The sequence below is a fragment of the Melampsora larici-populina genome (genome assembly GCF_000204055.1).
Source record: "Melampsora larici-populina 98AG31 unplaced genomic scaffold MELLAscaffold_21, whole genome shotgun sequence".
Taxonomy (NCBI): domain Eukaryota; kingdom Fungi; phylum Basidiomycota; class Pucciniomycetes; order Pucciniales; family Melampsoraceae; genus Melampsora; species Melampsora laricis-populina.
The window spans coordinates 7,701-78,764 of NW_006768785.1; the positions used below are offsets into that span (position 1 = coordinate 7,701).

Sequence of the window (71,064 nt, forward strand, 5' to 3'; positions counted from 1 at the left end):
GACTCGTGTACAATGTTTTAGATGTCAAGAACCAGGTCATATAAGCGTGCAATGTAAAAACAAAGTTGTTTGCAAACACTGCGGAGCCGACCATGACTCTAGAACTTGTCCGAATCAAAAATCTGAGCCCCTACACTGCGTAAGATGCCTAGCCCATGATAGATCATTGAACCCTGAAGCCACGATTGATAAGACGAATATGAAGTACACCCACTCCTCCTCAAGCGCAAACTGCCCTATCAGATCAAAGGGTCTGCCAACAACATCTACACAATCATGTTAAGATACAACCAAGACCAAAATTCACGTAGTCTACCCTCTTCTTCACTTCTCCCTTTCTCTCTTCATTCCACAGATAGCTCAAAAACACCAAAAAATATAGCACCAAATGAAATGGATACTGACTTGACTGACTCTCCCACAGGAAAAAGAACTTTGAAAATCACACAACTGAACTGCTTTAACAGACAGGTTGTGGTAGAAAATTTACTAGCTGACAACTTATTTGACATACTTATTTTACAGGAACCATGGATAAACCCAGCAACATTAAGAATACTCACTCATCCGGCATGGCACGAATTCATGGCATACAACTATTTGGCGAAAACATACGAAGAAAAGACTAGAACATGCATCTATGTATCCAAGAAAATACCATCGTGGAACATTGCGATGCTACCAAGTGGATCACCATACATCACAGCGGTAGAAATAACAGGTATAGACACAGAGATCCCCAAAATTTGCTTTTTGTCAGTTTACAATCCCCCTAGACACAATACAGGTTTACCCCCGCTCGAGAACTGGTTGACAGAATCCAACGACCGACAAGTACCAACAATCATAGGCATGGATGCAAATCTCCACCACCCAAACTGGAACCCGGTGAATTATCATCACACTCACCCACTGTCAAAAGAACTGATCAGAATTTGTGGACGTGCAGGCTTCAAAATCCAGTCTCAAAAGAACATCCCGACGTTCTACCCACGAGCAAGGGGAAAGCCAACCACGATAGACCTTACGTGGATAAATCACAAATTGTCAAGAAAAAGTGTGATAGGTACAACATCAAGCAACAATTACGGGTCAGATCATCAAATGTTAAAAACTGAAATTAATTTAACTGACGAACAACCGATTCGAGAACACAACTCAGCACGTCTAGACAAATTAGACAAAGCAACCTATTGTGACGAAGTAGAAAACCGGCTAAGTAGATTCCCTGAAAACTTAACAACAACAACTGAAATTGATGAGGCCGTTGAATTGATTACAGACACGATACTCCAGTCCTTCTTAAAGCAAGGAAAGGTAGTAAAAACAAACGACCATCACCACAAAGCGTGGTGGGATGAAGAAAAGCTACGTCCTATGATAAAGGAACGAAACCGGGCCAGGAAGTGGATGATCCTAAGTGGAACATATGAGGCTGCACGGTGCTATTGGGAATGGAATAATCACGTAAAGTACCTCATTAGTGAACTCAAAAGGACACACTGGAGGGAATTCCTGGCAAAAACGCAGGGCGGACTGACCTTTAAAGCATTCAAGTATACCCAGGCACAAGGATCAAATTCAGTGGCGCCACTATATCGACACGACAGGACACTGGCAACTGACAAGAATGAACAAGCTAAGTTGTTGTTCGCTGGAACCTCAATAGTAAACAATGAATGTGACATATTGGATGTGGTAAATTTTGAACCTGGAGACGAACCACTAGATCACCCACGAATTACCGAACACGAAGTAGCAGAGGTGGTCAAAAAACTCCCATCAAGAAAAGCAAAAGGGGGCGACGGAGTCCCGAACGAACTGATCAAAACAGCTGAGTCAAGTCTAATACCAGTGTTAACAAAACTGTTTGAAGCTTGCCTGACACGAGGATATTTCCCTACAAAGTGGAAAACAGCGACGACAGCGATCCTACAAAAACATGACAAAGACGACTACTCGGAGGCAGGAGCCTATCGCCCAATAGCACTCTTAAGCTGCTTGGGAAAGGTATTCGAAACGCTAATTGCAAAAAGAATCACGTTTTGGGCCGAGACACATGGGATAATCGCGCAAGGCCACATGGGAGGAAGACGTCAACACAGCACAGATGATGCCTTTGTCATTTTAACATCATGGGTATACCACAAGTGGAGAGAAGGAAAAATAGTGTCAGGGCTATTCCTGGACGTAAAGTCTGCTTATCCATCTGTTCATAAAGGTAGACTAATTGACACACTCAGAAAACAATCATGTCCAGAATATATTGTGAGACAGATCGAGAAATACTTAGATGACAGAACCACGGACTTACGATTGCAAGATTTCCTATCCAAAAAATTTGACGTGGAAGACGGACTACCTCAAGGCTCGCCACTATCAGTAATTCTTTACATAATTTACAATTCGACACTCTTGATAAACCTAGAAGTAGACGTGAAATCAGACAAGATATCGTTAGGCTTCATTGACGACATAACACACCTAGTGGCAAACAAGGACATAGATTTAAACGTCATGGATCTCGAAGACGAAGGAGAGAAGGCATTACTATGGGGAAGGCGACATGGAGCCATCTTCGATCAGAAGAAGGCACAGGTAATGCACCTAACCCACAAGAAGCACAATAACCCTAACGTACTGTTTGGAAACCAGGTCCTCTTGCCGAAAACTGAATTGAGATGGTTAGGCCTATGGCTAGATCCCAAATTAGGTTTTGGACCGCACATTCAACGGATGCACCAAAGAGGAAAGACAACACTGGCACAAATCAACCGAATCAACAAATGTTTTTGGGGAATGAGCCCAAAGGAGACCAAAACACTGATCACAACGATACTGAAGCCACGAATATTGTTTGGATGCGTGGTGTGGTTCAACACGAAAACAGAGGGTAAAGTAACAAAAATCTTTAATTTACTACAAAACTCAGCAAACAGACTAGCGTTGGGGGCCTTCAAGAGCTCACCAATGGAACAGATGACACATGATGCTGATATGATTTCATTCAAGGAACTAGCAATAAAATACAACCACAAATTCGCCTATAAACGACTAACAGCTCCGAAAACACATCCAACAAAACGAATATTAGATAACGAATTGTTCAAAATACCACGTACCCTCTTAAGTCCTATACATAGAATATTACGAAAAGCTGACTTGTTTCTACTCAATGATATGAAACTAGAATCAATACACCCTTACCCTGAACCCCCATGGCGTGAACCAAAATGGGAGATAACGAATAAGGGGGTAAAACGAGACGAAGTTAAGGAACGAATACCGCGACAAATAGAAGAAGAAAAGTCAAACGGAGCTTGCGTGATCTTTACAGATGGATCATACTTACCTGATGTAGGAGGTGGAGCCGCGGCCGCAATGGAAGAAGGCGTATTAAAACACAACTACGGACCAATTGAGGGTATATCAAATTATGAAATGGAGGCAATGGCGCTGATTCTGGGGTTACTCAAATTCAGCACGATTATTACAGGTGATCCAGAAAAATACAACTCCGTAGCGATATTCAGTGATAGTCAGGCAGCACTAGATCTCTTGACAAACCCAATACAACCGAGATCACTACAATACATAGCAAAACTGCTACGCCAAGCCCATCGCACAATTCCCAACAACAAGAAAATCTCTCTGTACTGGACGCCAGGACATGAAGGAATTGAATTAAACGAAAAAGCGGACAAGGCGGCAAAGGAAGCGGCAGAAGGAGGAGCGGAGACAGTAGCATTACCGGCAAGCCTGGGAGGACTGTTACGACATGTGAAGGAGAAATTCAAAAGGGAAGTAGTTCCAATTAAGAAATTCAAAACTAAGGGAAGATACATTGCTGATGCACTGAACAATTTAGAAAAGGGTCAGGCGGCATCAATATTCCAATTAAGATGCGGGCATTGCCCTCTCAGAAAATTCCTACATCGAATAGGGGCCGAAGAAGATGACAGATGTGAAACATGTCGAGTAGTAGAATCACCACATCACTTCCTGATATTCTGCAAGAAGTTCAACGCACAAAGACAAAAATTTAGAAAAACATTAAAGAAAGAAAAAATTAAAGTGGATATCAACTCGGCTATAAAATTATTAGATACGCCTGCGGTATTCCCATATTTAGCTAAATACATAGAAGACACAGGAAGATTTATTCACCTTAAAACATACCTAGATAAATGATCAACATAGTTTCTTTCTTCTCCTATGCCAACTTTTCTTTCCTATGATAAAAAATGTTTCTTTCTTGTGTTCTTTAAAATTTCTTTGTTTATATTTTGGGGCGAAAATTCCACAGGAAGACTATTTTGGAGGCTCAGTAGACCAGTCCATAGTAGAAGACAAACCAGAAGTTGTAATTTAGTTACATATAACATACTAAGATAGTTAGTGCGACATCACTGTAAACATCATTCAACTTCCCCAATTTGGCAGAGGAAAATGATTAATAGTACAGTTTTTCATAAAAGAATCTAATACTGCACACCTGGGCCATTTCACCCACACTACATATGTGCAGCAAGCTAAGTCAATAGTTGTCTATCATGTACATACAGGTCTGCTCAGTTTTTTGCCCATCAGAATAAATAAATCACATGTTATACCACATGTAACTTTTTCGACTTTGAAATTTTTTTCCCAAAAATTCACTACATATAATTCTGTAGCTGCTCAGGCAATATTGTTGAAGCTATGTCTTAGTAACAGAAAGTGTGTTACATGCAGTTGAGTTGATGAGATCACACCAAAACATTGAGTCAGTGTATGTAGTCAATCTTTTGGAAGCTTTTTTCAATCTGAAAGAAGTTACAGCATGTATTACATATGAATAACTTGTCCTGATGAGCAGATAACTGAGCAGAACTGTATGTACATGATAACCACATATTCACTGAGCCTGCTACACATATGTAGTGTGGGTGTTATGGCTCAGGTGTGGAGTGATAGACCATTTTACGACAAATCATACTCCCAATCATTTTTCCCTGCCCACTTGGGGAACCCGAATAATGTCTGCAGTGCATGTGAAATCAAAAGCACTTAAAAAAAAAAAAAAAAAAAAAAAAAAAAAAAAAAAGAGTGGAGAGAGTTTTAAGGCCGGAGCGGCGAGCCGCAATAGTTCTGTGAAAGGAGTGTCACCGGTACTTCGTGAGGCCGCTTCACCAAGATGGTACGCCCCTCCCATCTTGGAAAGGCTGCTCAAGAAAAAGTTATTGGCTTTGAAAAATTCCAATGGTGATCAAGTTTCGTGAAGAAAATTTGGTTGTTGTGGAATCAAAACACAATCGTGGTCCACGAGAGAGTGGTGGCCCCCCAGGATGAGAGAAGGCGTTGCTAGATTTCCAGCATTCCAATTGATTCGATTGCGGACATTAGGCATTGGGCGAGGTTTCTGAAAATTTTCGTTTTTTGGTTGCGGGAACCAATTCAAAGGTAGTTCAGTTTTCTTGGAATGCTTGAGTAGGGATGGCTGGCACAATATCAAAGCCACCCAAAGCACAGCAAAAAAATATTTCTTGTTTTGCTTTACAAAAATTTTCTGAAATTTCATCGGGCGTAGAGCATCCTTGCTTGACCTGTAAAAGCCACAAGCCCTAATCGCGCCACAAAAGACACCTTTCAGACATTTCACACATACCTTGCCTGGGGCCCCCCGTTCTGAATCTACCCGGGTATCCCCCAGCAGCCGTGATCTATCATCCGATGACTTTTTCTTCTAACGTGGCAGTCAAAATTGGAACATTTTATTGACTCAAAACTAGACAGACTTGTCCAATTTCAAGCTGAAATTGAAATCAAAAGATTCAAATCTTGATCCTCTGGATTGGTCACAAACTGCTGGAGTTGACGAGCAAAAACCTCGAAGACAAGAGTCAAGCGGTCATCGGACCGAGGCAAATGAACATCTGACCCTAAAAGATAGCCGGGCAAAGCGACAGGGCTTTTTACCTGTGAAACTCACTCGCTTCTGCAATCTTCGGATTGCTTCGTGGGGCGCATCGCTGGTCGGTCAAAAAAATAGAAAAAAGAGCGAAAATTTCGCCCAATGCCTATTGGCTCATAGCGACCTGATAGAAGATCAGAACACCACAAAAAAAACCCTATCATGCGCCCTCATGCGCCCCAGCTCCAGAATTTATAAGTCGAGTTGGTTCAATCTGCCATGGTGTCTGTCTCCTCAAAGCTCCATTTTGTGAAATCCTAGACTCCGCTTGATAAAAATGTTGAATCAAAGTTTAAGTACTTCCCTTGCTCTATTGTTAGTCCTTCAAGGGTTTGCTTCGTTCCTCAATGCCGAAAAATCCGAAGGCCCAAACAACTCACCTCCCCCCATAGTGGGTGTAAGTCAACAAGATTGCGCTCAAACTTGGGCAAATCTAGCCATTCGAACCAAATTTTGGTCTATGACTTACCCTGAAAGATACTGTAAGACCATGTATCTGTTTGAATTACAACTGTCAAACTCTCACTAATAGTTGGACTTACTTTTTTTGCTTTGAATAGACTGTCGCAATGCTGGGAATACGGCATACGTGTGTGGAAACTGCTGGATAAAGCAGCAACAGAAACCCGCTAACCCTGCACCACTTACGTTGGGTGAGTGGTTTTTGAAATCATAGCTATTTTAAACTGTGGGACTTAGTTGGATACGCTTGATTCCTTCTTTTATCAGGGCCGGAGGCCTCATCCTGCTCCATTCTCCGCTCATCTGATCGTAAGGCAATATGGATTCCCAAAGCTCCGTGTTTAGCTTACCATCTTGAAGAGTCATCAGGTCGTATGAGTTGAGTCATTGGACTTCATGAAAAAATCTTGAGAGGCATACTGAAGCAAATAATCCACAGGTTGCCTTAGTCAAGCATTCTCAGTCCTTCAATGTCACGCAGGTCGCCCGGACCCCTCTTATATTGGTACTGGTCAGTCTAATAGTTGCCAATTTCTTAGTTGTATTGTACACGATCAAGCTTGTGTTACTGATCATGTTCTTTTTTTCCAATTGATGAATATTGTAGTCTGTGACCAATGCACGCCGTATCAAGCCAAATCCGGGGACCGCGGTACTATCTTTGAGGATGGATCCGACTTTCCATGATTGAGATGACTTTATCAGCTCAATAGTTTTCTTCACTGCTCCAATATTGTGGACCACATCATCACCCTAAACTTTTCGTCCCTCTCCTCTCCGCCTCAAAAACATTGTTTCGAAACGTGCTATCCGAATCCCGATGCGGTCTTTTCTCTGTTGTCTGCCTTGTTGTATTTTGATATGTACTCTGCTCACAATTGAAGGATGATGCCATGAGGTCGACGATAGGAAAGAAAAACCAATTTGTCATGAAAATTGCAAGTTGCAAAACTTATGAATGAGGTCAGACCAATGCCCTTTCCTGGTCAATGTCGTGTTCCTGACCTGATATCCCTTCACGCGATGCGATCGTTACGTCGTTTACTGTTCATCTTTAAAACAAAGTCCTGAACACATAAGATTGTAGTTTCTTCAGGGTGCCAATTGCAATTTTATTTATCCAGTTTCACCATCATCATCATGAAGAATCACATCAGCTATGTACTCCCGCTTGCTGTTTACGTCGGTCGTACGATCTCCTACGCGTCTTTTTCATCGCGCGGGGACAGCCAGGCCTATAACCATGCACTCAACGCACAAATGGACAACTCCATGCCCTCTATGAATGTCATGCCGGCTAGCTCGGGAGGTGCGACCCATGGACTTTGTTTTACTTATGATGTAGAGACCTGATTCTCTGCCCTTCTGTCCTTCGAATTAGTCCGACTTGACCCACAGGCTGTAGCTGCTCAGTATCGATTCGATCGTGAACATACTCCTCCGCGAGCAGTTCACGCCGCCGGTGGTACGTCATCTATGAGCGGTTCAGCATAGTAAAAGCCGAGTTACCCCCTGAATTATCTTGAATCTTAGTCGGCGCGCATGGTACTTTCACTGTCACCACGGACTTTGCAAGCCAATATACAATGATGGACGTACTCAACGGAAGTAAGTGATTTTTTTTTGAATTGAGCTGGGAAGTCATTTAACTTATCTGACTTTTGTTATGGATTTCTTTCATCATTCCGGAATGAAGTTGGCACACAGACACCCATCACGGTGAGGTTGTCAAACGCCTTAGGTATTTTTGTTACACTTTCATCTCACTTTCAACATATCTTGATATTTATTCATCCTATACATCTTTGTGGAAATTCACATCGAAATATAGGCGATAAAGGCAGCTTTGACACAGCTAGAAACGTTCGAGGATTTGCTATCAAGTGAAGAAAATTTTCCATTCGATCATTCACCTTATATTCAAATGAACTTATTGCATTCCGAACTTATTTCTTTTTCTGAGCCACCAGGTTTCGAACGAATCAAGGAATATGGGATCTTCTCAGTAAGTGTTGCTTTTGATAGTTTCCCCTGGGGCATCGATCTTTGAACTGATCGCGTTTTCTTCACTTCTGGTTTGTAACTTGAAGTGAATAACACTCCAGTATTTTTCCGTCAGTCGACTCAAGAGGCTGACTATTGAAAGCCATGAATATCATAAATCTGCTAATCTCATTTGATAAGTTATTGATGACTCGACGTTTCAAATTCTTGTAGTTCGACAACCTGCAAAATTTCCGATTTTGATTCACAGTCAAAGTCGGAGCCTTATTACTAATCTCCCTGATGCGGAACAGGCTTTGTAAGACAGATTTCTTCTTTGGACTATTATCTCTGGAGTTTCAAGGTCGTCAATTTTCCTAAATAGCTTTGTACCATTTCAACATGTCCTAAAGTGAGTATCTGGCCGATAATCCAGAGGCCCTCAACCAATTTCTGAGAACTCTTTCCGATGCTGGGCTAGCAAAAGGTGACCTTATTATCTTTTCTCATCTCGATCAATATGAATCTGACCAGAGATATGTATTCGATGTCACTAGGTTGGCTTCAGACAGAAGCCTTCACAGGCCATGCTTATAAATGGATCAAGGCAGATGGTAAGTTACGGTGACGAGTATCATAGATGTCGGAGCAGCCATGATCACAGCTCGTACAATGCAAATAATTGAATTCACCTACTCATGATTTAGGCTCGTGGGTATATGTCAAGCTTTGGTGTCGAAGCAATCAAGGATTGTCTAATTTCACACTCGGAGAGCAAGCAGATGTAGGAGACCCCGACTTTGGAGCACGAGTAAGCGGATGAATTTCTTCCATATGATCTCTTGACGGCAACATCTTTCGTACTTCAGGACAGTCAAAGTCGTTTTACCTTTCACAAGATAATCCAGCTGAACATTTGCTCTTCTTCATATGATTTCAGGCATTATATACATCAATCAATTCAGGAAAACTTCCAAGTTGGACAGTATTTGCTCAAGTTTTAACTCCTGCACAAGCTTCAAATTTTCGCTACAATGTACTTGACGTCACAAGTTCAGTTCTCGCTTCTTTAAACATGATCATCTCAAAGAGATTCTAAAAACGAAGATTGTGCGTCTTCTTTTTATTAGAAGAGTGGCCTTTTTCGCTTGTTGAACCTCATGAGATTGGAAGATTTGAATTGAATAAAGTGAGCAATCATCAAGAATGTTTTATAAACTTCTTATATCGTGTCTCACACATTACTATCTTGAATAATTTTTATAGAACCCATCCAACTATTTTACAGAGGTAAATTAGCTTTTCCCTACCACTAATTAATCTAGTTTCTATTTTTAAAGAATAAATGTGGTTAATTTCTAGGTAGAACAATTGGCATTTTCACCCGGTAATGTAGTTAGAGGTTGGGCTCCTAGCGATGACCCAGTTCTACAAATGAGAGTTCTTGCCTATCCGGATGCGCAGGTAAGAGGCCATTATCAGACATCAATATGTTCAAATTATCATATATCGTTGTACTCAATTCTCTTCTCATCATCGCGATTATTGAAAACTCTTTAGCGATACCGTCTTGGTCCTAATTATCAACAAATTCCTGTTAATTGTCCGATGAGATGTCCAGGTTTGTGACTTTGTTCTTTCTCTTTCTCTATCATGTTTGTTCCTCCTTTTCTTTGTCTTATACTTTGTTTTGAATCTGAACAGCACAAAGATACCAAAATTATCCTGATTGCTCATCGTGGCAAAGTAGTCTTTCCGATGGGCAAATTCCTCCAACAAGAACTGTTCCTACCAAACCCGATCAAGTGAGTTTGAAGATTGTCAAATTTTCCCAAAGAAGACCCAGAGATCAATGTGAAACTGAATCTTTTTTTTTCTTAGTTACCCGATATTGATTATGAGCAACCTAGATATTTTTACGGAAATTTGACCTCTGATCAAAAATCTGAATTAATCAAGTTGAGTCTAGATCTGATTTTTTTAATATTATGTTCAACTTGAATGACTGATTTCACATCATCTTGAATCAAAAACAAATTGCAAAACCTCAAGTACCTTTGTGGGAGGTCTTTCGGAAGTACAAGATCTTAATATCCGATCTCGTGTTCTTGATGTTATAAGTTATGCTAGTCCTGAGCTCTCTTCCAGGATCTCAGCTGCATTATGAGTGGCTTTTCAATTTTCATTTCAAGATATATCTATCTTACTTTGTTTTCTTGGTATAAGTTTCTCTAGAAGACGTATGCACGCTCAGAAAGTAAATTAATGTGAATGGATACCGAATCCGGGGCCGGCGGTAGCGTCTTTCAGGATGGATCTGGTTTTCCGTGATTGAGATGACTGACTCGATCAGCCCAGTAGTTCTCTTCGCTCGTTCAGTTTTGTAAACCAAATGCTTTGTTGCTGCAAACTACCAATCTTGCATCACCACCTAGACACCAGTTCCTTATGGCTAATTCCTTTCATATAAAGCAAAAGGTGCCATCTGGGGCATTTCTCTTCTCTTTTTTGTTTTGACAGGTAACTTCCTCACAATAAATAAAGTGTATGGCAGAATCTATAATGAAGTTGACCTGGTCATTCCCCACCATGTTTTTACTGAATTTCCGCTAGCGGTCTCAGACAGACAACATGATTTGATAGGGGATTGTACAGCCGTTTCAAGAAAGGTTGACAACTTTTTGCTGGAGAAAGTTGTCTCCGCAGCGGCTGAAACCAAAGACAAAACTTGATTACAGGTTTATTATTTCCTGTATTCTTCCAATTAGCGGAGAGACAAAATAGACAAAATCAAGTGAGGGACAAAACCCGGGTTTTGCACATTGGCGAGATTTTCAAAAAAAATCAATCTTTGTTGGAACAGCTGTAGATTCTTTTGGAAATAAAGACACAAACCCTTGTTCAAAAGTAACAAGTGCTGTGAGCAGGAGCATATCTGTCAGCCCTGAGCCCTGAAGAGCCTATTAGTAGTTGTGTTTTGATGAAGGAATCCATTCCCAAAGTCTCTTTGCTTTACCATCTCACTCAGTGTTCTTTTATTTACTAAGAACATTTGTGATTTTCTAAAGGTACTCTTTGCTTTATCATCACACTTGGTGTTCTTGCATTTACTAAGAACATTTGTGATCTTATAAAGCTTATATGCTTATAAAGTTGAGACAAGAATCGCACACCAACTACAAGTTGACTCTTGACCTGTAAATACATAAACCCCCCTTCTTCCCTCAATTCATCCCCCATATTTTACTACAATTACAACACAGAACCACATTTTAATTGACTCCTACTGAGAGGATCTTCAAGTACATGGTTAGTTGTGTAGCGTGTTAATGACCAATCTTGATCATTATGGGTTCCATTGCTGAACACCCAAGGTACATACCAATTTCTAAGAGCCCAGGGCATTCATTTTCTCTTGAAATACACCTTGAAGTAGCAAAGCTTCCTCCTTCTTAAGGAGTCTAAACTAGTCTTTAGGATCTTTGCTTTACCAAAGAGTAAAGCCTGCCCCTTGCAGTCTGACAAGGTTAGAGTGTACTACAGTTGTCTCTCTGTAAAGGCATACAAAAGGCAGAGCAATTTTGTATGCCCTATGTGATTCCTGCCCTTATGTGCTCTCTACATGGGCCTGACACCTTTTTTGGCGGCAAAATAAACTATGCCCTAACAGAATTATGCCCATATGGGTGTATGCCCTTACAGGGAGTTGACTTTAGCTCTTTACTGGCCCTAGTCTTCTTTTCTCTTCCTCAAATCCACTTCCTAGAGGTCAACTAGCTGTGGTCATCACTTGGGTGCACCACTTGAAGACCATGCTTTGCCTTTCCTACTCTATTCTCAGTATAGAGTACACCTGACAGACACATACTCCTCACAATTTCATTACACATTAAGATTCCATTACACTAGGAAGAATCAAATGTTGAGTGCAATCTAAGATTTCCTGTCTTTTGGTGGTGTGACATATTCAACAGCACCAATTACTATTGTGTCTGCTTCTCCAAGGCATGTTGAAGTAATCTTTTTGATAAAGTCTCTTTGATTTTCCCAAAAGTATATCCTGAAATTCCCTCTTCACCACACACACCCTTCTCCTCCCTGTCTGCTGTGTTTGAATCTGCTGCCTTGGATGGCTCTTCCTCATCATCTTCTAGATGCAACAAGTCCAAAGATTCCTTACTCTTTGATGCTGGCTTTGGCATCAAAGTAGCTGTTGTTGTGCTTTTCACAATATTGATCAGTTGAGCATTCACTGGGGCAACTGAGTTTGAGCAACGCCAGGACCTCAACATAATCAGCCAAGTCATTTAGCTCATGTTTGTGAGCATTTGAAGTTGGAAAATTATTGGAAGCAGCTGCAAACATGTCAAACTTGTCAACTACAGTAGGGGCGGTAGGCTCTTGAGTTTGAGAAGTACAGTCCCCTCCAAGTGGTTTATGTAATCATTCAAGTTCTGCAGCGGCGGGGCTGGGGCCTGTTGCAAACCCAATGATTACAAATACATGTAGGTTGCAAAAAATCATTTGGATTCCATTTTGAAAGTCATTCTTTGAATACTTCCTGGATGGCATCTAGAGCTGAGTAGCTTGCGTCCGGATAGAAGTCTTGAATGAATTTCATGTGTCATCGTGGATTGAGGACGGTTGCAATTATATTGATTTTGGTGTTGGTCGCCTCTTCCTGGTACTTCTTGAGCCAGACCAGCATTTCATTGATAGAATTCAATATACTAGGATAAATCATGTCTTCTTTGAGGTTTTCAAGCTTTTTCTTGATGCGCAGGTATTCTGCAAGGACCTCACATCCCAATGAAAAGTCACCTTGCATACGGAAGGTAGCATCTTCAAATACCTAGTTCAAAAACAATACATATATATGTAAATTTGTGACAATATATATGTGAAAGTAAATTGGATACTGACCTCAAGGCCATTCCTCATCACATAGGGAAAGGCCACGGTAATATTTATTTGTCTTCTGATCCATCGAAGTCATCGAGTTTAGTATCTGAGATGAGTTAATTGAGGTCAATACAAGGTGATACAATCGACACAAGCAAATCAATGAGCTCACATCCTATCCATCACATGCCCTGTGTCAACTGTTGGCTTCACCGTGTCCGGGTAGTGTTTGCTTGTCAACGAGCGCGCACGACTTCCCTTTCTGCCTCAAAGGGAGTTGGTGTGCGCTTGTCGACTAGCAAAGCCTACACAGACACGGTGCTTTAACGTTCCATCTCACACTGTATCCAACTGTTAGCATTCGGATCCCCAGTTCTTTGGCTTTCTTTGCAAAGTGATTCCGTCTAGAGGAGCTTGAGCAAGTCATCTGGATGAGCTTATCAACCTGATTTCAATAGAAAACATTATCAAAAGGAAACATTAGAACATGAATGGCACATGTGGAAACCAGATCAAAACGCACCTTATGCACACTACGTGCCACAATATCTGCTGATTGCATGATAGTTTCTGAAGGCTCTTCAGACAACTGTTCATTGGCAGTCAAATCAGGGACCAAAGTACCTTGGTCCTTGTCCGATTCTTCAGAATCAATTGGGTCCATGGTGTTGTTGTTGACTCAAATTGTTGGAATGGGGACAACCAAACCAGGCTTTGTGGTTGGTTTGGTATGTCCTGCACTTATATCAAGGGTTTTGAGGCCATGACTTACCATCAGAGCCAGCTTATGACAGAAACATTTGATGTGGCTTTTCTCAGCTGACCAGTGTACTGGTGATTCACATTTGGAGAATAATCAAGCCATTTCACGAGCCATGGATCCGTTAGATGAACCGGAATCAGTTGTTTGTCAAATCATCTAAGTATTCATCCATCAGAAAATAAAACAATTGTTTGAAAGTAAAAAAACAAAGTCAAAAAGAATATATAAATCAAAAGATTGGATCCAAACCTTCTTATGTAGCCCATGTCGGATGAGATTTTGAGCTACAGGTCAAGCAAGGAGGTCTCCACAATGATGCCAAGTGACAAGTTTTAAGGTAAGGTGAATCGTCTGGTAATTCCAGCCGTCATCAACATAATTAACCATAAAACCGATAAATGCCATGCAATTTCCCTTAGTTGTCCAATCATCATGAGCTAACAAGAACATGCTTGAGTTGCTCTGAATGCCAAATCAATTCAATGATCAATCACTGCCGAGGTAAAAGAGTAAAAAAACATCAACCTCACCTGGATGCGACTGATTACAACATTATATAATGAGTAGAAGAGATCCTTGGCGGTGGTGGCTGCCCACTTTGGAGATCAAAGCTGAGCAGCTCCATTCCCTAACTTGAAAGCCGCTGGTAATGTCAGGTCCTGAATGTGAATCCAAGGTAGTGCGTGACAAAGGATCCATACGACTATTACAACATTTAACAACTCCACGCTGAACGTTGATTGAGATAAGAATGATTTGATTGAATTACCAGGGTTGATGGTAACTTCAACAGGTGTGTTGAGTTCTTGCCAGGTGGGTGCTAGGTCGAGCTTGGCTTGGATAGCTTTTGCTCGGCCAGGGCAAGGTCTTCTCTTCTTATATCCGTCTTGATGTCCGTATAAATTTGAGTTCCCATCTTCACCTTGAGTGAAACTACCCGGACACCACTTACATTGGAACCTTCTTTTGATTCCAGTAGCCTAGACAGACGGATATTAACGTTGAAAAAACATTAACAATAAGTAAAGAAACATTCAAATATGACAATCAAAGTATCAAGATAGATAATAAAGGGCAAAATTTTGCTTACCTCTTTGCCTGGTACATGATCTGGTGCCTTATAGTATGTCAGGAGGATTTTGACTTCATTGGATGTTGCTTTTTGAAAACCACTGGAGGTGCCTTTGTTGTTGGTGACTTGATCAACATCAAGGTCGGTGGGATGATCTAAGTTCTGGACCAGAGGCAGAGAATGATATCAGTTAGGAATTGATTTTAAAAGATAGGTATGAAAGTGGTATAGACGCTTTGACCGCAGGAGCTTGGGTCTTCTTGTTCTGTGTTGGAACTAAGCTTGTCTTCTTCCTTTTTTTGATTAATTTGTTTTGATTGAGTTGGTGAGGGTGTGGTTATTGCAGAAGGAGTTGGGATGTCTTCAACTTGGTCATCTTCCACTTCAAAGGTGGGATCGTCGAGGTTGGAGCTGTCATTGTCATCGTCAGAGTGAATGACAGTGATTGTGTCTTCTGGCCAAAGTAAAGCAGTCCGCAAGCTGCCTGATGTCAATACAAAGCTGGCATCTTTTTGGCGTGGGCTGGCACAAGTGGAATGACAAGAGTCAGCAGGAGGAAGTAGTGAAGAGGAGCTCATATTGAACAATTGAGTAAGATAATAGCAACATGAGAAAAAGGAAAGTGATTCAAAAAAGAAAGGAATGGGATAAAGAGAGAAATAAAAAAGTACTAACTAAAGGTTGCCATCAATCCAAGTGCCTCCTTGGACGAATGCAGGGTGAAGATAGATGAAAAGAGACATGGAGTAACCTGCATTGAGAAGATTGAGGGATGGATTGGTCATAGTGTCAGTAATGTACAAGGTGGTGTATGTGAGGGGGAAAACCCCGTTATCTACCGTAGTGACTACGGGTTTTGTTGCGGGCACTCCGACGGAATTGGCCGGTTTTTGTTATTAGGACCGTAACCGGTTTCCTCTACCCTGCATTACAATACGGAGGTACTGTAGTGTCCAAAGGCCTGTCGCAGTACGGTATGGTCCGTTACCGTTGACCGTAGTCATCGTGCTGAGGTCCTTGCGTTGGCTTGTAAATTGTTTTGAGGTTAACTTGACTTACGTCCGGTGGGTCAATGAGGTTGTGAATGTTTGACATTTGTTCAGAGTCTTCATCTGCTCCATCAAGAACTTCACCAAAGACTTTGAGCCCTTCTTTGGTGGCAAGGTTAATCACATGTGCTACACAGCCATGAACCTGAGTTGTGTGATCGAAAATTATGTTCTCTGAGAATCTGATTTCTTGACTAATCACGGTGTTTGTACTGATGTTGTCCGCAGTCATCACAATTAATTGGTTTGTTAGATTGTACTTTTCCAAATAAGAAATGATGATTCTAGCAAAATTCTTTGCATCATGTGCACCTGAAAGAATGTGTCAGTCAAGTCGAGTGAATTGGTTGATTGGAAAATGTCTTACCTTTGATTTCAGCCATACCAAGGGCAATATCCGTAAGTTCCCAGTTCTTGTTGATGAAATGACCAGTGAGACCCATGAACAGGAAATTGTTTGGAGATGTCCAGGCATCTTGAGAGATCACAATAAATTCACAGGGGCCAAAGTAGATCTTCTTGATGTACTCCTTGTAGTGATAGTAGAATTTACGAGGATGTCTGGCAATTGCATGTTGCTTGACAAGCATCCCCTCAACAACAGGATTGCAAAGGGTTAATACGCGTTGTAGTATTTAAAGCTCAACAAGAGCTTTACAACACCTAAGAAGGGATAATCTACTACGTGTAATATAGTAGAAGTTGCCTAAAGACTGCCTTCTTCAAAGAAACCAGCACAAGGGCACTTGCTGACCACTTTGTGATAACAGAGAAAAAGATAAAGGCACCAGAGAAATAAAGCAATACTGTTGTGTAGTATTATTCCCAGTTTTAAGCGCAAAAAAGGTCCACACACTATGTTTATTACTAGCAATACTGTTGTTAAGTATTATTCCCAATTGACTTATAGTCTTTAACACACGTGAATAAATTTCTCCTTGCTTTGAAGGGGCGGATTTAAGTGATCTTAGTACAAATACAGTAAATAAATGATGATTTATAACACTACAACAAAGGTATAAGATGCAGAAAGGGGAACAAAAATCCCAAAATCATCAAAGAGTATATATATCCACATGTAACAACCTCTACAATAGTCAAAAGCCTCAAAAAACCAGTCAAATCCGCCTAAAGAACCCTAAAAACCATGTAATGACGCAATGTAATGATCTTGTTACTAATGTATGATGTAATTTTCACAGCCAAAAGTGATCAATGACGCAATAATGTAATGTACAGCACTTCTTAAGATGAATACAGGTGATTTTTTCCTTGTAAACTAGCTGAAACCCAATTTTTGAGATTACGAATTTTTTCAGATGTGCTCCAATTTTGATCTACTATAGTGCATCTTGTAGCCCTCGTGATACTGATCATTTATGACACCCATATGACCTATTTCTGATGAGTTATGAGTAAGATATTGAGTTGTGAAGTTAAGGTTTTTGGTGTTACATGTTGACTTGTGACTGTAAATTCGAGATTCACACCAATTTCTTATTTGCCTTATAAATTTTTACATACACCTCCGTTACTAATGATTTAAAGGTTGTACATTATGTAATCCACTCTTCTGCGTTGAATGAGCTATCTACCAACTTAATCTGACGTCATTTGACATATGTAATTAGCTGAAAACCTTCATTTTCCACGAAATTCACCCATTTTCTTCATTCTTCACAGCTGCTACTCTCTTTTTCTCGCTCATGTAATATGACATCATCTTCTATAACCTTAAAAATCCCGGAAAATCCTCTTGGCAACCTTAATTTCCACTACTACCACCATTACATATGTAAACTACACGCATAACCCTTGTTTACCAACTTCGAAAAGTACCTTTCTCCTAATAACTTCTGTTTTTCCTTATCAACCTTGAAGATTAAAATTGTTACTGTATAATAAACCGTTGTTCTTTCATATTCTAACCTTTAAAAACCCATAACTTAATTATAAATATGCTAAAAACCATTTTCCAACCTTTACACCTATATTTTTGAATTTTTCTTATCTTTTCTTTTTCTGTCTTTTTGTCATAACTTTGTAAGTAAACTATGTTTATCTTAAGAATAATATTGAAATGAGATAACATAATATTGAGCTAATAAATATACATAAGCCTCTAAGAGCTTCAATTGATCTGAAAACCCGAATTTCGAATTTCCTGCTACACTGAAGTTTTCTAATATCTTGGTAAAGTAAAGATGATTAATTTTCTTGCTTGTTATCATAAATAGATCACCACAGCGTCAAAATGAAGGCTTATCAGCTATTGAGGAGGGGAGATCATTGTTGGCTATGAGATAAACCAAATTGGTCTTGAGGCTGTTGATATCGAGTTTGTTCTGAAACATAAGTCATCATTATTAGTAACAATTTATTCATGTCAATATATAAAGAGAATAGATTGAGAACTTGCCACATGACCAGTCTTACCCTTGTTAGGAGCTGTAAGTATGTTGCCTTGATTGGGTAGTTTGTCATTGCGGATGCCATGCTTTGATTCAAGGTGGATCTTCATTAATGTTGTACTGCCCTTCTTATCAAGGGCCAACTTTTCACTGCATTCAGATCCGTTCACCATAACAAATTGGCACAGATTGTACTCGTCAGTCTTTTTGAAAAACTTCCACACGTAGCTTGATGGTTGATTAGTACAAGTTGAAATAACCGTGATATCTGATTGATCGGCTTGAGAGTTGGTAGTTGTTTCTTCAGTTTCAGTCCGAGAATCAGTGTTCAAAGCTTCAGACATGTTCATTTTGTTTGAGTTTAATTTGAATGAAAGTATCGAGGATAGGAGGGAATATAGTTTCTGTAAATGATCGATATTGAGTGGGGTTAAACGGTTGGAGGCTATTTGAGGGTGGTGAACTGTGGGAAGATTTTTTTTTCTGTTTATTTTTTTATTTGCTGCTGAATATCCGGCAGATGGCCGGTTCAAGTACCCAGTCTTGTCCAGTCTGGCTCAAGACTACCTCAGCTTAACCGCCTCATCAGCTCCTGGAGAGTGATTGTTCACTGTTGCTGGGCAAGTTTGCTCGGCAAACCAAGCCTCTATGCGTCCCCGATTCATTGAGACATTGGTGGGCAGTTGGATGTGGACTAGGCAAGGTGTGCCTCTGCCTCAATTGTTTAGCAAGGTGGACAAAGTGATTGATTACATTAATAAAACAAAGGGGGGCAAGGATATCTCAACCTTAGATGTTGATGGGTTATAGTGTTTTCTTTTTTTTCACTATTTTGTTCTCTTATGCGCCTTTTTTTACTTTTTTGTTATCTTATATGCCCCTCTTTTTAACTATGTGTATGCCTGCTTCTTATATATGTGATTTACTTGAAGTTGTATACAAATACATGGTATTTACAACTCGGTTTTGGTGTTTCTGTCACAGTGCTGCCCATTTTTTGACCCCGGTCAAGTTGCGCTTGGAACCGCTGCTGAGACTCAAAATTCCGTAGCCCGCTCCGCTTATGGCCTTTTTTGGGTTCCAGCAGCGGGGGCTAAAGTTACCGTTTTAAGGTGATTTCGAAATTTGTTACGCTATTGCAAAGCTGGGAAAACACTTTGCGTAGCATAACAAGCCAGCCTTGTTGGAAGGTACTGAGTTTGCAAGATTTCAATGCTATGATTTACTTGCTAATTCACCAAAGTGGAGCAAATACTTAAACAAACAGTTTGACAAAAAGAAAGCTGACAAATCTACTCCCGGCAATCCTTCTACCTCTGAACCACCCATGGGAGCCAAAGCAGCGAAGGCAGCTAAGTCTCAACCACCTACCCAACCTCCTGAGGTAATTGAACTCACCAGAGCACTCATCAAATCCAGCAAAGCAATGTCCAAAAACACCAAACGGACATGCCAAGCGATTGAACTCATAAGTCAAGACTCATTCTTAAGAGGTGGTCTAGAAGATTTTGACCCAGCTACTCAAGACCTGTTTGAACAAAAACATGCAAAAGTAATGAGGGATATGGAAGCCTCATTGGCTGATGAATAACTTTGATCAATCATGGCTGTGTCCTTGGAAATTTTGTCTTTGCTTTCTGCTCAATTTATTTCTTTATTTATGTAAAGATATGTGTGTCTGGCCGTTGGTTTCAATAAGTATGATATCATCTGTGTGCTAAGTAAAATGTTATGTTTTTTGCGCTGAATATATTTTCTCAGCTCTGCTCTGTTTATTAATCTATCTATCTGTCTGTCCGTTGTAACTTGCTACAATGTTTTCTGATCTGGTATATTTATCCATCTATTGATGTCAATCTGTCTGTATCTCCGTTGTTTTGGATCACTTTCATCACATCTGAGAAAAAACTCTATACTGTTTATTGTATATCATCTTTCATCTCTGCGCTATGGTTTCAATTCTCAAATGTTTTTTGATTTCTACAAGTCATGGTTGGGCTGTGTGTACGGTCAAAGCCTATTTCCCCAAAGAATGAAGGTGATCCATCAATTAGGAATGGACTGTGCAGAGCACAGTCCATTGCTTTGACAATAGATGTGAAAACACCGTAGAAAAAGGTGCATCATTGGCACATATTTGTCAATATATGACTTCTTTGAGTTTCTTCCGAGTGGTCAGGGCAAGTCTTGCACTTCTTTGTCCATGATTTGTGAAAAATGAATTTGTTTCGTAATACAATATTTCTCTGTCTTGCTATAAAAGTACCCCTTTGTACCTCAGTCCCTTTTGCTCATTGCTATCCACATATTTCCAACTTCACTATCTGTTCATAGCTGTACATCTGTCCATAGCTCTTAATACCCATTGTATATTGCAGTTATTACGCTTGACAGCACTTCCAGAAGGCCCTTTCTATCATTCACTTTCACTTTCCATACCTAACCTACTTTTTTCTCCTATAATGTCTTCATCAACTGGCTTGTCCAAGTCTAATGGCCAAAGGGAATCAACACCTAGAAGCAGTTCACCTGATAGTTAGTAATTATTTATCTTATCTAGCCTACAAGCCTGAAAATTAACTTAAGTCTTGTTCCAGTAACTTGGATTGGCAATGGTACCACCTCTGGTATGCAATTTACTCCAGAAGAGTATATTCGCTACCGGGGATTACTCAAAGTTGCCGATCACATCAATCCCAATTTACTAGCTCCTGATAATGAAGGTGAGCATCAACATATATCACAATAGGCAATGGATTCTAACAATCTCATTGAAGTAGGCAGACCCTGCAGTCTGTCTATTGAGATCATTGAAGGGTGACCCCGCAGTCCCTCTGTCAAGATCATTGAAGGGAGATCTTGCAGTCCCTCTATCAAAATCAATCCAAGTGAGTTTGAACACTACATTTGTAATCATCTTCCATCAACGTGGCTGACTTACAATTGTGCCATTCTAAATAGATTTGAACCAAAGTCCTCGAGCTTGGCTAGAGACAGAACGACTTGAAGAATATCAACGCCAACAGCAGGCCAAAGAAAAACTCCGTCACATCATCCACTCAATCCAAAGTAAGCGCCGAGAGCAGTTCCAAGCGCTTTGCAAAGCCCTTCTCCAGGTGTACAATTACACCGGCCCCTATCTACAGAGGCCAGGTGAAAAGGTATCAGCAGCTGAGCTTATAAGAGATGGAGGTTTAGGAGCAGAGTTTGTCAATTTGTTTGATAATGAAGTCAAATGAGAATGGCTTCAACTTCAAGTGGACAATCTTTATGTAGATGTTACATGTTTCTTTCTTAGGTTGGATACAACATTGTGTTCATTGTTTTGTGTGCCCACTTATACTTTGTTGTATAAATTCCAATGGTTTATGTGTTTGGTTCAATACTATTTCTTGCTTGCTGTCAAGTACTGTCTTTTGCATAACCACGAGCCATACCAAACAACCAACAAATACAAAATGAAAGAAAGAAAAGGAGTCATATACAATGTGACTGCCGGGTGGAGCCATAAATGTTTAATCAAGTCACTTTGAAGTTGTAAAAAAAAACACGACACCATATACAAGAAATCAAAATAAAAAAAATAAAAAAATGAAAAGAAATTATAAAACAACTTGATTGCCGTGAAAGTCCCATAAATGATCGATCAAGTCAGCTTTAAGTTGTTCATGAAGATTTTGGTCACGGATTGCTTCTTGAATGTCCAAGTAAACAGGGAAGTCAGCACGTTCACGCCAGATTTCCGGTTGTTCTTGGAGAGGCTCAGGTACAACCAGGCCACCTGCTCGTTTGTTTTCCACAATCATGTTGTGCATGGTCACACATGCTTGCATAATGACTTTCAAAGTGCGAGTATGCCACGCTTTGGCTGGTCCGGCGACAATGGCAAATCAAGCCTGTAATACTCCAAAGCATCGCTCCACGTCTTTGCGATAAGATTCCTGGAACTTTGCAAAGTGCTATCAGGGAGAGGGAATTCTATCAGCAGGTATTATTGGCTACCGTTACAAACAAGCATAATCATACCTTTTTCTTTTCACCCAGCGGTTGCAAAATTGATTGAACAAGCGTAGCCCATTTGGGGTAGATCCCATTGGCTAGGTAGTAACCCATGTGGTAATCCTTCCCATTGGATTTGTATTTGCAAGGAGGTGCCTGGCCTTTTGCGAGGAGAGTAAAGAGTTGCGATCGGTCCAATATGTTGATGTTGTTTAGTGAACCTGGCAGGCCAAAAAAGCAGTGCCAGATCCATAGGTCTTGGGAGGTAACAGCTTCGAGGATGAGAGTTGGGTGGCCTTGTCGTCCTTGATATTGGCCAGCATAACCCTTTGGGCAATTCTTCCAGGTCCAGTGCATACAGTCAATAGAACCTAACATCCCCGGAAACCCTCGTGACTTTGCATCCGCCAAGAGACGTGCAGTGTCTTCTTCAGTAGGCTCGTGTAGGTACTCTTGGCCAAAGGCTGTATCAACAGCCACACAGAACCTCTTGAGTGATTTGAGGGTGGTGGTCTCAGCCAATCTGAGGTTTTTGTTTTCGCAATTGGCTGGACCTCCATGAGCAAGCATTTGGATAGCTGCCGTGCATTTCTGGAGGGCAGTCAGACCTAGTTGGCCAGTCATGTCTCGCTTTTGGACAAAATAATCATCCACATTGGTGACACCTTGAACAATGCGAAGAAACAGATTGTTTCCCATGCGGAATCTACAACGAAAGAGATGCTTGCCATCACTGGGCGTATTGGCAAAATAGTCGGACCAAAGTTGTTTGTGACCTTCGATATGACCTCGGTCAATGTTTGGCAATTTGCCAGGCAGTGAACCTCCACCACCATGTCTGTTTTGAGGTAGTATGTCGACGTGCTCACACCAATCAATTTCTGTCGAGGGTGGATATAACCTACAAACAGGTCTGAGAGCTAAGCATACAATTGCCTCTGTCAAGAGGTTCAGACAGCAAGAGTGTTGAATGGGCTCCTTTGTTCATAGTTCCATTGACAAACAGTACATTTTTGATTGTCTATTATTATTAACAAAGGATTTGCATTTTCTAGAGACAAATTGAATAAAGATCTGTTCAAATTTATTACACAACTCTCCGTGTGAGCATATCGACGTGCTCATGGGGGACGGGCATGGTGCACCTTTGCAAGCACCATCTTCAGGAGTAGGTTGATTCAAGATGTGGCTAACTAAGTGAGTGTCGGTGACCAATCTAGCACGGTCTGCAGTGCCGTTGCTAATAGCGGATAAGACTTCAAGTGGTAGTGGCAGCTTGGTGGGCGGAGACATGACTACAATGGGAATCAAGACAACAGTGCCAGGAGAAGTAAGCATAAGCGTCATTTGCAGGAGTCAATGAGTCAGAAAGAAACCGGGACTCACTGATTCAACAGAACAGTAATGTTGCTTGAAGTTCCTCAAATATGGTGAAGTGAGCGTTATCAGAGTGATGATTCGTAACCTGATCGACGAGGGTTTGTATGTGAGGATTACGATCATACGTGGTATGATCAGTGAGCCGGTTGATGTGGGATCAATCAATTGGAGTTTGGACTTGTCATGAAGCCGGGATCGTTCTGAGATAATGCATATCCTAATTGGGGCGCGGGAATGTAAGATGCATGCCATGGGTGGCGGCCACGGTTTGTGTCTCCCACAGGTAACGAGCGACAAGCTGGGATACCCGCCCCAAATGGGCGTGTTTTAGCTATCACCGCTGGCGAGGCTCTAAGAATCGTGGTTGGTGCTCGATTAACCGAGTGGAATATGGTGATACGGTCGTAAAAGAATGGACGAGTTTGTTTGTGTAACAAAATTTTCCCTTCCAGATACATCTAGTATCTGTGCGTTAGTGTCATTGTATGTTAGCTACACAAAGATGTTTTCTTTGTCTAGTCAACTTTTCGTTGCTTCTCTTTCTTCCGTCTCAACAATCTTCTCTATTTTTCTGATTCATCATCCGAACTCTCCTCCACATCTTACATACAATTAAATTCAGACACTAGTTTTTTGTTACATCACAGCAACTTGCTTCTTTCTTTTTCCCGCCCTCCCTCACCTTTTTGTGTTTCCTTTTAGCGCGTAGTCTTTTGTTTGTTTCCTTATTGAGTGTCTGTTTTATGTGTTCTCTAATGTTTGGTCACTGTTCCTTTCTTAAGATTTCTTCGTTTTTTCGAATATTTTGTGTATTTCTGTCTTCTCGTATTTTTTAGGAAGTGTGTTTTTGCCTCTGAGGCCTCCCCATGGGGAGCTGATAACTGTTTTCTATATTTTTTCTTAAATAGCTCATATATTTTTTCGGCTCTCTCTCACGCAATTTCCATTTCTGTTCGCGCCACCGCTCCGCGGTTCCGCTTCGCGTACACCACTATGCCCGTAGGGCACGCCCCACTCCTTCACACTGTGCACTCTGCCAAAGACGTGAACCTATTCCATGACACCGAATTGATGGGCTCGACGAGGAAGGATTTGATTTACTTGATTTCGTCATCGCTACGCAATTACAGAAGCCCTCGTGTAATAATCAAATACGGGGTTAGATCATTGTAATAGCTGTGCGCGAGCTGGTCGTGATGGAATGGGTATAATGCAACTTTGTTGTTTCCTTATTTTGTGACGTTTTCCTCATCCTTACTACTGCTAAGCAATCTTGCAACTACATGCCTTTATGCCCAAAGCCATTAATCGTCCACATCATTGCAACAGCCTTTAAAACTACCTTTTAAACAGTCCAGGTTAGTGATAGTCACGCATTCTAGCTTTAGTCTTTTCTTCGCATTTGCTTTTCGTGTATCTGATTCTTTGGACTCGTTGTAGCATCCTTCGAAAAGGTTTCTTTTTTGACTACGTCTTGAGGTCAGATTAAATGTTTCCTGCTCAATGTTGTGTTCCTGACGTGACATCCCTCCACGCGACGCAGTCTTTATAACATCGTTTTGAAACAAAGTCCTGGCCACGTAATATCGAAGTTCCTCCAGAAGCCAATCACAAGCTTTTAGTTATTCATCATCATCATCATCATGAAGAATCAAATTGGCTATCTAATCCCGCTTGCATTGCACGTTGGTTGCACAATCTCTCACGCGTCCTTTGGTGCGACCAATTGGCTCCCTATTCCTCATGAATCAAAGATTTATTATCTGACCCTCGGTCCTTCAAAGCAGCCCCACTTGATCCGCAGGCTGTAGCAGCCCAATATCGATTTGATCGTGAACAACCCCGTCTGCGAGCAGTCCACGCTGGTGGTGGTACGTCCTATATGAGCGATGTATTTAGTTAGCTAGGCTATCCGAGTCATCCGCTGATTACTTTAAAATATCATAGTCGGCGGACAAGGTACTTTCACGGTCACTACGAACTTTTCGAGCCAATATACCATGATGGACGTACTAAACGGAAGTAAGCTATATGTTTAGAATTGAGCTGGGATTGATTCATTTCATGATTTTCTTTGAATCTTAACGTTTTTTTGATCACTCATTCTGGTGTCAAGTTGGAAAACAAACACCAATAAGTTTCAGACTATCAAACGCCTTAGGTAATCAATATTTTGATCCCATCCTGCTTTTTTTCCGATGATATCCACTCACAGTATGAACTTTTTTGTAAAATTTACCTCAATTTGTGTAGGTGATAAAGGGGCCTATGACACAGCTAGAAACATTCTAGGATTTGGTCTCAAGTGAAGCCAGAATTATTTAGCTGTTTACCTTGAGTCATATTGAAAAGATCTTATCTCATTTTGAACTGCTTGTTCGTTCACAGATTTCGTACGAATCAAGGAATATGGGACCTGCTCAGTAAGTGCCAATATCTATCGTTTGATTTTCGACATCGATCTTATAGCTAAGCGGAATTCCTTCACTTCTGTCTAAACTCCTAAAGTGAACAATACTCCTATATTTTTCCGTTGGTCGCGCTCATCATCAAATTTCATGAAGCTTAGAACCAGAACGCGATAGTCTGACATTCCGTTCGTGACTCCAATTTCGAATCACAGTCCGAGACCCGGCCAAATTCCCCATCTTGATCCACAGTCAAGTTCGAAGCGCTGTTACCAATCTCCCTGACCCAGATCAAGCCTTGTAAGAAAGATTTGTTTTTTTCTTATACTATCATAAACTTCTTCAGGCGCGTCTTTCAAGTGATCAATATTTGAAAATATTCTTATTCTTTGATCTTGTCATGCAGCGGGTTTTTGGCCGACAATCCAGAGTCACTGAACCAGTTCATAAGGACACTCTCGGACGCTGGAATATCAAAAGGTTAAATTTTCCAGCTCTATGATTGGATGATCATGAACCTAATAGCAAAGCTATATTTACGTTTATCAGGTTGGCTACACGCAAACGCCTTCACTGGCCATGCTTACAGATGGATCAAGTCAGATGGTAAGTGATAGTCGAAAAAACGAAATTTGCGTGGACAATGTATGGAACCATAATGTATAATCCAGTATGGAACCACTCATGCAAAACTCTGGCATCGATTGCTCGTGATTTAGGCTCTTGGGTATATGTGAAGCTCTCGTGTCGTAGCAATCAGGGAACATCTAATTTTACACGTACTGAACAAGCCGCTGTACAAGATCCTTACTTTGCAGCACAGGTGAGCGATTGATTTTCTTACTGTTGATTTTGGCAGGTTCAACGTCGTTTTTCGAGTTGAAACAATCTCAATTAAATGAAAATGTTCTCTTCTTACCTTAGGAAATATATACATCAATCAAATCGGGCAAATTCCCAAGTTGGACACTTTTCGCTCAAGTTTTGACTCCTGCACAAGCTTCAAAATTTCGCTATGATGTTCTTGATGTGACCAGTTAAGCTCTTTTCTTCATATTTCCTCAACGCTAGAAAAACACTAAAAAAGGTTGCATGTTTGGTGTGTATCAGAAGAATGGCCTTCTTCGCTTGTTGAACCTCATGAAATTGGTAGATTTGAATTCAATAAAGTGAGCAAGAAATAACTCATTGAGAATATGTAATAAACTTCTTATATCATTTCTCACACATCTTCGGATTCAATTACACTCATAGAACCCATCTAACTATTTCACAGAGGTATGATAAGCTCCCATACCATTTATCACGCTCGTTTCTATTTTTTAAAGAGGTGTTCGATTCATAGGTAGAGCAATTGGCATTTTCACCGAGTAATGTGGTCCAAGGCTGGGCTCCAAGTGATGACCCAATTCTACAAATGAGACTTCTTGCTTATCCGGATGCCAATGTAAGCGTCTCTTTACCTCATCAAACACCAGTATATCCAACTCGGTTTTCTTACCATTATGATTTTGAAATACTTCATAGCGATACCGTCTTGGTTCCAATTACCGACAAATCCCTGTTAATTGTTATATGAAATGTCCGGGTTTGTAACCTCATTTTCTCCATTCTTTTTCATGATCACCTGTGTCTAATTCTGTTTTTTGATTTTGAATTTCTAAAGCACAAATATCCGTAGATAATTCTGATTGTCAACGAAGTACTCTTGCAGATGGACAAATTCCTACTACAAGAACTGTTCCTACCAAACCTGATCAAGTTGAGGTTTTTTTAATTCATTTTGAGAAAGCATCAAAAGACTAAACCTGAAAATCAATTTACACTCTATTTCCATAGTTGCCTGATATTGATTATGAGCAACCTAGATATTTTTACGGAAATTTAACCTCTGATCAAAAGTCTGAATTAATCAAGTTGAGTCCAATGCTGACCTCTTCAATTATAAATTATCAACATTGATAACTGATTTTGTCAACCTCAAACCCTCTCAACAACCAATCGGAAAACTCTTCAAGTTCCTTTGTGAAAGGTCTTTCGGGAGTACAAGATCACGATATCCGATCTCGTGTTCTGGATGTTATACATCATGCCAGTCCCGAGCTTGCTTCTAGGATCTCAGTTGCTTTATGAGTTTGATTTTCGTTTCAAAGTACATCTATGTCCATTCTGGTTTCTTGAAATAAGTTTCTTTTCGACGCTATATACCAGCCATTCCTCCCCTTTTCTCAAGGAAATGTTCTATTGCACAGCATCTAAATCAATCATTTACATTGATACATTCATATTTCAAGTTATTTCCTTTTCTAAAATAATTTTTACATTAATCTTCGAGATTCTATTGCGTACCTGAATTATTGGATCCTATTATGTACTCGGAAACAATCATCAAAAAGGCAAGGAAGAGAGAATAGAAGAATGATTTTTATGAGCATCAGAAAGAATAAGCGTGCATAATCCCTAATATAGAAGGCCTAAAACATTAACCCAAAAATCATATTCTCAAGATCTTGAAAATGCTCATGTTATCCTTCTCTAGTGATTGAAGCCCTCATAAATGATATCATTCTACACACATAGTAAATCAAGAAATTGCATAATATAATTCGATCAGTCATTAAAACCATTATCATGCAATAAAATCATCTAAATCATTTTCAGGTACTAAAAAACCATCAAACTTTTCATCAAATCCACCACCACTTTGACCTTGCACAATTCCTTGAATCCAATTAGTCACCACTATTAATTCATCAAAATTGAAATTATGTGATAAATTTGAAAAAGTTTTAAATTTGATTTGTTTGAATTTTTCATTAAAGATTGATTGGAATAGTTTAAAACCAAATTTAGATTTATTATAATCTAATACTTGATCTATAATTCCATGTATAAAGTATAATGAAGTTTTCTTATAAAGGTTTTGATTTGATGAAGTTAAGATTGGCCATCTAAATGGTAAAGGTGGATAACCTGACTTTGTAAAACAGAAGTGCAAGAGAAAAGTTGAAAACTTCAGTGATTCCCTTCTTCAGAATTAAGTTATCCTATTTCTAGCATTTCTAGGGAATCAAAACTCACCATAATCAATGTAGCAAAAGGAGGTTGAGGGAGTACCAAGGTAAGTAAAAATGACATAACTGCACCTGATGAATAAAACAAAACATCAACTTAACCTCAAAAAGACCTTCAAAATGAATATCTTTTCCTAACTCACCTTGACTAAACCCAGCAAGAATAGTAAAATCCATATCAATTTGACCTTTGTCAATTAAATCTTTAATAAGCTTATAAATCTTAATAGAACTATCTTTCAAACCATCCTCATCTTCTAAAAAATTCAAATCTCTCCAATCTTTAATATCAAACCAACCACGATGAATTTGATGATCAAAAACAGTAATAGGTCTAAAAGGAGCTTTAGGTAAAATATATTTGAGTCCAGTTAGTTGACCGATTTCTTGAAGAGTAAAAGGATTTGTTGATAAATCAGAATTTAGATAATCTTTAAATTCATAACTTTGACTTGCATTTAGATCACCTAATCCATGTAAAAAAATCATGGTCCAACCTTTACCTTTACCTTCTAGATTGATTGGTTCAATCAGATCATATTCTAAAGGATTTAAATTCTCTTGTGTGGTGGTTATCCATGAATTTCGATATTCTTCTGGTGTAAAAGTTTCTTTAATTGGTACGTTAAATGTCAAGTTTGAAATTGGGTTCAGAGTTGAATTCGAATTTGAGCATGAATTAGGATAATTGATTCCTTTTGATAAATCCGATTGAACTTCATTTTTGATTCTATGAAAATGAATTGGAAAATAAATTATAATAAAGATGATTATAAGCAATAAGATCGCAATCAAGTATTTTATATAATTCCTACGATGATGACGACGATAATGGTGATGAGTCTGATATGATTCTATACCACGAGATAAGTTTGTTTCTTGTTCTAAATCTTCATTAATCCCATGACATCTAAAACAATTCTTCTTAAAATCAAACTTTCTTATCCTACACGATAAAGATTTAGGAGGTTTAGATAAAAGATTAGTTTCGAGCTTTACTAAATCTTTTTCTAATGCACTTTCACTTTTAGTTGAAATTGGATTATTGATTCGATTATTAATTTCTTCATTATTAGATTTTATAAATATCCTTCTAACAAGTTTCTTAAATTCGTTCATCTTCATTCTTTCTCTTGACAAGCTTAAAGTACGATGATAAATTGATGATATTCAATTGCCGAATAAAAGTTGTTATAAATCTTATACATTTTGATGAGAGTGGGTAAATTGAATTCGAAAATGGAAACTGGAGGAATAGTAGCATACGGGAAGTTATATAAACAGAGGGGGTTCATAAGATTTTCGAAAAAAAAGAGATACAGTAACATAGTTGGCAATTGTCAATTTCAAACTTGTTTGCTCGATGCGATTGGAGATAAGCAGGTGTAAGCAGGGGCATCCGAAAAAAATAGAAGGCTAGAACTTCAATTTGCTATCGGCTAATACTATATCGCCCTTTCATCTCGCAATCCATCGTGCAATCAGCGTGTAAGGTGACTCCTGGAGTCCCAAGAACTGAACTTTAGAAGTCTTCAATCGCGATATGAAAACTCAGATTGGATATGTATTCTGACCACTGCATGAATCTCTTGAGCCAAATAATCTCAAAAGCTTTTGGAAAATCAACAAGTTAGGCATCAAGTTCATAAACAAACAAACTCGCTTTAAACATGAATCATACGACCGCAGATTTGATCAAGTTCTCATTCTGATCCCGCGGGTGCATATTTTTAAGTACACCGCGGGCGGTATCGAGGAATTACCTCAATCTCATCATAGGTATCATCATCCAAACTTTGAAAAACTAGCAACGCGCGACTTATGAGATGAAAAGGTTGTATGTATCACAAAACCTTTGAAAATTTACATGAAGATTGGAAAAAGTTAAACCCTTTCTTTCTATCTATTGGAAAATGTAGATTTACTACATACATATCTCCTAGATTTAATTTCAAAAATGATTTTTTAGAAAATGTGTACTAATGATAATAATTTCACAAAATTCCTACAAGATACATCAAATGAAATCAACAAAACAAACACTCCGATCAAAAAAATCAAACTTCACTTCTTTACAAATACTCAACAAATCATCAACAATCTGAATTCCATCTCATTTCTTCATCACCTCAACTAGTCCACTTTCGATTTGATCTTCTTGACTTCCACTACCACCTTCTTTCATCCCAACATTTCTTTCATCACTCATCATACCTTTAGGTGTAGGTGCAGGATTTTGAATCTCAGAACTCAATGAATTAATAACACGTTCAGAATTACCATAAATGCTTATTTCAGTTGTCATTTCATTCAAAACTTGATGGATCGTTTGATTTCCTTCTTCTTCTTCTACACTTTTCTTTTCCGAAACTCTGGATTCATCAGATGCAAATTCTCCAATTATATTATCTTCTTCATCTTCTATCTCATCTTCTTCTTCTTCTTCTTTTGATGATTGTTTTCCATTAGATTCTTCCTCTGAAACTGAACTCATCCTACGAAATTCTCCTGTTTTAGGTGGGAATCGTCCAAATGCGATTCGACGTTCCTTTTCTAATTTAGTTCCTTCTCTAGCCCATTTAGTCGAAATCTATTCAACAAAGCACAAAAAAATCAGAACAATCTGTTCTTATTTGTTCTTATTCTATAGATTCAAAAATGGTCAAAGAGCACTCACCTGAATCGCTTTATCTTTTAACATCACATTAGTTCGATCAGCTAAAAGTTGTGATTTAGATCCATTGGTTCCATGTCTTTTTAAGATATGTGCCATACAATCATATCTCTCACAATACTTAACCACCTCTTCAATCAATAACTCCTCTTGTTCTTCAGTCCAACGTTTTCTTCTTTTTTGATTAGGTGGAGAAGTAACTTTAGCTCCTTTTGCTTTAGTAGCTTTAGAGAAAGAATCGAGATCTGATGAATCAGATGGAGATCGACGTCGTTTGATCGGTTTAGTTGAAGGATCTCTTGACGTAGATTTCTTGATCTGTTTAGAGGGAGAAACTTTTTCTTCAGATGAAGATCGACGTCGTTTGCTCGGTTGAGTTGAAGGATCTCCTGATGTAGATTTCTTAATCAGTTTAGAGGGAGAAACATCTTCTTCAGCTGAAGAATCTTCTTCAAAATGTTTCGAAGTAATTTCTTTTGGTGATTTGTTTGAACTTGTCGTCACTCTGTGTGATTTACTTCTTGAACGCGTTGCTTTTGAACCCCTCTTCCATGGTTTCTTTACCTGCTTGGAACGTTTTTCTAAATTCTCATCTGAATCATCTGACTTATTATGATCTTTTTTAAGTTGTTTCTTTGGTCTTGAACCTGACTCAGTTGTAGGTTGACTTCGTTTAGATGATTTACTCGTTTTCACCTCTTTGTCTTTACCTTTGCCCTTATCTTTAGAAGTATTCTTTGGTTGCTCGACATCTTCATCTACATGTGTGATATTCTCAGCAGACGTATCATCAGCAGGATTATCTTTAGACGAAGAGTTTGGTTGAGGAGCACTCGATTCCACTGATGACTTTGGTGAAGCTTCAATTCCTTGTCGATTTTCCGATCGAGCGGTGGTTTCAGTTATGGACAAAGACTTGGCTTGGGGAGCCCTAGATTCCACTGATGACTTTGGTGAATCTTCAATTTCGGTGGTTTCAGTATCAGACAAAGACTTGGATTGAGGAGCACTCGGTTCCACTGATGGCTTTGATGAAACTTCGCTTTCATTTTCCAGTCCAGCGGTAGTTTCAGCGTTAGACAAAGAGGTAGGTTGACGAGCACTTGATTCCACCCATGACTTTGGTGAAACTTCGCTTTCTTGTTGATCTTCATTTCCAGCGGTAGTTTCCATAACCTCTTCTTGTATAGTTGTTTGAGTTTCATCAAAATCGATCTGTTTAGCATTCGATTTCCTTTCATTGAATACCTTCTTGGGAGAGGTTGATGGATTTGATGTTCCTTGCTTTGAAGGTTGTCGATCTGGTTTCTGAGGAATACTACTTGAATGACTATGACGACCAGAGAAAAACGTTGGATTTTTTTCAACTTGTCCCTCAGCAAAGTTAACGAAGTTGGCCGTAGCTTCTACTTCACCTCTATAATGAAGAATCGAAACCACGTTTTATTAGGAACCTCTGAACAAGCCAAGATGGAGTAAATGTATAATTGAGGGAGATGGTAACATACGCAACATTTTCATGATGTCGAGCCTGAGCAGTTCCAGCGCTTGGTCCGTCATAGGAGGCTGGTACACTGGTATCTTGACGGTTAGAGGAGGGTACCAAATGGTCCTCACAGAAACTGCTATCGTCATCTTCTGCACTCTCCTAGAAGTGCCAGAACGTTGATGTGAGACTTATGACGGTTTATGATAAAGAGCATAGACTTACTTCATCGTTGGCCGGCTGTACAACAAGCCCACTAGGTCCTTCCTTTGATGTAACTCGATCACTCGGCCCAGAACGCCTGGGCGAACTTCTAACCCCTGGTACAAGATGGGAGGTTTTTTTGCCTGAACCTTGAACTTGACTCTTTCTTGCATTTGATGGACGAGGAGTACGGGAACTCTCCCCCCAGTCGTGAACTACTGGCGGATTGGTTGGACGAACGTACTCAGGGAATCTACAACACACCATATCAATGACCAATTCAATGAATTTAGTATATGTATGCATTTCTGCAATCTTCTTTGGTTTATTACGGAACGGATATAACTGTATTTTCGAAAGAAAACATAAAATTACAAATCAGTTTCAATGAATGACTTTCTAAAAGATCCAGATTGAGAAGTCACTCAACAGATTGGTGAACCGATTGATAAATCTCTTCAAATTTTTCATTAGTTGATTTTTCAAATTCAGGTATAATTTCTTGATGATGATAATTTTGATGATGATTTCGATCTAAAAGTTGAATTAAATTCACCAAAGTTTTTTTTTCAACTTTAAAATCCGAAAATAAACTTGGTGTATTTTCTTCAATTTTATTAATTCCAATTAAAATCAATTTTTGAACTTCATATTCGATTAAAAATTTTGAAAACATTTCTTCTTGTTTCAAAGTTTGGGTGAAGTCTTGACTTTTAATCAGACAAGATAAAAATTTATCAATTGATTTATGTCCAATTTCGTATGGTGAAGTTAAAAAAGTTATAAAGAGTGATCCTAAATTGTATTTTAGGATTGCATCCCGACAAGCCGAGTCATGTGTCTCGTCATGTGCGATGAATGAATCTGGTGTTGTCCACATACTTTGTACAGCTGTGAGATGATCAAAAATGTAGAAATCGCAGCTATTTGTCAGTCTTGGCTGTGTTGCAAAAAGATAATCCAGACTTACCGGATGCAGCATCCCATGATGACTTTTCTGATTCACTCAATTGATAGCCCATTGATCCTTCTACTAACTCCCGGGACTCGAACGGAGTAGATAATACATTAGACCAAAAGGCATCAACACACATATTCAAGATAGTGATCTTGGTATTAATTGAAGGTTGAATATTAGACATCGGCTTAGATGAAGCACCTCTCTTGGTTGTGGAGGCCGAACGTTGTCGGTCTAATGAGATACTTTTACCAGAAGGACGAGAAGTAACTGATTCTTGAGCTGGATTGGGTGTAGGTGATGAAGTTTCAGATGGAGTTCGATTAATATCATCAAGATGATTTTCATTGACGGTGATAGTCGGTTTAACTTCGTTGGCGACTTTGTTCCGTTCACCTCGCTTTGGACGAGTTTGTTTATGTTTAGGTGGCATTTTGAAGCAGAAGAGATAAGTTTTTTTAAATAATCACTTCTTTCTTGATCGTCTTGAGATTGAGAAGTAATCAAGATCAGTAAGAAACAAATTAGGAAGTGATTCGATGGTTGGTGATGAGGAAAAGGAACAAGAGTAGAAGGTAGAACTAAGCTGAACAGGGCAAAGGATGTTATTTAAATCAAATCAGCTGAGGACCAAGTCGGATGAGATTGGAATCGCGACCCCTAACCCCTAACCCCTAAGTGGTTAGGGCTTAGGGGTTTGCTAGATCCACTTCTCATGATACACACAGCGCAACCTATGGACCATGAGATGTTCCTGAGTAATGAATCAGGCACACTTTGTGAATATCATGGTCATGCCAGGACATACCCACTTCAACAACCACTACAATAAAACTAGTCCTTGTCACTGCATCATTTGATTGGAAACAATGTTATTGTCCTTTACATTTTATCAAGGTAGCAACCGATATGGTCTACTACCTTTTTGAGAATCAGTTTCACTGGATTAGGATATTGTCATCTTATCAGAAATCAGAATGATCCATATGATGCCAAAGAAGTCACAAATCCGGCAAACTCTGTCGGGAGGCTCTCGGTCTGTTTACTTTTCTGAAACCTAACCCCAAAGAGTAAAATGGACTGAAATGTAGTTTTAAACTGTAGTTTTCATTTAATTTGATTTGATTGTGAATTTCCAATCTCCTGCTCGTCATCGTCATCACTCATCATCATTCATCCTCACACACCATCCTCATCGTCAGCTCAGCTTTAGCTTGATTACCAACTTCAATCAGAAACACATACACATTTCAACCACTCAAATGTCCGATCAGGGTATGTTATCGCCTTCAAATCAGTCTCTAATCCATCGTCAGCTCGTACACCATCATCCCAAACTTCTTCCTCTTGCGCCATACAATATCCGTCCATCCTTGCGCCTTTCAACCTTCGATCAGTCTTCATCCTAGTCTACCTCAGTATTCTCTGAAGTGCGATTTGTGAGGCCCACGCCTACGAGCGATCATCTCACAACTATCCTCGCATTATCTTGAAATCGCCGCCCTTTTCAGTCAATCGACTCGGGTGTGGTTTGTTCTTATCTTCTTTCTCCCCATTCTCTTCAGATTCCTATTTGCCTTTCTCGTATCCTTCTCACTTGACAGCTTTTCAATTTTACCAATTTCTATTTGATCAAGTCTGAATGGGTTAATGGCTATCAATCTATCGGATTCCATCTCTCACATATCGATGCTTCAATCCAAGTAGGATCGATCAGTACTTTTCAGCTTTCGGTTTACGAATCGCATCTTGCTTTTTGTGTTGTCGAGTCATGAAGAGCGCTATATCGCCATGTCTTTCCTTCTTCATTCGTCGCTCAACCATCCTCGGTAGCAGGTAACGTGAGAAATCAAATATATGATCTCGATTCACACGGTACACCGTCCAATTTGACTTGGGTTCTTCGGGGAGCAACCGATTCAGCTTCAACTGAACTATCGCTCCGTATCAGCTTTTCGCATCATCTCTACACCAATCAGTTTATGGCCATTGTCACTGGTCATCAAGTCCGATCCAAGACGATAAGGCTGGCAACAACATGATGATGATCTCATACACCGCAATCATTCATCCTCTTATCAATCCCAGTCCTGTCCGCTCTTTCAATTCTTTTCAGACACACTTCCTTCGCCAACCCAACACAATCATCTTTGAATCACATACCGAATATTTAATCATTTGACCTTTGCTATTTTCTCTTTCGATCATGTCTGTCGGTTCATCTTCCGGATCACCACATTCAGATTGGGATAACGGACCTGCTGTTGATCAACCAAATGGACAAGAAGAATCTAATTGGAACCGTAGCGAGGAACGTAGGGAACGTACACCAAGTCCACGTCGTACAAATCATCGAGAAAGAAGTAGAAGTCCAATAAGAGGATCTGCAGTCACTAGTGATGATCGTGGTCGGTATGTTGAATCAAGTTCTCTATGAAACTTTTTTTTCTTCAATCATTGCACGTCTCTTTCGCTCATACATCTTACTTGTTTCTCCTTTGGCTTGAACTCGATTTTTCTTTAGATCTAGTGATGTTGTCAATCCTGGCAACAATTTACATGTTTCAGGCATCAGTCTTCGTGTCGAAGATCGTGATTTAGAAGAACTTTTCTCCAAATATGGCAAGGTAAGTGACTACGATTCTGACCTGTTATCTCCTTTTTTGAGAACATCATTAATGATGAGGAGTTTTCTCTTGGAATGGATAGGTACTAAAATCACAATTGATGCGTGATCCTCATACTCGTGATCCAAGAGGTTTTGGATTTGTCACAATGGAAACTGCTGAGGAGGCAGAAGCTGCTATTGCTGGTCTTCATGGGACTGAACTGATGGGCAAACCGTTATCTGTTGAAAAGGCTCGAAGATCTCGAGGAAGAACTCCTACCCGTCAGTAGCTTTTATTTCAATTGACCGTCGTACATCAATCTAACTAGAAGGATCTTACATTGTGTACAGCTGGACAGTACCATGGTCCTCCTAAACGGGATGATGGTCATAGGCCGTATGAACCTCGAGGTGGATACCATGCTCGTTATGATCCTTATGATCGTCGATATGACGATCGTAGAGGTTATGATGACCGTAGACCAATCTATGATGATCGTCGATACCGTTATGACGATCGTCGTGATGATCGATATGGCTATGCAGCACCTATGAGGGACCGGTATGACGATCGATATGATCGAAGGAGAGACGATCGCGATTATGATCGTCGAAGATATTGATCATTAAGATTGAGTTTTCCAAGTCGATTTTTTCCAAACCAAGACCATCGCCTGTTTTCTCGAAACTTGACACGACAGGAAATTCGGTGGAAAGTCTTTTTGTCTAGATCTTTTTTCTTTGGATACCTGAATACTCGATTTACTAGGGAAGACACGGGCTACAAGAATTGAAAAGAAGATGTTTTTTTTTGAAAAGTGTTTGTTTCTATTTGAAAAAAACTGATAAGCTTAATCATGTGGAAGAAATATCTATATCAAAAAAGGTCTCTTTTTGTTTACCTTATTTTGGCTTTTTTGTATAATTTTGTTTGATTGTTTCCTCTTTACTCCTTGTAATGCTTTTCTCCCTATTCCAAAAATCTTTTACTGTCCTTGTTGTTCTTTATCTTTCCTTGTTCTGGTTTAATTTTCCCTTTTTTGTTTGGGATCAGAGAGTTCTTTCAGAAAGAAAAATGGGAAAAATCTTACTTGTCTTGATTTTTTGTTCCTTTGTGTGTGTGTGTTGATTTGATGATGTATAAAGTGTCGGCTACTGTTTTTTTTTTGAAAAATCAAACCAATCCTGAATCAAAGTTCTTTGGCACTTGAGGTTCATATATATATACATATCAATCCCTTATCGAAGGTTTGTGTTGGGTTGTTTGTAGTGTCGTGATAAAAATCATTTCTTGTTCATCAAAGGACATTTATTTGAAATTTCTCACTTGCAAAAATCATTCAAAGAAATTGGAATGACTACTATATAAGAAAGGTGAGTTGACTTTCTTGCTTTGGTGGTATTGGCAAACTATACTATACCATACTATACTATACTATACTATACTATACTATACTATACCCAAAAAACTGGGTCCAAAATTATTGGTTTTCATGGAGTATCTGTTTTGTCAGAGCAAATTTCACTGAAAACTAAAAAAATGAGAGTATTGGTCTTGACAAATATTGGTTATATCTGAGTCTACTGCGCTCATTGAAGGTGTTTTGTGAGGAAATTTGCACAAAATAGAGAATTTTCAAGAAGATTGATTATGTGATAGATATCATAAACTTTAGATTGGACAAGTCTCTGACAGGATCACTGAAAGATTTTTCAACAATACATACATACAGCCATTCCGATATTGCTTGTTGCTCCGTTTTGAAAAAGAAAAAGTTGAAACCTAAGTTTTTACTTGATAAATTTCAAACTCAGCTGTAATTCAAGGCAATACAGCCAATTTCCAGGTTTTAACCAGTTAAAACTTAGGTTTCAAGCTCACAAACTTTTTCTTTTCAAAAGGGTGCGACAACCAATATTGGAATGGCTGTACCTAAGTTTTAACTGGTTAAAACCTGAAAATTGGCTGTATTTCCTTGAATTACAGCCAATTTCAAAGTTTTATGGAGTAAAAAGTTAGGTTTAACCGAGTTTCACTTTTTCTTTTTCAAAACGGAGCGACAAGAAATATCAGAATGGCTGTAATGTGAAAGTGTTATTTAAAGGAAGATGATCAGGATGAAGGTATTGAAGCTAATCTAAAAAAGTCCCTCAAGGGAAGAAGTGTTACATAAGTCCAGGACAGTCAACACTGGGTGAAATTCCATGCACATATTGATATGCGCAACACATGTTGATTGGTGTCATTGACATGGACATGTGTTGCACATATCAATATGTGACTAAAGTGCAAACGTTAACTGGACAGAATCAAAGCATATACAATTGGGGTACCCAAAGTGAGTATGTATGTGTACATACAGCTGTTCCCAGAATGGTTCATCAGAAATTTGTAAAAAGTTCATCAATGCAGCAGATAAAATAACTGTAACTTGTTTTGCCAATATTTCCCAGAACCAAATAACTCACACCTGGTAAGCGGGTTGACCAGTGCCTTTCCACGTCAAATCTTATGAACTGATGAGATAGGGATATTTTCACCACTAGCCATGAAAGCCAAAAGATTATCATGGAGGATTTAGCACATGTATTTCAAAAGATGTACAGATGAATCATCACAATGACACATGATTGTCATTGGAGGATTATCTTCCTTCCATATTGCTCAACTTCATGAAAAGAAAAAACTCAACAAAACCAAAAGTATGAGTTTTTCACAGGAGAGAATTTTGAAAAAAATAGACCAACCATTGTGGGAACAGCTGTACTTCTTGGTGCATAATCTTTTTGTCTTTTTTCAAATCCATTTGCAGCCGGGAGAAGTATGTTTTTCCATTGGCACAACTTGAGTCTTTCACTGCCCATGCTGGTTGATCATCACCCTCTAATCACCAAACATAAACACATCCACTATTCCTGATCAAGAAACTTCTTGCCTTTGGCCAGCTCAAGGCATGATCAATGAAGTAAAGAAGAGAGATGCTGAGGACAGGAAAAGTATGCACTGGGTCCTCACAGCTAGAAACCTCTGGAGAGTTCTGGACCTAAATATACTTTTTTATTCTTGATCACTGCCAGCTCTTGTACTGCGGAAGAGACACCAGTGGATACCAGCTATCCAATGGCTCCATACCAAGCATAAGCCAGGCCTAGCCTGTATTGGTGCCAGTGAACCAGATACAATGTACTCATACGTGTTTACTCCATCCACTATTTTCAGATTTACTGTGGACATTGTAGAGAACCCTATTAATGGCTATGCCTGTCTTTGTTGCCCTGAAGCTGGTACCAAGGAATGTCCTGCATGTCATCGACATCCTTTGGCCACATGTGATTAAGTTTGGTTCTGATGCATGGCTTTCTATTGATTGTTCTTAGTGCTGGTCTGAAGAGCCAATCATGGACAATTTACCTCTAGATCCCTGTGGTTGTACTGTTTTCTGTTCAGGCCGGTACCATTCTACAGAGACACATTTACCCTGTACAGAGTCTACACACCTCATCAGACCTCTTGTCAACACAATATGAAGTATACTACCCACCTCCTCCAAACCAGGTGTGACTTTCAACATATTGTTCTTCTTGAATATTTCCTCACCAATATCAACCTCCCCTGTAGATTTCATACTATGCTGAGGAACCTTTGCAGGCTTTGATCAAGTACCTTGGCTCAATTTTCTACAGCTCTACTCTGCATCAGTTTTGCCAGATCTCTGGCTCAAGGGGCAATGATTTAACTGCCGGTTATTGATGAAAAATCAAGTTGTTACATTGAAAATTTGATTGGCAACATCTGATAGGTTTTCCACATACAGGTGCAAACAATCAGTGGATTGATAGTCTGAGTTGCCCATCAAGTACTCCATTGGACTAAATTTGAGAGTCTAGGCTTATAGTCATTCACTATCTTAAATAATTGATTTGAAAGTCTATCCCCTTGATCACTTCATCCACAAACACTTGTTCTTTAGCTCATTGAATTTGTTTGATTAAAGGATATTCCAAGAGGAAGGAATGAACTCATAACACTTGCAAGAAGATACTTTTTTATGTGTGTTAATATCATTGGACTGGTGGGTTCTTTCTCAAATTCTTTCAGTATGTGAGAGTAAGTGATGATTATGCTGTATCAATCCACTTTACCTTGTTGGGTCTGAGGCTAGAACCCAAAGTTGTTTGCCCTTTCTTGCAATTCACCTGACTTCCAAGATGTGTGCAATGTCAGTGCTCCAAGTGTGTTGAGGGTTTTTTCTTTTTTTTTTAAAGTGCACTAAGGCATTTATTGCATGAAACACTATCTAAACAGTTAAATTTTAGAGACTAATACACCTTTGAAAATTCGGCCATTTAGTCGGAACAAAGGATTTCGATGCCATTTGATGTCAAGTTTTTATTTTCTTTCCTGTTGAGGGGTTTGTTCTAAAATGTCCAAGGCATTCCTTTACGGATACTTGTCGCCCTGATGTTGAAGTTAAATTCAGGGTGGCCGAAGACAAACACCGAACGTTGATGAAACATTGAGACTGAGTTTGTCCTTAAGATCTAAAACCCTATCGACCTGTAATTAATTTAGATACAGCCACGAAGAACCTTAAATAGTTAAATCTGAAATTCCAAGTTGAGCTAATATGTATGACTTACATAAGATCTCGCTAGCACCTCCTTCAAGTTCACCTTCATTACCTATCATATCATCAACTTGAACCTCTCACCTGACCATCATACTTGACTTCCTCCACTCACTTAGCTACTTTCCGTCAACTACTCATTCTCATCATCAAAATGGCCGCCGCTCGACCCAACTCAACTCGACCTGCTTATCAATTTAAATGTAGGTTTTGGAAGACTTGTTGACGTTATATCCATGCAGTACTTCCTTCGAAACAATAACTAAGATAAATATGTCTTATTGTCTACCCTCTACCCTCTAGTGGTCCTTCTTGGCGAATCTGCGGTCGGGAAATCGTCACTTGTCCTTCGATTCGTTCAGAATGACTTTCAAGAGTGTAAGTCAATCTATCTGACTTTGAAACTCACGTTTGAGCCATATGAATGTGCATCCGACCCAGCAGTTGCTCGTATCCTGATTTTGATACTGTGAAATTTAGATCGGGAAAGTACGATCGGTGCAGCTTTTCTGACTCAAACAGTTCAGCTGGATGACCAAACCACGATCAAATACGAGGTCCGTGACTGTATCCATTTCCCCATACGACCCAGATTGTCGTATGTGTCAGCACCAAATTACTTATCTCATGGGATACTCTTGGACTGCACGTAGATTTGGGATACTGCTGGCCAAGAGCGTTATAAATCACTTGCTCCAATGTGTGAGTTATCCTCGAAATTATCACCGTTTCGGAAATTCATTAAATCCCCAGATCATTCAAAGTATCAAGATGGACTTATTCCAAGCTTTTTGAAACACATTAGATTATCGAAATGCAAATTGCGCCGTGGTGGTCTATGACATCACTTCTTCAGTATGTTCCATATGATCTTCCAATCCTTCCGTTAAACTGATAGCATGTTTACGAATTCTCTCAACATAGGCATCCCTAGAAAAGGCCAAAAATTGGATACGCGAACTTCAGAGGCAGGCAGATTCTCAAATTGTCATTGCCTTGGCTGGCAATAAAGCTGATTTAGAAGAACGAAGACAAGTCTCAACAGCGGTATGTAGTCAAGCTTGCCATCAAATCAAATTCCAGTATCCAACTCCAAATCAGGAAGCCATTCTATTTGATCTTCTCTGAAACCCCCTTGTGTGTATTTTTATAATATGTTTTTGTAGGACGCACGCCAATTTGCAGAAGAAGAGAATTTACTGTTTTTCGAAACTTCGGCAAAAGATGCCACAAACGTTCATGAGATCTTTCAAGCCATTGGTATGTCTTAACATGAAAAGATGTACCATTTCAAAGCCTGAATACACTTTGCTATCCTTGCCAGTCTATGTATGAAAAGTTGACTTTGTTCTGTTTGTTTTGGATTTCTTGTATTCTCAGCTAAGAAACTACCACTTGATTCAGCTGCTTCTCGTGGCCCTCGGGGCAGTGCTGGACCAAACCGAGCTGCAGGTGGAGTAAATCTCAACCAAGGAGCAGGTGGTGCTGATGGTGATGGGGCATGCGCTTGTTAAAAAGCTTCAAGACATCTCACTCATATTTTTTACATTTTTGTTTGTGCCCGCACGATTCAAAAGATATCGGTTCTTTTTTTTGTTCTGTTAGTCTTGTAGGTAGTTGGTTTTTTTACTTTCGTCGGCGTACTTGTGTATTGTATCGTCTTTTTCCTTTTTCCTTTCCGCCTCCCTTGATCGTTTTCGGTAAAGTGGGGCCTTATGTGAATCTCTTCCTATGTTCAACTGATTTACAATGTCTCTTTCCTGCTACATTTTTTCATGCAATGTTTGATATATGACGATATATTTTCACGGGAAAGAAGCCTCCATGCTCTCAAGACATCATATCCTTTTAGACATGTGTCTATTGTCTAAGGAGGTTTGAATAATCATTTGTTGTTCTGAGTAGCGAAGTGAGGAATTTTGAATTCATAGCAGCATGACCAATTTCGGCCGCATAACCCGAGCAACTTGGCGGGCGATGGAGAACAAGCTCAGTGCAGCAGGTATTAAAACTGAAATCAAGTCCAAAGCCGTTGTACGTTATGAAACCGATGTGAAAGGCTTCAAACAGCTTCAAACGGCCGGATTGCGAGGGATATATCGTCATGGAGCCATGGGCTGTTGCCAAGATTATATGCGATGGTTTTCGATGTAGGGGCCTTCCGGGGTCCTCCGGCAGAGCCTAGAGGTGAGTTTTTGACGGCAGGATCTAGGTTTTTTCTCCTGCGCTGCCAGTTGTCAACCTTGACTTCTCCTGCCTCTCATGAGCCCCGCTTGATGCAATCAGGAGCACCCAAATTTATGCATAAGCAAGTCCTGCCAAAAGGAGCTTTGAGGCAAGCGTACTCGATTTTCTTTTGTTGGTGTACTGCAAACGTGAGATGCTTCTCTCATCACGCTTTCGTCCTCCAAAAATTTCATTCAAATGTTTGTGTGACCTGCACAGTCAACTTAGTATGTTCATCCGTTTTGTTCATCTACCAATGGGCCGAATGTGTTATATGAATCTAACAGAATGTAAGCTCATCTGTGGTCCTCTCTTAACCCCTTTGATTGGTTTAAGTAGATAATTATGACCAGGCTTTGCACAATTCACAAGCAATTCTTTGATGTTTGTCCTATCACCTTTTTGGATGGGTCTCAAGGAAATTTCACTGATTGATTTGGTCTGACAACTCACCCTTGCAGAACTTGATTATTTACCAACTTAGTACACTGTCATGAATCTTCACATTATGGCGGCCATTGTTAGGATCTCTGTATATTTCAAGCAAGCCTCTGGTATATTGATCTTCACATCATCTTGTACTGAGCAGTCTTTAACCAATTGATCTCAAGTCATTTTTATTCACATCTCTTTTGGAATTTTGACTTTGAGTACCATATATATTCATCATATTATGTTATATCTATGCATGATCAAAATTTTCTATTCCTTTTGCAATTTTTTGATCAATGAGAAGCATTTTACAGATGACACAGATAGGAATAGATGGGAAGTACAAAGTTAAATAAGGTAAACACATGAATTCAGGCTGTGAAGCCACATAATCACAGAATATAAGAATATAAGATGCTTGCTTTGGTGATCTAGGCTACCTGGTGAGAGTGACTTTTTCCAAAAAAATATTATTTGATATTCTGGTTCATCTTCTAGTCTTCACAACCCTTGTTGATTTCAGAGGAATTCAACATAACACCAACTTAATGTTTCTTGATCAGAACAATTTACCCAAGCTCAACAAATGTTATCACACCGTTAGACAATCCTTATAAACATTAGGTTTTTTATGACCAACCCAAATATCTCCAACCCTAGAAACTTGTTGATCAGTTGGGTACAGCAAGGAGTTCAGGTATGTGAAAATAGAGGGTAGGTAGAGACAAAGATAATCAACCCAAGTGAGATTGCTTTAGTAACCTCTGGTTGGGATCTCCATCACGATCCATTTTCAATATGTACTTGTGTAGAGTTGCATCTGCTTTTTCATTTTTAAATTTACTAGAAGTGCATTGTTAAAATTTATTCAAGCAAAGAAAACACACCCAGCAGTTGATTTGAATTATTCCAAAATGGTTTACTCATTCAATTTCAATTATTCACTACTCAAATCATTCTATTAAAAAATGTCATCAGTAAAAGCATTCTTGTGTTTAGGAAGTATACTCATATGAAGACATCTTATTGATGTACAATGTGATTTGCATCCTTGAGCCCAGTTACTATCTATTGTGTGCGGTTGGTTGATTGAAAGTCTCTAAGTGGTTGATCTCATAGACTGATTCTCCCACTTTTGTGATTTACATTGATGGAACAGGCATGAACGCTGTTGGAGTCTCCACCAAGACATAAATTGAGGCTCTTCTTTGACCCCTTTCTATTCGATTGAAAGGATTTGAAGAGGCCACTTTTGTATATGGACAAGTCTACACATACCAAGCTTGTGATTATCTATCAGGAGTTGGTGGATCCTTCTTCCTCATATGTATGAAGTTCACAATTTGTGTTATAGCTGCGATGAATTTGGTTTGTGAGCAGATCAGTGATGGCGATAGTTTTGATTTTCAAGCTCGATTAACTTGAGAGTTAACCTAACCCAATTAACTCAATTTAATTTACATAATTACTTTTTCCAAAACATATAAAACCCGACGGTCAACAGAAATTCGAGCGGTCATCCACCACTTTCAAGTTCATCAATCACATTCACATTCTCATTCTCAAACATACTTTCATCTCTTTACATTCCTGCCTTTCTCGATTCAAGATGCCTGGCGATCAGGGTATGTTCAACCAAACACCTTCACCTACACCTACTCCAGTATACCACCTTCCAAGTCGGGAGTAAAAGCAAAAATGTCCTTTCATTCACCCTCACCCCATCTCGCTCGCTACATTACCTCCTCTCGCCCTATCATCTGAAGCTCGTCAGCATATGTTGCCCATCTAGCAATCATATCTGTGTCAGACATTTCAACAGCTGCGTCCTCTTACTAAGACTATCCATCAGTCTTTGGGCTTTGGGTCCATCAACCACGGCAGTCATTCCACTTCTTTATCATTCTTGATCTCGGCTCGACTGTTGTCGGCTCGTTGCAATCGTCTCGAATGTATATCGATAACGCTTCGAATAGCTCAGTCTCGCCACTTAGTCTGCGTATCCTGATCACGCGGTCACATGCGTGACCTCATGTTCAGTTCGGTCCTCATGTCACCTCACCTTGCCTCGCCTATCGTATGCTGGTGATTCAAAAAGGTGTTTCGACCTGTCCTTTTCGACATTAGTTGCACTTCACTTCAACCTTTGACACCCCATCATCGGCTTGCTGCTCGATCTCTTGCTCGGCCTCAGTTTCACATCTTCGGATACTCGCCTCACTACTCATCGATCTCAGAACGCCCCTTACGCATCAACGCTCCCGCATCTACCCTATCACCCCCATACGCTTGTTTTTTGTACTAAAACCTTTCAATTCCCCCGTTGTCATGCTGGTTTTCTGCTGCGACGTAGATTGGGCCGACGGACCTGCACCTGCCGAATATGGCCGTCAAACCGACGGTGGTCGTCGATCCGGTCGGTCTGCGAGTCCCAATGGACCTCCTCGTAGAGACCGCAGTCGGAGTCCAATGCGTGTCGAATCCGAGAAACCCATACCTCGAGGACGGTAAGCCGAAGCATCCATTTTCTGAAAGGTCATACCATCTCCTGTTGTAGATTAACTGACAATTTCATTGGTTTTCATCTCTGATCTTCACATGGCCCAGTGGCAACAACGGTGACCACAACCCAGGAAACAATCTCCATGTATCTGGCATTAGCAGCCGAGCTGAAGATGTCGATTTGCACGAGCTGTTTGTCAAGCATGGTCGAGCAAGTTTCTACCGCACTCTGAATTCATCCAATGGTCCTCTAATGAATGGCCTTGCCTTGAATTTTTTCTTTTTTGATCCACAGGTTCAAAAGGCGCAGCTCATGCGCGACCCTAACACTAAAGAAATTCGTGGCTTTGGTTTTGTGACTATGGAGTCTGCTGAAGAAGCTGAGGCTGCTATGGCTGCTCTCAATGGCCTTGACTTCCTTGGCAAGGTACTATCTGTCGAGAAAGCACGCAGAGGCAGAGCTCGCACTCCTACACGTAAGCTGCTTCTGACAGCCTTTCCAATCGCCCGCCAACACTAACATATTCTACCACCGTGCTCTTCTAGCTGGTCAATACCACGGCCCACCCAAGCGTGATGAGCGTCGCTATGATCCACGAGGTTACGGTGGCGGTCCGCGATATGACGACCGCGGAGGCGGTGGTGGCTATGATCGACGTGAACGTCGTTTTGATGATCGCGGCCCACCTAGTAGAGATGATCGGTATGGGTATGCTGCTCCTATGAGACCAGAACGTGAACGTTATGATGAACGTCGAGATTATGATCGACCTCGTCGTGATGATCGTGATTATGATCGAAGGTATTGAACAATTATAAACATTTTTTTCGTGTCATTCATCCTCTCTGTTCTTCATGTCTTCAAATCTTCATTTGGTGTTAGTCATATCTGTGAAACATGCAGAATTTTGTAATATAATAATATCTCTGGACCAGTTTATTACTCCGATCAGGGTGATTTCTCGTGGAAGGTCTAGTTACCGTCTGCTTGATGAAATAAGCAGGAACCCGATAACTGTCTCCCTTTCGTGAGAAGCCCTTCCGACATTTCAAGCTTCAGACCATTGCATATTCGACTCAGTAGGAGTTTGTGGTGTTTGATGTAAAAGGTAGAGGGTTGGGTATCCCTCATCTCACGCGGTGGGCGCGACTTTTCAAAAAGGGAGCGCCTCGGGCGCTCCCGTACAGGCCTGGGCGCGCTCATTTTGGCTGAGGGCGCGACAGGCGCAAAAGGCGTGATTTTTTTTAACATTCGTTGAAAAAAGTCATTGGACTCAGGGATGCAGGAGTGAGTATGAGTTTACTCAGTAAGAGCATCTCCAACGGTGCCTTGTAAACGTAACAATACGTAAGCTGTATGTTACGTTGACAGGGTTGGGTCAAAAAATGACCCTCCACCGGTCGGCAGATTTCTCACCTCTGGCCACTCGTGTGAAGTTTGGTTTGAGGGATACTGGGTATCGCATGTCAAGACCTTCATGCATGAAGGGCTTCCGCAAAAGATGCAGGAAGCAGTATTGGCGACGTTTGGGACATAATCATACCACATGCGTCCAAAGATAAATATGATAATCGAAAGAAATTACATATCAAGTATATAGTCAATGAGATATCAGTCAACTTTTAAAAGGAATATCGTGCGCTTTCGGTGTTTTTGGCAGGAGCACGACCTTGGAAGTCCCTCCATCATGTGCGCGGTGGAGGGAAATCATTTTAAAGAAAAAATACAGCTTACTGTATGTTTTCAGACAAGCCTGTACGCCTTTTGGCGATTCAGGACCGTTGGAGATGCTCTAAAGTGAGTATTATTGAGTATACTGAGTATTTTTGCCTATTTTTGGCCCTGTAAACCCGTACACCAGGGGGTAAATGTCCTCGGCCTCGGATGGTTCTGGACACGTGTCCAGGAATTTCGATGAGATGGCGTTTCAAAACCGGCCCAGTCACGAAATTTGTGAGAGCCGTAATTAGAGCTTGCCTGACACCGGTTGAACCACGTGTGACAAACACACGTACTTTGACCGGTCCCCACCTCCGTCTCAGGAACGATCCAGATGTCAGAACGGGATGAGGTCGTGACCGAGACGGTGTTTTACGGATGTGAAACGGTAAGATGCCGTTCCGCTCCTGCCCGAGTTTGGCTGTGTGCAGTCGTTCACGCAGCCACCAAGGCGGAGTGAGATGAGATCATAACGCTTCATTACGAACCGTTATGATCGAAAATGCCCAGGTTTGTCCGATCTTGCAAAAACTGGATTCGTCATCAGGTTTGTCTGAAGCGCCCTATCAGACCAATCCCAATTGTTCGCACTTGTTCTCCTCACAGTATACTGAGACTAATCTGTGCTGATCGAGCAAAAGATGTGTAATGGTTTCTTTTTTGGAACAAAAGGAAAACAAGATGATTTGAATTTAATAAAAGGATAGATTACCGCTATCTTCTCAGTCGCATTCAAATGGATTTGCTTCCTGATCGAGCAAAAGATGTGTAGTAACAATCGGGTTTTTTAAAAACAAACAAAAACCATTCTTTTTTTAAGAGAAACAAAAGAAAACAATATAAGATGATTTGAATGTAATAAAAGAGAAGGAGATTACAACTATCCTCTCTGTCATATTCAATGACTTCTCTTTCTGATCGAGTGAAAGAAGTGTATCTTGAAAGACAAAAGAAAATGATTTTGGAACTGATGAAACCATCTCGATCCATTGCTTTCTGATCGACCTGAAGTGTAATGAATATCTATCTTTTTAAAAAAGGAAAAAGATATAAGGTGGCTTGAACTTATAAAATGATCTTGTTTGATTGATTTCTGATCGACCGAATGAAATTTTAAAAAAAAGATAACCCAATTTTCAAAGGTATTTTGAAAGCTCTGACAGTCGCCGTGGGTCAAGACGGTGAAGATGACATGTTCCCTTCAAGGAGCACCTTATCAATCATATGTTGATAATAATCTCGAGCCTTGAACATTAGATCCATCGCGGTTCCAAAACGAATGCCCCATTTGACCATGTGATTGACGTTCAAGAACCGTGGGTACAGGAATTTGGCAAAGTTATTAATTCGATGTTGTCGGAAAATGTCCATCACATCTTGAATCTCATCACGAGGAACAGAGGCGTATTCAAGATAATCCTTGAGATTGTTCTTCGTCTTTTGGATCAGGTTTTTGACCATGGTACGAGACACCGAGATCGATCGGCCTTGAAATTCAACATAGCCACCCTTCATAGAGTCTGGCAGGCTGTTGATGTTGCATTTAACAAGGTCTTGATAATACTGACGTGCCATGAAGATGAGGTCCATTGCTGTTCCATAAGGAATCCCCCATTGTACCAAGTGATCAACATTCAGAATCGCTGGAAAAAGAAATTTTTCGAACGAGTTGATGCGGTGTGGACGTAAGATGTTGATCACTGAATCGATTTCGTCTGGTGAAATGTCAACGTAAGATAAATAATCTCTCATTGTTGTTTTGCTTCTCAGCAAATCAATCGTATCATGATCCACCGTTATCGAGCAGCCTTGAAACTCCAAATAATCAATTGTCGCATCATCGAACTGGGTATTGGGTCCCCCGTTCCCCGTCAAGCGTGCCATCTTCTTGGGGGTAGGAGGTTCAGACTCCTTCTCGCAGTCTGTGTCACTAGCTGCTCTTTTAGCATTGCGGCAAGGTGACGAGTTCTCAACCAATGACTGGTTCTTCGGATGATTTGATCGAAAAAAAAATGAGTATATTGAAAAAAGAGATGATTCAGATGGGACATTAAACCGCTCACTGAAGCCAAATTGGGGTCATCCATTGTCACAATTGCACCTGAGATATTGATTGATTGGAGGTTGAAGGTGATGAGGTGAGAGGTGATGACTTGAAGACGAGCAACTGCAATCGGCAGGAAAAGCAAAAAACTTGGCCAAGTTTTTTTTGAATTGCACAAAATCCACCTCGATCAATTGAAAAAAAATACAACCACCTGTCAAAAGAACTTTTTGAGGTTTTGTTGAGGACGTGGAAATGAAATTTGTCCCAAAAAACACAAGTTCCATCCACCTGCGACTCACCTTGACTTACACACAACTCATGTTTCCCAGCTCTCAACGTTATCAAAGGAGCCCAATGGGATCCAATTACGATCGACTATCGACATCCATCATACCCAGGACCCGCTCAGCGTCTGATGCCTTTGGGTTGGACAGCCGCCACCAAAACACCCCTAACCTGCGGCACCGCTCGTCGCAGAATGGGCCCATCCAGGAAGATGAGCCTGATTATCGTGCTGCGTTAGGTGACACATTTTTCACACCCGATATGATGCGATCCGAGTCAAGACCACATTCATCAGGAATCAGTCCTGAGGAAAATGTGGTTGACCCACTCGCATTATCAAATATGGTTAGCACAATTGGTGCTCAATTCGGTCTCACTCCGAGAGCAATCTCTGAAGTGGACAAAGTTCTTCAGGTAATGTAGCATCTGTAGCCCAAAATTGAGATTGAAACTGATGCTTTGGTCTTGTTGAAGTAGCAACCCAATGAACAGAGCCGCCAGATAGCACTGATTTGCTTCTTGGCCTCACAGTTTCCAGCCAATCGCCAGTCCAACTCCGCGGATCAAGTCACAGTTACGGTTGGCCCCCCAATGGTTCAACCTAAGGGTGATCTATGGAAAGCCGAAGATCGCCTTCGAGTGAGTCAATATCCAGGAACACAATGATTTTTCTATGTTATACTAACATGAACATAGTATAGACTTTCATTCGAGATTTGATTAAAGACCTGCTTATGAAATCATCAATACAAGCCTACTCAACATCAAACTCATTACGCAAGCATCCCATCGTAGAATCACTCGAGAATCTAGTGATTGTGAGTTCCATTATATCTCGATTTCAACCTTCAAGCTGATGTTGTACCCAACCCTAGGAGGCACTAATGGCTGTCGATTGCAAAGTCAAAGCCAATGAATTGCCAGAAGGATTTCGAAACAGTGATCTGAATGCAGAAGGTTTAGTACGAAAGATTGTTAAGGAGATTGCTAAAACAGAGAAAAGCAAATTCCAAAGTGCACTCCTTGACGGTATCAATAAACCGGCAGTCGGTTCTTTAGTCCCTAAGTTGTACGATCTGTACTTTCAGCTTGGCCGTACACGAGCTCCTAAGAGCTTAACGATATCTAATGATGTGATCTGGAGCATGATCAATCTTGCTGACAAATGTAGGATTGCACTTCTGGTGAGGTTGAACCAACAGTCAAAGACTGTCTGCACGACTCGGCTGATAGTTATTGTACACACCTGCTCTATCTAGCGTCTTGAAGGTACCATTTTCCACCTCCACGCCAAGAACCCAACCCAGCCACGCAGCGGTCCAAAGGATAAAGCCGACCGATCAATATGGGACCCAGTTGATGAGCGCCTGGCTTGGGCCAGAGACCTCCCCCCCCTGGAACAAAAGGCGTAAGTACTTCTCTTACTATATGTATGATCTTCACTGACATTATACGCTGTCGTAGCTTTTACAGATGGATCATTAAGTACGACAACCGAATCTTCACAGGCAAAGAGACCTTTGAACGTATCAAAACATCCAATGACATTCAGATTATAACCCAAGAGGCCTTAAAGGAGTGGATCATACAAGGTGAACCACCATTAGCATGATAAACAATAATATACAACGACCTAAAAACATGTAAAGGAAGAATGATTTTGAAGACTCGTGTCGCTTCTTTCATTAACTTCTTCATTCATCTGATTTCAAGTTTCTTTAACACCTTTTCCAACTACTTCATAACCTCTTCAGCAGGAAGATCTTGTAGTTATTTCCTACCTACTACATACAATTCATCTGGCTAAAAGCATGTTTTGTGAAATTCGGTCTTTTGAAATGAAAGAAAAAACAATCCCATCGATGCTTTGTAACGTTCACTGCATTCGTATCGTTTCACCGTAGCTTTTCACCGCAAAAGCGGTCGAACGATACCGTACCTGCGGCCCTCTCGCTGATTCTGTTCCAGGCCAGGAACAGCGAGGCCACGTGTCAGTCTCGTTCCGGCCTTGAACTCACTGTTCCGGGGACGTATCAGAACTTCCCTGGAACAGTTATTGAAATGGTCTCGGGCGGATTCACATCCAGTGATTGATCCGTCCAGGAATCAATCCTGTTCGGTCCCCGCTGGACACGCTCTAGGCACGTCCCAAATCAATAGAAAAGTGACACGTGCCTGTGACGCTGTCGATTCAGATTTGGGACGTGCCATTTACCCCCTGGTGTACAAAGTGAGTATCAGTTGAGTATATACTCATACTCGGTACTCATTCCTGCATCCCTGATTGGACTACTTATTACTTTTGCTAAAAAGCTTGGCCTGAATGAGAAAAAATAAAACAGAATTAGACCCAGAATTCCACCGCAGCAGTCACAACGCAGCAGAGAGAAAAAAGTTTTAGGGTGCTCAGACAACCACACCTTGGCAGATCCCACTACCCCTTGTGTTGCTCACAAACCAATTGCTTTGCCTGGCTCCCTCTCCCTCTGTCATCTTCACCACCCACTGCACACAATCCAGACAAACCAAGCGATGGATTCCTCAAGATTTCTCAACTCAGAAAGGACTTTCCAAGGCTACAATACTACATTTAATAACAATGCTAAGAGATGTAGACCCTCAATGACCAAGAAACAAAACACTGTTCAACAAGGAAAGCAGCCATCTGTCGTGTGAAAATCTACAGTGTTCCTCCTATGTTGATAACAAGCATTTGTTAAAAAATGAAACAAAGACATGATGTTGAAGCTTTTAGTATCTTACATATCTGCAACCTGTCCAGTACCAAGCCAAAGAACAAAAGTCTAGATTGAATACCTTATGAAAGATATCCAAAATGTGAGTGAGTTTTAAGGTAACTGAGGTCGTCAGGATTGTCGATAGATTATGAACAATATCAAGACCGATCCCTTTGAATCTGGTATGAGACAATCACAGGGGCAAAAATAGATGCTCACATAGGTGTGAGTGTTGAAATTTTTGTGTTTGTTTCAATTTTTGTTCAATTTTACTTCCCTTTTCTTGACCTATTCTTTCCTATTTCTTTCTGCTCGTCAGCTGATTGCGTGATCAACCAGAACTGAGCAGAAAAACTAAGCCTTGCTCAGGCTTTATTCCTTAGCAAAGAAGTCTGTGGAAGGGCTGATCCACCTGTTTGGTTTATCTCAGCTGCTCAGCTGATCCTGAGCGTCATTCCCTGGCTCAGTAGGCTCCAAGGAACACCACTTATGATTAGCTTAGGGGCTGAGCTGACCTGAGTATCCTCTTGGCTAATTCTCCGCAGCATCCCTTGGATGGATCACATAGGGCCAGCCTTGCCTCAGGCTTCATGGCTCCGGAATGAAGCCTGATGCCCATCTGCTCAGTTGACCAATGCTGCTCAGCTATCCCTCAGTGGCATTCCTGAGACCAGAAGGATCCCAAGGATTTCACCGCTCATGGGCTGAGGGGCTGCTCATCTAGTCCCCAGGGGCATTCCTGGGATCAGAAGGATCCCAAGGATGTCACTGAGTATTGGCTGAGGGGCTGCTCAGCTGCTCAGCTAGTCCTCAGGGGGATTCCTGGGATCAGAAAGATCCAAACAATGTCACTGAGTATTGGCTGAGGGGCTGCTCAGTTGACCTCAGTGAAACAATTTGAAGCGGATAATGATTTACGCTTTTAGAGCAAAATAAAACCTGGGCAGACAGGTGTTGATGATGAGCTCTATGAAAAGACTCAAAATGAAACACTGGGCGGAATGAAATCTACGCCTTACCTGCAGAAGTGCAGGATGAAAAGAGCGGAAAGATCTTGAGCTATCTATTCCTAACGTTCACACTAAGACTATGTAAAAAGAAGGAAAACAAATAACAAGAGAACACTAGTTTACCTGGACAGACAGGTGTTGATGATGAGCTCTATGAAAAGACTCAAAATGAAACACTGGGCGGAATGAAATCTACGCCTTACCTGCAGAAGTTCAGGATGAAAAGAGCGGAAAGACTATTTGAGTAGAGATGAGCACACATTCAGGTAAACCAGTATAGTAGAGAGAAAGAGTGAAAGTACGTACTCTTGAGCTATCTATTCCTAACGGTGAGGAAGGAAGAGAGAGCTCAAGAGAGACGCGGTATAAGAGTTAAAAATCTCAAGCACACACAGTATGGTTGGTAGTGCCGAGAAGCGTCAAAGGTCGGACCAGCAGGTATTACTCTGCCAACTTGCGGCTGAGCCACAAAATTCACTGAATTTGGGAGCCAAGGATACTGTTGGACTCCTGACATTGATGGCAATCCGGATATGCCGTTGGAAATTCAATATTTGAACTTCTTGTTTTAGTTGGTTTCTACAACATAACTAAATCTTGTCATGAAGTGTAGTTTTTGATAAATATCTGGTCCGAGATTTGACGCTTCTCGACACTAGCAACCATACACATGAAAAATCTCAGCACAGGGATGAAACAAACGCGCGCAAGAGTATGTAAGGGGCTATTCTCAAAGAGGAAAAAGAAACACATAAACCTGACGCATAATTATCCTTCATTCCAGCCACCTTCCCAATCTAGACACCTTCACTTATCCTGATCGAGTTAGTTCCTTACGGTGAAACTAATCATCACTTTCATATCTCAACCATGGGGTTGTTCACTTCTAACAACTGAGAGCGTACACCTGAGCTGATTGTGAAGGACTTGAACAGACACCAGTACATTACCACAACACTCAGCCCCTCAGTGTGAGCAGCTTTGTCCAGGGGACATCACTTAGGATTAGCTGAGCGGCTGAAATAAACTGAGCAGGGGGATGGCTCTTTTATGAGGCTTCATTCCTTAGCAAGGAAGTCTGAGGAAATTCTGGCCCATCAGTGAACCAGCCAGGGGATGCTACTGATCAAGTATTTCCTGAGCAGCTCAAATTGGATGGCCCCTGTGCAGGCTTCTTCACTAAGAAATGAAGCCTGAGGAAGGTGTAGTTCATGTGCACATTTTCATTTTGACCAAATTGCTGAGTATTCAGTGACTCATGAGCTGATCCTGAGTACTCATCTGGACTCAGTTATTGCTCATCCAAGATGGAAATGAGCCTTCTCAAGAACTGTCAAGCAAAATGTGAGCAAAACAGGCTGATCACCTGAACACAACCAAAATTGTGAATTGAATGGATCTGAAAGAAAATGAATCTTTTTTGGAGACTTCAAAAAAGTCTACAACGCTCACATACATGTGAGCATCAATTTTGGCCCCTGTGAATCATACGATTGCGAGTTGATACAATCTCAGATCTCTTATGAGGTCAATAAAACTAAGAAATCATGGGGTTTGAATAAGTCATCCAAATCCATTCAATTTGTCTATGGTCCTATGACCAAGCTGAAAAATGATCTCAGTTCTCTCAAAGACATTCAAAATCTAAAGATCGACTGGTTTTGCTCGGTCAAATCCAATTGACCTTCCTTTGTTCCTATTCAAGGGATTGTGAACAATCTCAGCTCTCTGATGTAATCTAGAGACTGATGTTTTCAACAAAATCCAAGTCGATTGATTTGCTTGTGATCCTATGAAGAAGATTGAAATGATCTCAATTTTCACATCAACCTTATCTAGAATTTCTTGATTCTAATTCCTATACAATGACAAGCTTCTCTGAATACAATTCATCTATTATAAACAATCTAGCTCATTAATTCAGCTGTAAAGGTCTTATGAGCTGCCTTCCGGATCCGTTCAACTGGATTTGACTTAGATGATGAAACTTGTGATCTTCGAACATCAAACTTCAGCACATGCTGCAAACTCAATGGTGTTCAACTTGGGACAGTGTGGTGGTAGGTATTGAAGAAGGATACCTAGAGAAAATATTAGGAATTATCAGTAAGTTGAATGAAATGAACTGGAGAGAGAAATGGGAGGAATTGAAGCAGTAGAGTGTATCTTTTTCCTTACAGAGATCAGCAGTCAATTGCCCATAATAGATAGACGTGTTAGTTCAGTTTAGTGAGCAAAACAAAGTCATCGACAGGGATTTGAGGCATATGAAAAATTGTTGGTGGCAGTGGGGTAATCAAGAGGATGGAACGGATGGGAGCTCAAGCGCACCCTAAAACTTTTTTCTCTCTGCTGTGTTGTGACTGCTGCGGTGAAATTTGTTTTTATTTTTTCTTGATCGGGCCAAGCTTTTTAGCAAAAGTAATAAAGACAAATATCATCCATATCCCAGGACTCATTATTGCTCTCTCCTTGAGCATCAGAAGGTTCTTTATTGATTGATTCTATAGTTGGAGTGCGAGTGAAGTTGGAGAAGTCGAAAAGGGTATCAATAAATCCCATATGATCATGTACTTCGGTATCTTCCTCCTCAGCCAGAGCATGCAGATCAAAAACACCCTTTTCAAACTCCTGTAACCCATATATCCATGCAAATATTGCTCCATCCAGCTCATCATTGTTGTCTTTGTTCTTTTTGACAATAGCAATATCTTGGTTGAAAGCTTTAGCAAGAGCATGCTCAGCCTTCACAGCAAGTTCAATTTGAGAGATCATCACCAATGTTGATGTCTTCATTGTGTGTCAATCTTTTGTTTTTGTCGCGCCCATCATCAAGAATATGCTTTCAACACCCGCAGCATGTGCAATCAGTTCATGCACTCGGATTGTGAAGCTCTTGAGTTGAAACATTTGTGGGGTTGTTGGTAGAGCTAGCCAAAAGTCTATTGGGTGGTTTACTGTAGTGTCAAACATGTCCGTTAGTGAGAACGTTTACAAAGACTGTAAAGACATAGTCATACTTTTCTTGGCTACACAAAAGACCCCAATACCACTGAAGTAATGCAACACTTGCTCGCAAAGAGTTAGAGCATCATGTTATGATCTCACAGTCATATCACAGAGCGTGAAAGACTTGTAAGATGTCACAAGTTGACCAACTCATATGGTACACGTCACACTTGTAGAACTGCTTTTCCTCTTCATCCGACAATCAATCTAATAGGCGTGATTACCTGATCCTCAATCCCCGTCGACAGAACCCCCTCCTGAGCCTTAACACATCAGCCTTCTTGTAGTTCCAAGCTTTTGCTAATGATATTATCATCTTCGTCAAGTCCTTGATTGTAAATGCTTTCAAAACAGAAACTTGACAGAACAAAGGGTTCAGGAAGAACCCAATGATATAGATCGGCTCGTTGAATATCTTGGCATGCTTGTGTAAGACTTGCAAGCAGTTTACTTTAAACGGTTCAAATCGAGGATAGCTGAAAAGATCAATGGCTAGAAGCTGTCGATAGGCGGTACCAATCTCCTTCCAAACATCTCCGACCGAAGTGTTTGCTTTTTCTAAATGCCCAATAGCATCCACAATTGGTCGAAGAAGCTTCACCAAGATCGAGTTTGAAGTAAAATGGTTGTGATTCTCGATTGCAACAATGATGTTCTTGTTGATGTTTGGAGTTGATACTGAAGATTTTTGATTGTCTCGGAACACACTTCCTGCTATCTAGGATTAAGGAGCTGATAAAATGCGCTATGAGTGAAAGGAACAACTACCAAATCCCGCTCTTAAGGATGGAAGCTGACCTGATAAAATGCGCTATGAGTGAAAGGAACAACTACCAAATCCCGCTCTTAAGGATGGAAGCTGACCTATGATTAGGATAGTTCAAATAACAACACGAGTTATGAGTCTCTTGATCTATGAAAGTGAAATGTTCTCTTTCCAAAGATCATTTGTATTACCTGATAAATGCGCTATGAGTGAAAGGAACAACTACCAAATCCCGCTCTTAAGGATGGAAGCTGACCTACAACATAATAGAGAAGAATAAACAAAACAATCATTTTAAGTCTTAGGAAAAATGAATATGATCTATAGCATCTATCTGTACCTATGATTAGGATAGTTCAAATAACAACACAAGTTATGAGTCTCTTGATCTATGAAAGTGAAATCTATAACATTTGTTTATCAAACAATCAGTCTAAAGTACTAGTAATAAAGATCTGTAGAAATGATATGATAAAGTGAAGTGTTTTACGTACGTTCTCTTTCCAAAGATGAGGAAAGAGAAACATTACGATTTTTCATGTTGAGCTTCTTATAAGTATTTTGGTTAGCTTAATTTGGTTTGGGGTTATCAATCAATACGTCATCCATCTGTTTATCCTTAATTTCACAACATCTTTTCCGTCTATCTCATTTCTCTTAATTCCTACATTTATGTTTCTTCTTCAGTAACTCCTATTTATGATTGTTAAGTCAATTGAACACCAACAGATACTGACTTGTCTTGTAACATTGTGAGGCAACTTTGAAATCATTTTTCATGGCTTTCAACAGACATTGCAACTTTTGCCATTGAATACCACCAAGATTCACAGAAAGTGCAAATACCATGAGCAATACCCTCTTTCTTTTGCCAGTTTGATAACTTATGATTCCAAAAGCTTGAGGATGTGAAAAAGTTGAATAATGCTCAATTGATTTCAACCGTTACTTTCATATCCACATGACTGATGATCTTCTTTGCAATCAGGTTAAAAACATGCAAGCAACATGCCAATGGAATGACATGGTTGAACTCGGTGTTGACCATTTTCTATCAAAATTGTGATAGTTTGAAAGGTGAATATTGTGTAAGTTTAATTGAAATATGTGAGATGTGATAGACAAAGATTATCAACTCCAACTTACCCGCAACTTGATCTTTGAGCTAGGAGAATCAGTGACAATTGCCCCAATTTGTTCCCATGTTACAGATTGTCCACAGAGAGAATCCTTCAAGGCCGCTAACGTGTTTTCAGATGTGTGTTGAACATCATCAAGATCCAACACATCGATCAATTTTTCGAAATTGGTGCCACACAGAAGGAGAACAGCATAGACACTGTTTTGTGAGCAGTTGGACCATCCATCAAGGGAGATGTTGAGATTGGTTTGTTCCTTAAGTTTGGCCTTGGTTTTCACTGAATATGAAGCATGGAGTTGAGGAAGAACTGTGTCCATCATAATGAAACGGGAGGCAGGATTGTATGGTGTGACAGAGATGCTTTTTCGAAAGGCTTGAAAGGACGGGTTTTAAAGAAATCTGAAGGGTACATGGCCTGTAATCAGAGCTTTGAGCAGATGTTTGTAAGTTTCTGTGACTTTCTCTGGTGGACAATGCTTGAAGAAACCACTGAAGTCATGGACAATCTTTGGCCGCTTGATCATCGGGTTCTCTTGATTATCAGACATGTTCTGGCTTTCATTTGGGGTATTTACTGTTGAGGCTGTTGGTGTGGCTTTGCCAACTCTGATGAGTTCCAGTTCCTTGTATGCTGATTTATCAGATCTAGAAACAGACTTGCAGTCATTGATTATGTGATTATAAAGTCTAGCCGGTTTTCCGTCAAGCACCAACTTGCAGCTTTTGCATTTGGCGTGGGGTCGGCTGTTATTACGTTCAGTTGAGGCTTGGAATCCAGTCCATCTGGTGCAGCTGTTCTGCATTGGTTCAATCCATTTCATTCCTTTGGTTGTCATTTTGTGGTGTATGGTTGTTTTATATTAAAGAAGAAATTGATAGATTTTTTTGTTGGATTGTGGATGATGGAGGGTTTGTTTTCACGTAAAAACCTCATCCCTCATGTACTTAGGTTATTGGGCGCACCCACCCCCAAAATGATCCTTCTGGGCGCTCCCACCCGGGGCGCTACCTGGGGCGCGGAGAACGCGCTGGGCCCACCGCATGACCCTCATCAGGTTGTTGGTGCGGCGCATTGAAATGTGCCTTTGGTGCGCCAATTGGCAACAGAAAAATTGACAAAATGATGGTTGGCACGCCTTTTCAAGAATTGCACCAAATTGTAGGAGTTCCATGTCCTGTCACCAATATTAGAGACTTGAATACTTGCTGTGAGCTTTGATGACAGCTTTTCTTAGCTTTTCCCACCTTAAAAAGGCAATGCTGCATTAGTAGACAGCTCTAGCAATACAAACACCAAATAAATAACAATACAAAAACAACATTTTGGCTTTCAGCAGGGTTTTTGTAAGAAAACACAAAAATATGAGCGCACCCACAAATTGAATGCCACAGCAAGTGACGGAACCACATTCTGGGACTGACACCGTGGTAACCCATAGGTTCAGAACCAGATTGAAGAAAGATTTTTTTTTCATTGTTTTGAGTGCCTCCTGAGCCGTACACTTTCATGTACTATTAACTACTTGTGCACCGCTCCATTAAAACCCCAGTGGGGAAAAGGAAACATGCTGGCTTTTTGAATAATTACAAGTGTTATTTGGGTACATGTGGTCAAGTCTGGCTCACAGAGTTGAGGAAAGCGGGCAGCATGCCGAAGCGCAGTGCCGGGTGCAGGCGCTCTGCTGGCTGGGGATCCCGGACCACGGGTGTTGCGCTTTCCATTGTCAATTGGGGCCAAAGTTTAGGAATGTTGTGCTTTCCGCTGACAAACCCTTGAACCACGCTGACCTTCCAGTTTCCAGCCTGCACTTAGGCTTCACCACACTACCCAAAGCCACCCATCTCAGTATCCCATTCTCCAGAAATCTGGAGGACTGGCAGATATTGGATATTGTGGATACAAACCAAGGTGGATATCAATACAGACCTGTACAATTCTGAGAAGGTTGGCTGCTTTGGGCGGAAGGGCAAACTGTACCCTACTAGTGTGAAACACAAAAGATGACCTCCTCCTCCAACAATCAATGATATCAAAATTGAATGGGATGTTGAAAGAATGTCCTCTTCACAATTGATATAAGGATCAAGATTGATAAAGATTGCTATCAAGATGAATTGAGCAAACCTCTCAATGTTTAGATACAACAAGTGCAAACACACCTTTCACTTTACCAATATGTTATCATTGATGATGAATGACCATTGTGAATGCCCCAAACATAGAAGTCAGATAGGTATTTATAAAATGCATAGTGGTCTTTTACCTTACACAATAGACAGTCCTTTTTTAAGAATGACTCATGTCTAATCTTGCCTCCAACAATCTGATTGATTGTGATGAGATGAATGTCTCTGTGGACTTTGTGACCTGCTCCCTGTAGGACCAGGCTTGTCTCGATCTCAAATGTGATGAACATTGTTTCTCAGTCTCAACATTCAGTGCCTTCAATGTTTGAAACCGTGGACCAATCACCTGCTTTCTCATATAAAGGTTTGTACCCTTCTTACCATTTTTCAATCTCATCGACTCCCGTCATTATAGTTGTTGATTGGAAAATTGTCTTCATATTTCCAAATTTTTATTTACTCGATTGAATTCATTAACCCACATCAACCCACACTGTATCCAATCATTGTATTCTTTTACTTGTTTTTTTATTTCATTTAACTTGGTTTTTGCTCATTTTCTTTACACTCTTTTAAGAAAATTTACTACTATTTGTTTTAATCTTTCTTGACGCTCATTTATGTTTCTTTAACAATAAAACTTCATTTTCATTTTCACAAAAAAATCACTTCCTTTTCGCCTGCAGCGCTCCGAAGCGCTGCTGGGCCTAAGTTTAGCTTTCAGTTGAGCATTTTCCATGAGTTTTTCCTTCAGCTTTGCTGAAAGCTGCCAATATTCAGAGGGTCCAAATCACACTGTGCTTCCCAGAATACGGTTGGCAGCGCTGCGAGCCAGGCTTGATGTGGTGTAGGGCTATGACCCGGCCCCAGGGCACCACCCGGCCTTGGGAACAACTGGTTGCATCTTCACGCAGACCAAGGCCTGTTGTGGGCCTGTATTCAAGGGTTAGGAGCAAAAAAGTCAGGGCCGGCACCCTGAGTGACTGGGCCCGTGGTGGGGATCTGGGGACTCCATAGGCCAAGCCCAGCTGACCCAGGGCGTGTACCGCTTGCCTCCAAGAATTCATTGGGCAGGCTCAGGCACTCGTGGCCAGGGCTGGGTCATAGCCCTAATGTTGTGGTGCTAAAGGATGGGTTGATAATATTATTTTAGATAGAAGGATGAGGAATGTGCTGAGGAGCAATGCCTGAAGCGTCCCGCCGCAAAAAGCGGGAAGGGAGCGCAAGGGGAGCGGGTTGCCCCGCCCGCGCTTTCAGAAAACAGGTGTAGCGGGTATATCCGCCCCGCCCGCGCTCCTGTCGAAATGTTTTTCATGTAGGGGAGCGCGGAAGTAGTGGGGCGGTCGGAAATAGCACGCTGCAAGGTTTCAGATCCTGCACGTAGAGGGTTAGTACCCATTGTGTCAAAGGAACCAATACATCACTAGAGAATCGATATCATCACGGACATCACCACCGTGGATATCACCCAATTCCTTTCAGAAATTGTCAGATATCTGATATCTGATGACTGAAAGGAAGGCCTTTCCTCGACTCACGCCAACGATCTTGGCGCCACCTCAAATACCGTAAGTCCCATCTCTTCATTTTCCGTCAAAATCTTCTTTCCTGCCTCTTTCTGGCCTCAGCTGACCCAGAAATTCTCTCACCCGATTCTCATATCATTTTCATAATAGATCGATCATGGATTTCACTGTCATAACTCGTCATAACGTTTGCTGGAAGCACCGCTGGAAATGTCAGAATTTTTTATATTTCTTTTTTGGGGTCATGCCCTATGTCAAGATCTTGGTAGGATTTTTTGTTCTGGATCCTATTTATATCGTAAGTCTTCACCGTTCCCAGTTTTTCCTCCACGCCAATTTTCATCCATTCAAAAATTCTGCTCAAGTAGTTATTGATAAATTCCCCCAATTTTTCACATTATTTACTATTTACCATCTCTGTTATAAAATTTTTGATCATTCCGTTTGATTATAGTACAAGACCAAGATGTTACCACCCAGCTCCTCTCTTGTTCCTTCTAGCAACGGTCCAACCCTTCGTCCTAGGACTCCTACTCAGCCCAGACCCGATTTCATCATTCAATCTCCCGATCTATGTGTAGCTTCTATTTGTCCATCCCCTATTCGCGAAACTGTTGACTCTGACAACGAAGCTAGTGTGTGGGAGGTTACCAGCGGTGAATCCAATACCACCGATGGCATCGGTGGTGACAAAGTTGAGGTTGTTGAAGAATCGGACAACAATAACTTAACCGTTCCTACCACGAACAAGAAGAAGGGTCGTAAGTGCAAAGGCAAGGCTCCTGTTGCCAAAACCCAAGGTCGTCCGCGTGGATCTGGTGCTTCAGGAGGCTTAACCCGACGTCCACCCAAGAAATCGAGGAAAGGACGTGTTGAGGTAAGTTCAATAGTCCTTTGTTCATATTTCAAAAACTCGCACTAACTTGTATTCAATGATTATGTAGGCAACCGTTCCTGTTGTTATCGATGTTGACCAGGAATCTGAAATTGAGGTCGTTCAGACTCCGGGTGCGCGATGTGCGCAACTCGAGCGTGTCCGCAAGTTATTGAAGTTTTGCAACACCCCAACTCATGTCAAAGGCGAGGTAAGCCTTCCATTATTTCTCTTGTTCTTGTTCTTTTATATATCTTTTTTTCGATTTCTTTCCTTTATCTTATTCTAATCTTCCTCATTTGAATTTGTAGTCAGGAGACGACCCCCGGCAATTCCAATGTCGCTGGTGTTTTGGGCGCTTCATCCGTGGTGCTCGTAGTCACTACAACTTGTAAGCTCATCGGGATGGAGCAAAAGGTCGAGCTGCGTGTCCCCGACGAGCTCGAGCGATTCAAGCTGGTTTTGACTTGCCCAACACTTGGGCTCAAGATCAAGCTGAAAGCACTCAAGCCTCGAACGAAGCCAATGGTCAACCAACTCTCGATGCTTTTCTCTCACAAGCCACCTTCAGTGTTGACCTCTGCAACACTGTCCTTGTCATATGGATATTATGCCATGCTCTTCCATTTAATCGATTCTATGATGGGCCTTTAAGAGCCGCATTCAAGCTGGCTAATCGTCGAGCTGACCTGAGGACCCCAACTTGGGCCGCTGGAATTGCCAAAGAGCTCTATTTCAACTTGAGTTCATCCGTGATCAATTTGGTCTCTGTAAGTTTTTATGTATTTCCCTCAACTCAGCATTCATATTCATCTTTATTTTTATCTGACATCTTTATATTTATCTGAATCATGTAGAATAATCCTGGAAAATTCTCCCTTGTCCACGACGTTTGGACTACCAAGGGTAATAGATATGCTTTCATCGGAGTTTCAGCCAATTTCATCGATGAAGACTGGAATTATCGATCGGTTCACCTCACTCTCAAGCTAGTAGCCTGGAACAAGATGGGCTTTTTACTAGCTCGCCCAGTCGCCCAATTCTTGATAGTGAACAAGCTTCACACTAAGATGAGTACAGTTTCTTTTTATAACATACATTATCAAACAAAACTAATTTATAATGTGACCCAATACATGCTAGCTCAAACCACAGATTTGGGTTCTAACAATAACACAATGGCTCTTGAAATGGAAGAAATGTTCTCGGAGTCCAATGAAAACGTTCAATGGGATTCATCTAAAAATCATGTCCCATGCTTCGCTCATAAGCTCGGTCTTGTGGTCAAGCATGGCTTGAACTCGATTGGTTTAGCTGCAGGACACATCAAACCAACCACACCGGCTAACACTTCCATTCCAATTCCCACCGTCATTCTCAACGACGACATGACCGAGGTTGTATGCGAGTCTGATGAATCAGATGACGAGATCTTTGCTCCACCTTCATCACGCCCTTCTCAAGACTCCACCTCCGATGTAGAAGATGAATCAAGTTATGATTATGTTCCATCTAGCACATGTGTTGTGGTTCAAGGAGCTATCAAGGTATGTAATTGGTCTCTTTTTTTCATTCACTTCTGTTAAGTTCTCTACTGACTAATTCTGCAACATGACCACCAGCTCAAGGATATCAATGCCCTATTGACTCGAAGTAATGCTCGCCGTGGTGAGTTCGCCGCTCGAGCAGCTCAGATGGGCTATGATGGACCAGCCCCTATTTCTGGATGGGGTGTGCGCTGGAACATCGACTTAGCAATGTTTTTGAATTTAGTTGCTGGTCGCGATGTGAGTACTTTCATTACCTCATTTTCATATTTATCATCAGCTTTTCATTGACCGTTTGAATATGTAGGTTATTGATTCAATCCTCATCGCCGATCAAAAGACGAGGTATTATCAAGGTGCGATGATGTCCATGGAGGAGTGGGATGCTGTAGAAGAATTGTGCAAAGTGTTGAAAGTAAGTGTTATGTCTTTAATCATCTCATGTCCAGACTTTATCACTAACATATGTTATTCATGTACATGATCAGGTATTTCACTTCTCCACCAAACGAATGGAAGGAGATTTTGCATCGGGTTCAGTCGTCCTGGCTGAGTACCTGCGAGTGAACAAAGTCCTTCAGCAGTTGCGCAACGCTTCTGTTTTCCCAAGCATAATGACAATGATCGATACCATGTTGGTGAAACTCTTGGTATACCAAGATGAAGCAGCCTCTTCAGACGTGATCATACTGGCTACAGCTATGAACCCAAAGTATCAACTTCGATTCTTTGACCTCCACTATCCCGAATATGCCGAGACAGCAAGAGAACTCATCGAGAGTGTCTTTCAAGCCAAGCTCAATGACTGGCCCGTCACTCCTCCTTCAACCCCTCCACCCGGTCCAACTTCCAGCTCAAGTACTTCATTCGATCAATTTGATGTCTTCACCTCTGCAGCCACCTTTCAATCATCTGATTCAATCAGATCTTCCGAGCTAGAGATATATCTACAAGGCACTGTTCCAATCACTCCTGGGCAATCGGAACTAACTTGGTGGCAGGTAAGTTTCCATCGTTATTCACCTCTGACCATTTGCATTCATTAACTCTTTCTTTGTTCCTTCAGGCAAATGCCGAGTGATTCCCAGTTCTTGCAACCGTTGCTCGGGATTATCTATCGATTTCAGCTACCTCCTGTTGTGTTGAGCGTACTTTTTCTTCTGCAGCCGACATCGCTGTACCTGCGCGTGGAGGTTTGAAAGCCAAGACAATCTCACGAGCTGTAGGATGCAGACAATGGCTGCAATCCTACATTCCCGTGGTTGGCAAATTTGCCAATGCGATTGCTTATGTCACCTCTTTTGCAGCAAACATGATGAAGAAGAAAAAAGACTAGTTTTACTCTCAAGTACTTACGCTTTGTGTTGTTTCTTCTTGATTATTTTTTTCCTTCTTTACCATTTCTATGGCTATTTCCTGCCCGCAAAGCTGTTGCTTTTCCTTGAGTGTCAAGTTTGGTTATACTTCGCTGGTATTCCTTATTGTTTCTTTGGTTATATGTCTTTATCGTCACTATCGTCACTTGTTTAACAAATTTCCCGCTGTTTTTTCTTGTTCTGGCAAAATACAAGTTTGTCCTTGTTTTTTTTGGTCTCTTATATTGCTCTTCGTGTGTTTATTGTTTCAATGTGAATATTAATAAAAAAAATAAAAAATTGTGAATAGTACACTCTGCCCGCTCCCCAGATCCTGAAAACCGTGCAGCGGGGCGCAAGCGGGTCCCAAACCCGCCGCGCTCCTTTGGCCATGTAGCGAGCCAAAATTTTAAGCGGTGCGAGAGCGTGTGGTACATGTAGTGGGTATGTATACCGTTACAAAAAAAATTGGCTTTAGCGGATCACAGCGGTGTGGTTCAAGTATTGTGAGGAGGGGGCTTGTTGGTTATTTTGGCCCATACCCAGCGGTTCTTGAGCCTCCAGGTTGAGCTGCAGAATTTGGCAACTTGATCAAGACATAACCCCATTTCCATCACGCCATCATCCATCACGCCTCTAATTCCCAGCAAGTATTGTTTTCAGGCATTCGGAACTGGTGCCGGATCTAAATCTTCAATATGTGGACATGTACTGATCATCGATTGGACAGGATGATTGATCGAGTTTGGACTCAACTCAATCATCGAATTCAAGCCTCACATCTACCATTCTTTCCTGGTGTTTCGAAGTGGAGGATCTGGATCTCAATTCTCAACCCATGGACTGAACATCTTTCAAATGTGTGGACTTATCGAGGTACAAAGGTCAGTCTCTCTTCCTTTTTACATCTCCATCAAGTGAGGATACTATCGTTGTTGACTGACCTTTGTCTTTACATTAATTTACCTTCCAACCATTAATTATCAACACGTTGTCATTACAACTCTTATAATTGTTTATCTACAACTTTTTATAATTGTTAATCATGTCTAACTTTACCAAGCAACCAACAATCACATCATTCATCTCTTCTGGATACGAGACTGATAATGGCAATACTCGACCTACAGCACCTCGACGCTCTTCTTGGCAAGTTACACCAGCCAGACGTGCACCTGGGATGATCACCCCATCTTCCGACTCTTGCCTTGGTCTCTTTGATGGGGTTAGAGATGTTAGGGATGTGCACGTTCATCAGCAACATGAGCGATCTGCCTCCCAGCCACAAGGCAATGAACCGCCGTGTGAACCCGCTCAAGCAAGATCAATTATGGTTTCATGTCCTTCAAGTTCTACTCCAGTAAGTCAATCTTACTCCTCTCATCTTTCAAATCAAATGATTACCAATTTTCCTTTAATTCTTTTGATGTATTTCAGGCTACTGGTACCCATCAAGCTTGCTCAACTCAAGCTCGCTCAACTCATGAACCTGCTTGACAAAGAGCAATCACCGTTTCATGTGCTTCAAGCTCAGCCTCTACTGCAGTATGTCGGTTTTAATCTTACTTTAGTCCAAAAAGTATGGTATTTATGTTATGATATTTACGTTCACTTTGATTCTTATGTATCTCAGGCTACAGGTACCCACCGTGCTCAAACCCTTTCTGTATCAGATGCGGATATCAACAACCGCAGCGAAGTAAGTTTGTCTTTTTTATTATGTATTAGTTTGTTTTGTTTTTGATCTGACTAATTAATTAACTTTGTCTACAGATACATTTGGGTCCACCTGTGGTGGATTTGGCTCAAGACTCTGATGATGATAACTCACGGCTCAGAAAACGCAAAAGAAACCAGCCGGCAATCGAGCACAATGATCCATTCAATTACTTTGAGCCACCAACACACAAGTACAATGTATGTCTTTAATCTCTCTATTTAATCATTTATCTTTATTGAACCTAATGACTGATATAGATTGAACCAATCGTTTTTGTAGCCGCTCGACCAACCTGGACTATCTTACACATGCAGGATGTGCTTAAAGGTGGTTCGGGTCAGTGGAAGCTCTTGTCGTTCTAACCTCAAAGCTCATCGCGATGGATCAAAACAGGCTGGGAAGTCTGGCGCTGGATGTAGTCGTCGAGACCAGGCAATCACGGCGGGCGCCAAGCTGCAACCAACCAAATCCAAACTATGTCAACAACGTCTCTGTTGGATTTTTCATTTTGTTTTTCTTGTTTGCTATCAAAAGTCATATGCATTTTATCTAAATACATTTATCACCAAAGCATTTTTTTATATTTCATTTCTTCATTACTACATTACATCATATTTCTGCACTCGTATTATGACATCATCATATTCATGACATCATTTGATTTTTGTTTTCTTTTTGCTTTATAACCTGAAGATGTTACAGTCTCTCGAGTTCTTTTCTTTCTTTCTCATCTGACTGTATCCATTATAATCTTACTATAAGATTTTGTCAGAGTTTTTCTTTCTCTTTTATCTTATACTAAGATTGTTTTTGTTTGGCTTCAGGTAATAAAAGTTTCTGATCTGACTGTATCCATTATAATCTTACTATAAGATTTTGTCAGAGTTTTTCTTTCTCTTTTATCTTATACTAAGATTGTTTTTGTTTGGCTTCAGTCCAACAGTCTCCAGCAAAGTCATCAAAACTCATTAGCAGCCTTTTTATCTTCAGCGCCAAAGTTTAATAACAAGACCTTGAATCAGTGCCTGGCTGTGTGGCGAGTGGCCCAGGCTTTACCTTTCAAACGTATTGATGATCCCATACTTAAGTCCATAATGTATTGGCTCTGCCCGGATGCCCGAATCTTTGGTCGAAAATGGTCAGCAGAAGAGGCCAAAAGATTGTATCTCTCGCTCCGAGATTTGGTCATCGAGAAAGAGCTCAAGGTATAACATTTTATTTCATCTTCTTACATCGAAATCTAATCCAATTTGTTATTGCAGTTGTGGTACAAGTAGACTGACATGATCGTCATTTTTTCATTTGCAGGAGCTGGACAGCAAGTTCTGTTTAATCCAGGATGTCTGGACCGTTAAAGGGAATCTTCATGGGTTTATTGGCGCATTGGTGTCCTTCATTAAGAAGGACTGGACTTATGTAGTGTGGCACCTAAGTTTTAAACTAGTTGCTTGGCATCACAAGGGTCACTTATTGGCTGAGCCCATGGCGACCGTCTTGAAAAAGAACAACTTGTTCCAAAAGATGAGTTTTTCAATTTTCTTTTGATCTCTTTCTATCTTTTTGCTAATCTTGTTTTGAATAATACATGCTTGCAGGTGTCTCTGACTCCGGAAGCAACAATATCACCCTCTGTCGCAAATTGCAACGGCAACTCCACAAAGAGGGCCTGAAAACTGGGTTTGACTTCACTTGGAAACCAAGTTCACAGTTGGTTCGCTGCTTTTGTTATAAGATGGGTTTAATAGTTAAAGCTGGTCTGGACACGCTTGGAATGAAGCCAATGCGCATCCGACATACTAATCTTGGTAGATTCCCTCAAGTTGAAATATTAGCGGTGATTGATGAGGATGAAGAGTTGGGACAGGGTCTTACCACTGGATCCGACTCTGAGGACCCCAATTCTGACAAAGACGGAATCGACAGTCAGCCTGATGAAGAAATCCATAGCAACACTTCCAGCACCAATTCTGATTCTCATTCCGACTCTGAGGAAGAAGATAAGGAACAAGAAGATGAATCTACTTT

The 71,064-nt window shown here is 40.6% G+C and overlaps 11 protein-coding genes across 11 annotated transcripts; 9 read left to right on the plus strand and 2 right to left on the minus strand.

Annotated features, from left to right (window-relative positions):
* Window positions 1–6,230: 6,230 nt before the first annotated feature.
* MELLADRAFT_124117 (uncharacterized protein) lies at window positions 6,231–7,102 on the plus strand (the record flags this gene model as incomplete). Its single annotated transcript, XM_007410536.1, has 5 exons — window positions 6,231–6,435; window positions 6,514–6,606; window positions 6,683–6,793; window positions 6,855–6,926; window positions 7,023–7,102. The coding sequence occupies 5 exons, from the start codon at window positions 6,231–6,233 to the stop codon at window positions 7,100–7,102; spliced, it is 561 nt and encodes a 186-aa protein (XP_007410598.1).
* Window positions 7,103–8,245: 1,143 nt separating this feature from the next.
* On the plus strand, window positions 8,246–9,832 carry MELLADRAFT_28357 (uncharacterized protein; the record flags this gene model as incomplete). Its single annotated transcript, XM_007410537.1, has 11 exons — window positions 8,246–8,298; window positions 8,386–8,420; window positions 8,506–8,529; window positions 8,633–8,717; window positions 8,812–8,885; window positions 8,956–9,012; window positions 9,106–9,209; window positions 9,339–9,450; window positions 9,529–9,587; window positions 9,665–9,688; window positions 9,761–9,832. Coding segments are annotated over 11 exons (699 nt in total), but the record flags the coding sequence as incomplete, so codon positions are not given.
* A 9,709-nt stretch (window positions 9,833–19,541) lies between these two features.
* Window positions 19,542–20,186, plus strand: MELLADRAFT_106975 (uncharacterized protein; the record flags this gene model as incomplete). The annotated part of the gene is made up of 3 exons (XM_007410538.1): window positions 19,542–19,544; window positions 19,580–19,693; window positions 19,761–20,186. 3 exons carry the CDS (start codon window positions 19,542–19,544, stop codon window positions 20,184–20,186), a joined length of 543 nt encoding a protein of 180 aa, XP_007410600.1.
* A 5,986-nt stretch (window positions 20,187–26,172) lies between these two features.
* On the plus strand, window positions 26,173–28,515 carry MELLADRAFT_87433 (uncharacterized protein; the record flags this gene model as incomplete). The annotated part of the gene is made up of 14 exons (XM_007410539.1): window positions 26,173–26,279; window positions 26,363–26,397; window positions 26,598–26,682; window positions 26,789–26,862; window positions 26,908–26,988; window positions 27,054–27,205; window positions 27,307–27,418; window positions 27,493–27,551; window positions 27,637–27,660; window positions 27,728–27,829; window positions 27,910–27,970; window positions 28,049–28,143; window positions 28,222–28,298; window positions 28,401–28,515. The coding sequence occupies 14 exons, from the start codon at window positions 26,173–26,175 to the stop codon at window positions 28,513–28,515; spliced, it is 1,179 nt and encodes a 392-aa protein (XP_007410601.1).
* A 496-nt stretch (window positions 28,516–29,011) lies between these two features.
* MELLADRAFT_87434 (uncharacterized protein) lies at window positions 29,012–29,945 on the minus strand (the record flags this gene model as incomplete). Its single annotated transcript, XM_007410722.1, has 3 exons — window positions 29,012–29,359; window positions 29,464–29,528; window positions 29,600–29,945. The coding sequence occupies 3 exons, from the start codon at window positions 29,943–29,945 to the stop codon at window positions 29,012–29,014; spliced, it is 759 nt and encodes a 252-aa protein (XP_007410784.1).
* Window positions 29,946–31,333: 1,388 nt separating this feature from the next.
* Window positions 31,334–35,357, minus strand: MELLADRAFT_77907 (uncharacterized protein; the record flags this gene model as incomplete). The annotated part of the gene is made up of 7 exons (XM_007410721.1): window positions 31,334–32,046; window positions 32,134–33,061; window positions 33,125–33,547; window positions 33,639–33,778; window positions 33,842–34,165; window positions 34,251–34,711; window positions 34,791–35,357. 7 exons carry the CDS (start codon window positions 35,209–35,211, stop codon window positions 31,570–31,572), a joined length of 3,174 nt encoding a protein of 1,057 aa, XP_007410783.1.
* A 1,946-nt stretch (window positions 35,358–37,303) lies between these two features.
* On the plus strand, window positions 37,304–37,637 carry MELLADRAFT_31155 (uncharacterized protein; the record flags this gene model as incomplete). Its single annotated transcript, XM_007410540.1, has 2 exons — window positions 37,304–37,405; window positions 37,488–37,637. Coding segments are annotated over 2 exons (252 nt in total), but the record flags the coding sequence as incomplete, so codon positions are not given.
* Window positions 37,638–42,168: 4,531 nt separating this feature from the next.
* On the plus strand, window positions 42,169–43,811 carry MELLADRAFT_116620 (uncharacterized protein; the record flags this gene model as incomplete). The annotated part of the gene is made up of 8 exons (XM_007410541.1): window positions 42,169–42,217; window positions 42,318–42,392; window positions 42,495–42,571; window positions 42,668–42,716; window positions 42,820–42,869; window positions 42,939–43,061; window positions 43,181–43,274; window positions 43,395–43,811. The coding sequence occupies 8 exons, from the start codon at window positions 42,169–42,171 to the stop codon at window positions 43,526–43,528; spliced, it is 651 nt and encodes a 216-aa protein (XP_007410603.1).
* A 2,393-nt stretch (window positions 43,812–46,204) lies between these two features.
* MELLADRAFT_71990 (uncharacterized protein) lies at window positions 46,205–48,131 on the plus strand (the record flags this gene model as incomplete). Its single annotated transcript, XM_007410542.1, has 5 exons — window positions 46,205–46,297; window positions 47,026–47,179; window positions 47,280–47,385; window positions 47,470–47,650; window positions 47,721–48,131. 5 exons carry the CDS (start codon window positions 46,282–46,284, stop codon window positions 47,981–47,983), a joined length of 720 nt encoding a protein of 239 aa, XP_007410604.1.
* A 3,128-nt stretch (window positions 48,132–51,259) lies between these two features.
* Window positions 51,260–52,838, plus strand: MELLADRAFT_87439 (uncharacterized protein; the record flags this gene model as incomplete). The annotated part of the gene is made up of 6 exons (XM_007410543.1): window positions 51,260–51,640; window positions 51,704–51,865; window positions 51,928–52,044; window positions 52,102–52,410; window positions 52,486–52,634; window positions 52,691–52,838. 6 exons carry the CDS (start codon window positions 51,260–51,262, stop codon window positions 52,836–52,838), a joined length of 1,266 nt encoding a protein of 421 aa, XP_007410605.1.
* A 10,685-nt stretch (window positions 52,839–63,523) lies between these two features.
* Window positions 63,524–64,465, plus strand: MELLADRAFT_87440 (uncharacterized protein; the record flags this gene model as incomplete). The annotated part of the gene is made up of 4 exons (XM_007410544.1): window positions 63,524–63,585; window positions 63,743–63,755; window positions 63,803–63,841; window positions 63,998–64,465. 4 exons carry the CDS (start codon window positions 63,524–63,526, stop codon window positions 64,463–64,465), a joined length of 582 nt encoding a protein of 193 aa, XP_007410606.1.
* Between the last annotated feature and the right edge of the window lie 6,599 nt (window positions 64,466–71,064).